This window comes from Melanaphis sacchari, unplaced genomic scaffold (genome assembly GCF_002803265.2).
Source record: "Melanaphis sacchari strain LSU unplaced genomic scaffold, SCAv2.0 Contig28_pilon_pilon, whole genome shotgun sequence".
In the NCBI taxonomy this organism is placed as follows: domain Eukaryota; kingdom Metazoa; phylum Arthropoda; class Insecta; order Hemiptera; family Aphididae; genus Melanaphis; species Melanaphis sacchari.
The window spans coordinates 2,009,166-2,081,254 of NW_020271162.1; the positions used below are offsets into that span (position 1 = coordinate 2,009,166).

General features: G+C 32.1%; 1 protein-coding gene across 1 annotated transcript; it reads left to right on the forward strand.

The window, feature by feature from the left end:
- The first annotated feature begins 233 nt into the window (after window positions 1-233).
- Window positions 234-57,246, forward strand: LOC112595642 (G1/S-specific cyclin-D2-like). The gene is made up of 5 exons (XM_025340925.1): window positions 234-869; window positions 23,594-23,809; window positions 39,825-39,990; window positions 53,692-53,828; window positions 55,237-57,246. Exons 1-5 carry the CDS (start codon window positions 675-677, stop codon window positions 55,378-55,380), a joined length of 858 nt encoding a protein of 285 aa, XP_025196710.1. The 5' UTR covers window positions 234-674; the 3' UTR covers window positions 55,381-57,246.
- The last annotated feature ends 14,843 nt before the right edge of the window (window positions 57,247-72,089 follow it).

Genomic DNA, 72,089 nt, shown 5'->3' on the forward strand with positions numbered 1-72,089 from the left:
ACCACCACATTCGGTCGAGGGTCTGCCTGTGCGCGCGCGCGATCGAGCTCGCGCTTCTGTGTCAGAGTGTGTGTAAACGCAGTCGCGTAAACGTGCGCTTGTGTGTGTCGCGCCTCTCCTTTGACTGTGTACGGTTCGCCGGCGCTATACGTAGACAGACACACACACACACACACACACACACACACACACACAATACCACGCGCGCGCGCGCACACACACACATACACGCGCACACACATACGCGCGCGCATACGCACACACTTGCAGAGCGCTGTCCCACTGATACTGATTCGATTCCGACGACGAGACGCGCGGCGCACACGCATTCTGACCTGGTCCGTTGCCGGGTTCGGACGTTTCATCGCGCTTTTATTACGCATACGCTCCTCCACTCGCACACACGCACACCACACGCCGTCGTCGTCGTAAAAACCGTACCCGTGCGTACTACCACGTCTCTTGTCAATTTTTTTTTATTATTATTATTATTTTTTTTTTTTTTATCGCGAATCGATAATTTAAAAAAATCAGTCAAAAACATTTCTCTACGTTAAAACTATAATCTCGTGGTTTTCTGTTCCTTCCCGTCGCACGGTGTCCACCTCGCTCGCGCATACACACCAATACAATACAATATAATATTATATTCGCGCAACGTAATCGTCACAATCATGGACCTGTTGTGTTGCGAATCGACTTCGAAAACCGTCGCTCAAAAGGATCCGACGCTGCTGTTGGATGACCGTGTGTTCGACACCATGCTCAAGTCCGAGATCAGGTGCTTGCCGGCTCCCGACTATTTGGCAACCGTCCAGAAGGACCTCACGGCCAACCTCAGGAAGATCGTGGTTGATTGGATGTGGGAGGTCAGTATTTAGTAATTTTAGCATTGTTAGTTTAAATTTAACTGGAAGTAATAGTCAAGTATATTACTTAGCAGTGAATATTATACTTTTGTATAATGTATTACGTGTGTCCACATTTTCGATTTTCCCAATCCCGTGTGACGACCAAACTTATTGATATTTGTACACAGTTACTTAAAACAAAAAAAAAATTATAATAATTATTTGGTTAAAATTACAATACGATATTTTTAGCCAATTTGTTTAATTGCTTTTTATACTTAAACGACGACCTAAAGGGTGATAATATAATGAATTGTTTGAATGGAGAAGGCATATATATTGCTTTCGAGGCGTTGTGCCAGCTGTTTTTTTTACAAGCAACAAGTGGTCGGGTGGTACCGCACTATTCCCAATCGTGCTTTGAAAAAGGCAACTGGTGACAATCTGACAATCGTACCGGTTATCGACACGTAAATAATAGAATATACTTAGGTGCCTGTATTTAAAATTGTTTTCCTATTAAATTATAATATCGTTTTGTTTTAATATTTTTAATTCTAAAATATATTATACATATACAATTATTTTTAATATTAAGTACAATTAATTTCTTTTACTTCTACATCATAACATCCAATATATTCCATAAATGTTTAAAATAATTAATTATCAAAACAAGTTAATAAATATTATCTTATGAATCTTATGAATATATATATATATATATATATATATATCTAATAACTTAATACAATTTTATTAATAATTTACTATATTATAATATGTATTTATTTTATATTTAAATATGTTCTATCTTACTAAATTAAAAACTGGTTTTTATTCCAAAATATTATAAACGTTTTTAGAGTATCTTAGAATATTGAACAGTTATCATAAAACGCTTTATCAATTTTAATTATTAATATTAATTTAAATGTACAATCATTTTAACTTTTTTAAGATTTAATGTTTCAAATTTAAAATGTTTTAATAATTTTTATGTATTCAAAATCAACTCTAAAAAAGTTACCGATTATCAGCGTATTTATATAAAAACCTTAAACAAAATGCACTATATATGATTTTGATATGAGTAAATATATTTTACGGTGCTTAAATATATTTTGATTTTTACTCGCGTTAAGTTTATAAATTTAATTTACCTAATATTATGCATTAATTAAACACGAGCTTTTCATGTCCGACCAACCGTATGTATTTACCATTATGAACGTTTGGTCGTTATATTTTTCACCAGTAGCGAATTCAAAAATGATCGCACCACGGTTTGTTGTTGGCTCCAAGCCAAAAAAAATGCAACATGATTAGCTTATGACGTGTGTTTCACTATTTGTATAATATAAAAGACAACTTTTTAAACGTCGACTATATTGTAACATTGTAAATTGTAATGTATATAATATTACACATATTATATTATTATACTGAACGCGTTTCAGTACTTCGGTGAATTCGATAAAAATACGATTTACAGATGATTTCCAGACTTCATTGTAGCAGCCATTCAATCGAACTGGAATTGTCAGACAGGTACTGGGTGTATATACTCTCCAAAAGGTTCAAATTGTTTTTATAGGACGTGATTTTTTTGGAGAATGTTTTTTGGAGTCCTTGTTTAAGCGAAGTCTTTGTGAAAAAAAGAACACACGAAGGTTATTTTTGATTGTAAATCACGTTGACGGTTCAATTGTGGGGTAGATAACGGTTAAATGGAGACATATTATCTAAAACACAATGCTTCGTTTTATTTATTTTTTTCGTCGATTCGAATTTAATTGTAATTACTACCTAAAGCAGAGGAAGCAATAAAAATCCGATTAGAATTTGGACCGTAACCGACCGTACTTAAATTTCGCAAATATTATTACATCTTGAATTGAAACTAAATTGAAAATATTACGTACGTTTTGAATGATTATCGAATTGTGCGGTAGCATTTTATTTTGCCTCCTGTTATTTTTCAAATTTCCAGTTTATGCAACTATTATAAATGTAAAAACAAAAGTGGTGTCTGTCAATAATAACGACGATAATGGTAGGTAAATCCCGTCTATAATATACGCAATCGTTGTATATAACGCCCAAAGAGGCCGGTCCTGGGTAAACTGCTGGTTGGTTATACACTAGAAGCAGCGAATTAAATTTTACAACTCTCCTGACTCCCCTCCGCTTATCGCCTAAAAATATGTGTATAATAAATAATAACTAATACGATTTTATTAATAATTATTAAATATATGTTTTTAATATTGTAATAATTTACCTTTCACGTATTCATTAAGTGCTAGCGATTGTATTTGTGTGATGTATGTCGTTTGTGTATGTGTGTATAAATGTAACCTGCATGTACACGTAAGGTTCCCAAATAATTATTTTATTATAGTGTCCTATTAATTTTATGACATTCTGTAAGTTGAAGGTAGCGTGTTAGAGAAATAAAATAAAATATTTTTCTAAAAAGGAGATTTTATGACATTGAAAAAAAGTTAATCTCTTATACAGTTTTACAAGTTCGATATTTTTAACCGCTTAACACCACATAACTCTCTATTTATTTTTGTTATTTTTAATTGTCTTACTGTATTTTTCTATAAAAACTTATATTTTTAGATTTTCTTTTTAAAATAATGATTTTCCCGGGAATTTTCCCTAAAAAACATTTCAATGATCAGAAATTGTGTTTATTTACACGTCATTATATTATTAGTCACGTTTTCAAATATTTATAATTAAATTATAAAAAAGCCTTATTAAAAATATGTAATATTTTATTACAATATTAAATTGTCAACTAAATCTAAACAGGTTTTATTTTTAATATTCATTGGAATACATTAACTACGTTACTTCGTAAAAATAATAATCACGTTAATAATAATTGTTATTACTAATTGGTTTGTTAAAACTAAAAGGCAAAAAAGAAATCTATCGTACATTTTTTTTTTACTGACAAACGTATATACGTACTGCAATTAAAGTAATACTAAATGGGAATCGTTAAAATAATGAGCCAGGTTCGTAGATGGAAAATTTACCTTTTGGTTTGGTGTACTAAATTATTATATTTGAATGCTTAAAAATAGCTCAAACTATATTTATATAATTTGGTATTTTTTCGTTAACTCCTTTATTTTGTATATTATTTTATGTTGATTATGCGTGTGTTCCATGAAACGTGAAATGTGGGTTATTACTTTTTTTCTTTTAAACGGTATATATGTTAATTTATTATTTAACTTGTGTACCACTACAAATTTTTACGACATAGTTATTTGGTGCGATGTGGACGAATATTAATCAAAATCGGGCGCAGTAGAGCCGTGTATTACGCACAAAGTCTAACGCCCGAAAAACTGCACTGCATGACGTTCGACTCGCGCGATCGGGAAGGTTGGTCGTGATGGTAGAAGTGAAGAGGAGACACACACAATGTCGTCGTCACAGTGTGATATTCTTATATTATTCTCTTTTATCGGACGAATCCGTCTAATTAAAGAGTAAAAAAAAAAAATTGAAATAAAAAAAACTATAATTTGTTCAGCTGTTTTCGCATGCACATACACATTCGGTAAATGGTGTTGCGTGGTTCCGAGGTCATTTCTGGGTGGGGGGACCCTCGCCGAGTTCCCCTCTGGCCAATGTTCGACGATGAACACGTGTCGAAAAAAAAAGGTGTCATGTCGCTGTTAGTGCTTTATTTATCCACTGATGCGTAAAAATATTACTGAACCCTCCTCCCTCTTACCGAGAAAAAATCCCGAACTATTGCGAACGATTATTATGTTAACGATAAATAGGTAATTTTTAATATTACATAAGGAATTATCGGGTCTTGGGGCAAAAACAGTTTAACGAAGCCGCTCGTTTGTATAGTGTTCATAAACTTCAAATATGTGCAAGGAGCTTGTTTGCAAATATATTAATTATAAAACTGTGGTTCGGATTTACTATAAATTGTATTATAATAGTTCATGTCAACTTTTGTGCACAACCGTAGACGATTTTAAAGGTCCCAAAAATAGGTTTACCATTCGTCTATAATATTTCGAAATTTCTACCAAACATTAAAGTCTTCTGTACAATACATCAAATTAATCATTTTTTGAAAACTTAACGTTATGCGCATAACGTGATGTTTTTTTTTTTAGTTTGATAATGTACCTATATATTTTGTTTTATAATGTTACAAAATATGTGTTTGTTTAGTTTATTGAAAAACCATCACCTCCCGCCTGCCGTTTAACATAGAACCAATTTTCTTAAACATGGCTATTAGATATTATATTTCAAAACGTGCATCACCACCCGACACCTTGATCACTCATGCAGGAGTATAAGAAGTAAACGTATAGCGGTCATGATATTGTTTTATGTACCTACTTAGCGCGGACGGGTGAACATTCGGCGTTAATATTCGTCTAAACCACGGCACGAATAATGGGCGTACTCGTGAAGATCTGCCGTATTCGAAATTGTTATCGTGTAATCGCGCGAACCGTGTGTGCTTATTATCGTAATAATAATATCGATCGCCGCGTAAATAATCGAGCGTATAATTTATTTTATGACCGTACACATTTCGGACGGAAGCGCGCGTTCGCACTTTTGTGTTGTTTTTTTATTTTTTTCAAATTTGACTTTCGCATAGAACCGTGCTCGTCGTTACGTTCGCGCCTTAGCCCGAAGATTAGTTTTGTTGTCGTGCGCTGTTGTTTCGTGGTCGTAGGCATCGACCACGACGACAACGCCGCCTCTCACGTTTAAATGTCATAGGAATTAATTACGACGGTAATAATTGTGTTGTAAAATATACGTGACGAGCGCAGCGGCGGACCTACGCATGCGGTTCTAGAGATATTCTAAGAATTATTTCCGCACTGCGACGACGTCAATTTACATTTATTCCATCGCACACGTCTCGCGTTAATTTCGAAAACACGAGCACCCGATGTATTGTTAAAGACTATAATTATTTATCGAAATACGAGTCTTAAAGCATCCGCGCGACCCGACCGCGTTCGATTCCGTATGCTTGCGCACGTCACGACATATCCATAATAATTAATAATTAATAAATAATAATAATATATTATTATTTTATAATATTTTGTGACGTCGGTGTACCAGGAACACGCAGTACGGTTGTAGGAATGAACGATTGTCGATTAGGTTAAATCGGCTAGTCTTCATATATTTTAATATTACATAATAATATTATTATTTATTATTCTCAAATCATTTCGCGCAAATGTCGTCGTGTGTTATACAATCTCGCGGACTCGTTTTTAGATGTTAGTAGGGGCGATGAAGTCCAGTGGGGGTACGTTGTTAGCGGTAGCGGCGGACACGGGTGAACAACACAAAGTGGTGTGGCGTGAAGGAGAGTGCGCGTTATCAAATATTCTTACGCGATTTTCGGGTTATCGTGCTTGATACTCACACACGCGCGCACACATTTACGTGCGCGGATTCCTCTGACGCGAAACAGCTGATTATCATATGGCGGCGGTAGTAATAGTATTCGTATACACGAACAATAATAATTATTATTATATTACCGAGTGGTTTTGTGAAAGTCATCATTGACGGCGGCGACAACGAACTCTTCGACTATTGAGAATAAACAACAATGTTCGATTTGTTTTTTTTTTTCGCTTTCCCATCGCGTATAATGCGATATTGTTATAGACTGTTATTATACTATCCTTCGAATCGATACACTATTATAATACTCTTCCACGAAATCCGCGATTCGTACGAAATCCAACACCGTTGCCACCGGATATAGGCACGCGTAAAATGTGCACGTAGTATACGTACACACGCCTAGGAATTTTTGTCCTATACAGCCGTCGTGTTGTGTCGTGTCGACTGCGATCAAAAATAATATCAATAATGGTATTCATGTCGCCTTCGTCGTCGTTACGCATGTGTCGCACGCACACATGCAGTTCACACACACACACACACACACACACACACACACACATAACACACATCCGACCGAATAACTCGTAGTGAAATAATTTTAATTTTTCCATTTGAATATTTCTACATACTGCTTGTGCGTGTGTGCATTTCAAAAAAAAAAAAAGTAGTAAAATATATATATTATACAGTATACACCTTATTGCGTTTTAGTTGATTTCGTGGACGAGGACGCGTCTCTTTTGTGGTGAGACAGAGGAAGGGGGACTATTCAAAACATTTGCATTTTTCGACTCGAAATCTTAAAAAATTACGTTCTGCAGCTTGGACATATTAATAACAAGATGATATAGTTGTTGGGTTTTCTAGGAGATTGATCGAATGAATAGGGTACGCATTTGAAGGGGTAATGACAAGAACATGTTGAATTCGGGATGGGACGCACTGTTTTATTTATCGATGTGGATAATATTATGGTACAGCCGATCCACAACTGTTATCGCCTAACGATAAATCTACTGTCGTATATGTGAATGAGGAGAACAAGTGGAAGCAAACCTAGAAAGAGAGCAAAGTACCAAGTTCCGTTTATCTTTGATTGTTAACCCTTATATAAAACCATAATAATATAATAATATATTATAAGTTGTTTACCGCGGCCGTCTTACGCTTTCAGTGGCCTTCGTCACTTCCTTTCGGCTGCGACGCTCATTTCATGAATGTGTTGAGTCCCCCGAAGGTCTCTCATCGACATTTCGATATTAAAATTTAAAAACGCGTGTGTAGACATGACACTGTAATGGTGGTCAAAGTGACAAACTAAAGTCAATTGTAACTACAATGTGTATATAATTGTATTTAAATATCAAACGTTTTTACTCGTTGTAGAGATGATAATATTTAACTTGGCGTTTTCATTAAATGAAATTTGTTATAAATTAGTTGTAGTATCACTGATACTAGTGATACTAATTATTGTGACGGTGTTATTTGATGCGAATTCATTAGTTATTACAGTGATATAGACTCTTCCTTGTGTAAAATATTTCAAACTCGTAAATATTTTCACACAAACGTGTAATCATACCATTAGTATAATTTTTACATAACACATAATTAAGCTGTAAATTGCACAAGGTTGTCGTCGTTTATTGGAGGTTTCGAAAGTGGTCCTGTATACTATCATTATTTATTTACTATATAAATACGTGCACACCCAAGTGAGAACAGCCCGCCCAAAAAACGGACGTCGCATTGATGGAAGCTACCCAATTGGTTTGTTGTAGAAATATTTTGTCCATTAGACCATTAATAAAAATACAGTTTTATGATCTTGGAATGTTTTTAAAATCAAGACACTACCGTTTATTACTTACCGTAACCAATATTATCAATTATCAAGAGTTAAAATTATCAGTTATTAGCAATTTTTTATTTTTAATTAACCTATTATTGGTTGTTCGAAAGCGATAACATTAATACATTATACATAATAAACTGATAATGTTATTTCAACTTATTTGGCAATATCTTTGTGGAAAATGTAAATTAGGTTCTGTTTAAAATTGAATTCGACGCTGTGTTCAACAACACTCGCGTGTTGTGTTATCGTTTTAATAAATATTCGTCACTCTAAAGTCTAAAGTATATATTACGACGTGTGCATAATATCAGCTGTTGTATAATATGATAATTTGCGTTTTCACTTCGAGTTCTCGTTTTGAGAATCCTTGTTCGTTAATTTATCAACGTGTGTGAAGTAGTATAGTACTATTGCGATTCTTGAAGCATTTAAAACGATAAACAATTGTTTATACACGCACATTACGCCACCTTGAAATATATCGACGTTTAATGATTTAGTAATCCGCCGTGAACGTATTCCGTCAGGGACCTTATCGTCCTTGTAAGATAGTTAGTTTCGACTATACGTCTGTATGTGAAACGACGGCGTGTGTGGTTCACCAACTTGTGTTCTAATAATAATATAATATCATGGTATGCAGCATTCATATTGCACACTACAAAAAAAAAAAATAATATATATTTGTATACTATTGTCACAGTAGTTGCCTGAATAGTATATATTATAATATGACAAATATAGAGTAATGTCTTATCTACGGTTTTTTCCCTAGTATAATAATATAATCGAAATCGCGTTTTTGTTATTAAAAAAAAATTTGACTGTTCAACCCAACCAACAGTGGAAAGTAGACATTATCCCCGTGACAACTGATAAGACAACGAGACCTTGTGTATCCGGCGTTGAATAATTTAAAAGTTGTTTTCAACATAAATAATGATTTAAAAAATAAATAAATAAAAACGGGCGCTGGACAATTGAATGAAAAAGGTACCGTAATATCCTGTTGATGTCGGTTTTTTATTAAGAGTTAAGCTGCATCCTACGAGAGAAGTCACATTGTCGTTTTTGGATTTTTTTTTATCTATCGTCGTGTGTTACACCCGTGACGTAAAATAAACACGATCGATTATCAGTGGTGGTCTTCTTTTCGCTTTGAAATGGAAAACAAAATACGCTATTTCTCTATACTCGATGTTAGCGCGACACGCGTGAGTACATTGTTTTCTTCGTTTGCATGTATTCTTCGAATTCGTTGTTATTCGTTTGACCGGGTTTCGCGGGGAAACGAGTGACGTGAGAAATATTGTCAAACCGAGTGTTTCGTGTATGAATTCCATACGACGGGTAGGTTTGGTAGCGAGTTATTATGTTATGCGCGAGACAATGATGTTTGTTTAAAACGCAATGCAATACCAGTCTAAAAACTTCTAAATATTTTTTATTTTTTGTTTTGTTTAGAAATGTCTTATCGGTTATAACGCAATTTATGCCGCCGTGTGCGGGCGACGCCACATCGCGTGACCCATAATCCCAATAATGATACATCGAATTTGTTGGAATATCGCCCAACTGTTAAATTGTAAATCGTTTTATCATCACAATTATCTCTTGGAAAATAATTACTACATTTTTCTGGAAACTCAGAATTGTATTTATCGTCGTAAGCAGTTTGTTCGCATCAATTTACATAGTAATTATAACTTATTAAATTTATAGGAATTACTAATTAGTATTTGTGTTTAAAGAAATGGCAGCATTAGAAAAATTGTTTTTCCTACAAAAACAATCTTAACAAATTAGTCGCACATTACGTTTACCAAAGTATAAATAATAGATAGTAATGTATTGTTTTGACTTTTATGTGTATGTACTTTTCCACCATTTATTTATTCAATTTTCAATAATCGTTCTCGCCACCCCAATTACTGCAAACATTATATATTAAACGAAAATCTGAGAATCCTGAGGCAATTAAAACTAAATTGAAGTTTATGAACACGTAGCGCTACACGTAACATACTAATACACAAACGCGCGCACTCGTTCGATTTAATGACACGATTATGTTTTGTAAATTCTAGAAGTATTCAAATGCGTGTTGTACATATTATTATACCCTATTATCGCTATTATTTTGTGTTCTAGTTAAACAGTTATAACACTTGATTGTTCAAATTACACGTAAACAATTAATAATTACATTTAGAACGACAGCAGCGTAGTGTTTAATAAATAGGAGGTCACGAGTATTTTCGAAAAAGTATTACAATGTATAGGCGACTGCGTCGAAACGATTATGTCGATTTCAGTAGTTAGTAGTTATGGTATGTGTTTTACGACGGTTGATGGGTAATGAACATAATTATAATAATGATGTTATTTTCGTGTTATTTTTTATTATTTCTTTTTTAATTAATATTTTATGGAGATCGTATAATGTTAACGCTATTTGTTACGCACATTGATAAATATATCACGATAAAGTTTTATTGTGCACTATATTTTTACTATTCGAGTGTATTCGTTTGGTGGATACGATAAGAAAAATTATTAATTTGCTCTGTTGAACACTTAAATATTGAACAGTCTATTCAACGAATAAGATAAATCTTAAATATAAGATTATAATATTCTGTTGAACGCGTTCTCTATTTGTTGATGGATACGATTTTTCGTGAAATATTGTTTCTATAAATAAAGATTATTAGTTTCGGTTTAGTTCGATTTAAATTTACTCAATTAAATGTGAAAAGAATATTTCATCGCATGTGTGGTGTAATTGTATTTGTTGGGTGTTATAAAATACATTTTTCTATAATTTTCGTAATTCAGTATTTAAGAAATAACTTACTTCAATCAATTTAGTTTATTTCGAAGTTAACACATTAATTGTGTAACACGCAGACAAGGAACAAAAGTAATATTTTATTATAATATATATAATGTACTGTGGATGAGATAAGAAATTAGATAAACAGACATTCTACATTGACTTTCTGATCAGCGTAGACTTTAAAAGCAATTAATTTCCAGCAGTTTTCGAATAGTTCAAAATTCCTGTATGTGTTTCGTTGCAACGCGATAACACGCAATTTTAATGAAATGATTTGTTTACGCGTTTATAATTGCGAACAGCGGCTTCCCCTCTGTTCAATAATATGTAAGCTATCGGTTTCAATACTGCTCGATTGCTATTTACTTTTTTAAGTGATAATACAATTTTGAACAGCATTAATATCTCTTCGAAATGTAATCGTTTAAACAAGTTAACATATAAAAGTCCTAATTCATTACTCATAATATATAACATTATAATAGGTACAAAAGACTATTTTCAATTTAACATACTAAAATATTTAACAACGACCAAAGTATTTTAATTCCATTTTCCTTATAAATATCAACCAAGCATTGTCGTAACACGTGGCCGGGTTAATACATTTCACATCACTAATTAAATAATTTTTTCCGTAAACCCATGTTTTTTTTTTTTACCAAAATGTATCAATGAAAACATCTACAAACACGTTATTAATGTCTTGAGTGTTATTTTTCCATTCGATGCATACTCTGTCAGAGATATATTTTATTATAATGTTCAGTTGAATGACTATATGAATTAATGAATTAATTATTATAAACCAAGTCGACGGCGGTTCTTCGTTGTTCCTATTATCTTTTCTACTCCCACTCACCCCTACCAACCAGACCACCGAGTACGCGCGTCATATATAATAATAATATTAATAATATCGAATTGTCGACAATATTTACGCTTGTCCGGTCCACGGTACCTACACAAAACTAGTGTATTTGTTGTGAATACCTATTGTCTACCCTGGATTACCACTCGAGGCTTTTCGGGATCAGGATGCTTGAGCTTATGAGACGGATAAGTTTTCAGTTTCGGTGTTTGTTTTTGAATTGAAGTGGGCAGGGGAGTGAACAAGGGCTTTTGAATGCACGCATGCATAATGTTACAGTGAGACTGTCGAGTGGAGTTGAGCTGGTTAGTGGTTACTAGTTTAATGTTTGCCACAACCAATAGTATTGAAAACATTCCCGAAACCAGTTATCGCGAAAAAACAACAAATAAAAAGACAAATTTGAAGTTTTTCTATGTATTTGTGTTGTTGCCAAAGTCGTCGTGTAACTGAAACGTGTTTCTGAGATTTAGTGGATGTGTGTGATACCTCACCGGCAGCTTAAATTACATAATAAATTATTGTACTTTACCTACAACTATTGCCTCGTGCATTATTATGATTTTTTAACATTATAACTCGCTACTTCTAGTTGATTGTAGCATCGATTAAAATACATACAATAGTAAATATTGTATATTTAATCAATGGTTGTTGTATTCAAATAATCGGGAACTCAAACACTGACTTTTTCATAGAAAAGACACAATAGTTCTATAAATAGTAATTATTGTCATTCTATGCAGACAATATTTGCTATTTTTATAATATTATTATCGTTGTATTTTGATAGTTTGCGAAGTATGTATGGTTTTATGATGAAAAAAAAACGAACACGTGTCGGTTGGTGTAATTGTGTACTTTTTAATGTAATTAAAATAAAACGCATAGAGCTGTTTTCAAGAGAGTATTAAGTACTTACTCGTTTAATTTCACTCTTTAAAATATATTAGTAAAACGTTTTGTGTTATACACGATTTGGGCACTCGTCGTGTGCGTCTAATAACAATTATGAATCAATTGTACGATGAAATATTAGATTGGTTAAATTGTTAAAATTACTAGAAGATCGTTAATTAAGCAGACTTTGATTGATTTGTTGTACCGAAATAATAATCATTAATCATCATACCGTATTTACTGGACTTGTTAGTTTTCAAACGAAATTAAAAAGTTTGTTTTATTTCCGTTCTATTTCGTTTTGGTTTTAAACGGGGTTACTTTTTACTGGATATGTATCTTCCACTAGATTATTTTATGGAGTTGTTATAGTTATTCTGTACGACTATGCGTTACGTTATGTTGTCTTAGCCATCAAAACCAAACAGTATATATAACTTTACGTTACCAATATGTGAGATTTCAAAAAGAAAATCTTCTAGGAACAAAATATAATAAATATATTACACAGATGCAGTGGTGTTTGAAATTACGCCAACCAGAAAAATACATTGAACATTTTTAACACCAAAGTCGGTTTAAGAAAGAGTATGTCGAAAGATAATGTCTTATGTATTCATAGTTATTATAAAAAGAGTCACTTAGGTTTCATTCAATATTCAGACTTCAGACTGGTGCTGGTGGTCAGTGGTGGCATGTAATTGTAAGTCGTCGCCGAGCTAGTGGTGAGTTGTATTTTATCAAATCCAATAAATCGTGTGTGCGTACGTGTATACCCCTGTAAGTTTATTTTACATTCCGTTGAAATCCGTTTAAACTCCATCTCGTTGTTATATCTTATCCAGCGGAGCTGGTTTGTTTTTATTATTGTGATGTACGTTTACTGCGGCGTAACATGATAGAGCAAAAGTAACAAAATACGACTCTGTCCATTAATGTATACATCCCTGCCCCCTCACAACCCACCGTTTTATTATAATTGTTATTTCGGTTTATTCGTTGCGTTGTATTTTTTAACAGTTCGACATACGAAAAATATTTCGCGTCGTTATTTATAAAAACTACTGCCGAATGGGATTTCCTGTATTTCATTTCCTATTCACACACGCTTGTTGGGCTTATTTTAAGACAAGTGATTTCACAACTGAAATACAGCAACGATTGAAAAATAGATCATAATAATAATATTAAGTTATAAATATAAAACTATTCAATAATTTTTAACGTTAGTTTCAATGTTTATTCTTTTTTAAAAGAATAACAATTCCCAGTTTTTGTTTTTTTAAATTTTTACTCCGTATTTAATTATAATGCAACAGTGATTGTTCCCATTAGAATTTTCTTTACATTCATTCTTCATGGAGTTAAACAAATATATATGACGGCAAGAACAGACCGCCCCCATCGATAATGCTAAAAGAAATGAAAAAAAAACCATAAAAAATACAAATGGATCCATCAAAATGACTATATAAACGACGTAAAAATAATTTGGTTCTCTGCCGTCGTCTCTGAATGCCGACCAAACTGGTTATCGTGTTACCTGGCCACCGCCCTTTGTTATCAACATTTTTAGATCTTTCCACTGGTGTAGTTTATCGTGTAATGTTTGTGATTACTGATTAGTGATTACTTTTGTCATAATACAACAAACAAAAATTGTAATAGGTACTAGTGATTTTTTATTTTGTATTTCCGTTCAAATTTGTCGTCTCTTCTTACTAGCACAGTTTGATTGTTCGGTGTTTGTGTCTCTAGGGGATCCCGGAAAACCGGTCAAAAAATATCGTCGTCGTAGTGTTCGCTTTTAAGAGGATGCTACATAGACATTTGTTGTCTTTGCCTTACAAGTGCGTAACATAACAAATTTACGTTCAGTAGATTAGGTTTAGCTTCGTTAGTTTAAAAATTAAAGTGAATTGATCTATAATGAAACTTGATGGTAAGAACATTATCTGTGTTTGTATGCGAGTTATGAGCATTTTTAATTTTATATGTTTTACATTCGAAAAACTTGCTAAGAAATTGAACTATCTTAAAAAACCCACTTACAAACACAGATAATGTTCTTACCATCAAGTTTCATTATAGGTCAATTCACTCTAATATTTAAACTAACGAAGCTAAACCTAATCTGCTGAACGTAAATTGTCTTTGTCACGCACTTGTAAGACAGAGACAACAAATGTCTGTGTAGCGTCCTCTTAATTTGTTTCCTTCTCGGAAATTTAATGGTCGTAAAATTAAAATGTTAAGGTGATTGTCCACTCTCGTCCTTTAGACGACAACCGCGATGTCCGAAAACTTTTGCTGTAGTTCCGTTAACCGTTTGCAGTGTGGTAATGAATTTCCACAATTGTGGGACGAAAAAATAATTTTCTTTTAAAACAACGCTGTGGTTAACAGAATGTGTTAAAAAAATCACAATTTAGCCTCAGGTATCTTGATATTGGTCGTATACGCAAACGTAGACAGGAATTATACCAGACGGATCTTTTAATAATAATTACATCGCGGCGACGTGTTTTAATTACAGGGACGCGCTCGGCAGTGTTTTGACGGCATCGTCGGATATAGACGAGATAATGTTATTATTATAATTTTTTATTTTTTTCTCTCAGCTCAGGCCGCCGAGTTGGGCACAGATTTCGATCGCCGCCCCATATACGAACATTGTATTTTTTCCTTTTCGTCCATTGTGTAATCGTTTCAATGCGGCGTCGGTGTTCCGTACACTTCAGCGATATTTCTACGATAGACTATCGTACCGTCAATGATCAGAAATATCATTACCTATTACAATATTATTTAGCTACTCCTCATTACTTAAACGCAAGTTTTGGTGTTTAGATATAATTTTTGACTCTACCGTATGTCGTATTTATAACATTAACATAGGCAGAACTAGAGATCTGTATTAGACTGATCCACTTTTCCTGATGAATTCAGACATATACAGTTATCGATTGTGGTGTGAAGGGGATGAAACATTTTTAAGTATCAGTTATAGTTATAGGATTTATACAAGTCAATGATTTTCTCCACTTTAGGTCAAGATTCAAAATTTTCTGATTCAATTTATTACTTACATACTGTTATATTCTTAAAACATTGTTATTTATTTTCAATTATATTGTTTAGTATAGTATATGATATTATATATTATTATTTATTATTACATAATACATATTATGTTCATTCAATATATAACTTATACTATATACATTCATACAGGGTGCGATTCTCCTGGGCCATGGCCTAGTTGGCTCAGGCCGTAGTTCTGCCTATGAATATTAATAATAAACGATATCTTAATAGTTTTTTTGTGCGTCGAACAAATATATTTTTAGCATGTATTTTCGAAAATGAAAGTACTTGTATTCGACCAACGCAAAATTTCAATAATATCGCAGACATCCATAGTACAAAATTATTACACACGTAACTCACTGTCTTTCATCCTTATCTAGTCTACATGATCGAATACAATTTATTGTGTTTAATAGTAAACGACACTAATGTATTTTGGTAACGTTGTTACGTTTTCACATTGATGAATTGATTAATAAATAAATTTCATGAATTAATTATTATTTTTTTTAGTATGCCTTAGGTATATTATTATTATTGTTATTGTTTTTTTTTTTTTTTTGTACACTCGTTACTGGTTCAATATAATTTACAATATACATAATATTAGCTATGTGATCATGTACAGTGGTTAGTCTTGGTTAATGGCTTTTGTGGTAGTCGTGGTCGGGAGTGGTGTTTAACGCATGTGATTTTTACACACTCTTCAGTGTTCGGACACTGATATTTTTTCTTGCGTCTTTTTATTACGCACGTTCGATCTGTTCATCCAAGAAAAGCCTAATTTTTTTTAGCAATTAAGCATTACATTTTTATTTAATTGTCGCTACCATAATATTGACTATCTATTTTTAATTTGTTTAATATTTACATATCTTCTTTGATAAATAAAATTTATATATATTTACGTATTTTAATGTAAACATGACATAAACACTAATAAAATTAAATTAAAAAGAATCTATAATGACGATTTAGCGTTTTTATTTCTTTCTATTTATCTGTTCCGCTTTCAATGCATTGGTGACTTAGTATAATGAATGTTTCTACGACGTAGAGTTGGCATTTCTTACGTATAAAAATATTTATACACTGATGGATGGCTTCAGCTGTTTATAATACAAATATTTATAAAAATATTTCTTTTTGGCGCTGACTAGGCGAAGTAGGATAATATTATCGAGGTTGGCTGTTGTTGTTCTACCAAATTATATACCACTTGTACATAAACTCATAATCTATGTTGCCCTTCCTTAGACGAATAATTTATTTCCGGTCATCGATCACTAACATCGCACACCCGCTGCGTAATGGACTAAATGTATTTGTACGTTGAGAAAATATGGAAATGGAATTTAAATTACAGGGTGGCGCAGTGATTTTCGCTTTTATCGCAACATTTTCCGTTTCGGATATCCTCTAAGTATGGCGAACATTTTTTTTCCTGTTTTATAGTCGACAACAACGCAATCATTTCAGTAGTAGTTCTTCGTTTACCGTTGACTGTCGTGTCCTTTTTCTTAGTTTCTTAGTTTTTTGTTGTTAAATATTGTGTAATTCATAATAGTTATTAATAGGGTTGGAAGTTAATTATCTTATAATATAATTAAAAATGACGTAAAAAAAATGCAAATATAATATCTCATATGATATGAAAATAACTTTAAAAAATTACAAATAATAGTTTAAAATTATAAAAGCTTAATAGTTACTTAAAATTATTGCATTGTACTATTAGAGCATGTTTAATGTCAAAATTAAATAAACGACGATTATCGGATAGTAAAATTTTTATCAAGAAAAATTTTGCTGAAGTCCACTAAAATGATTGGAGCAAGTTTGAAATGTGTCATATATTCAGTATTTAAATCATTAAGAAAACATTAATAATAACTTATTATAGTCGATAAGAGTCAGTATTAATGGAATGGTAGGGGTCATTTACTTGGAGGAGGCAGTGTGTATGGGTAATTATTAATTACAGCGACGTTGTTAATTATAAAGTGCACACGTCACAAATATTTACGTCGGTGCAGTTTTGAAAATTGCGTTAAATATAATAATCGACGTGCATTAAAGAATTAAAAAAACTGTTCGCGTTTATTATACGAAAAAGGTGGTCTACTGTTCTGACTATAATCGTGCTGACGCAACGTGTACGTTGGAAAATGCATTTTATTGTTTCGTTGCGCACATGGAAAATGTCGATCTGTTCATTTTTATAGACGACGGAACGTAAATAACAATCAAGAATGCTTTGAGCGTGCTTACCTATTTACAACGGATAATCCTGCATTATTCTCCCATTGTACATAATTATAATCGAACGATAACTGCATTGAAGGCGTAATAAGCGTTTGTGGGTGTTAACCCCCTCTGGAGTCTTTATTATGCAGAGTTGTTATATCTTATGACGTTAATTTTCAATAAAATTGTTTTTAATCATTTTTCAGATTGTACAAATAGTTATACCATTAGCGAAAATTTCCCCGATTATTTGGTTTACACGTTTTTATAAATTTAAGAATAATAAATACATTAGTTAACAAATTAGTTAATTTATAATTTGTTTAATTTCCAAATGTCTAACCACGGACGAATGATTAAAAACTCCAAACGTATGTGTGAAGATAGTATGACGTTCTTCAGTTTAATTGATAAAAAATCTGTCCAATATCAATAACCAGTAAACTGTCGGTACACCTATAGTGTGTGGGGTAGGCACGGGTAATGTACGTAAATAATTGACAGGATCGTTATCGTTATAACTTATAATAATATAATATTAATATTATGTTTGTTATAATTTGAACGTTTTCGTCGTTTTTGTATGACTACAACTGCAGCAGATAAAAATATAATGATATATTAAATAGCGTATATTTTTAGTCCATAGCTCGGCTACATGTGCCCGATTTGTGTTATTTTCTTCAATGGGTTTTCTGGTGTGCACAACGAGAGAAACACTATCACATACTATCTTATCGCTTCTTGCTTGATATTTTTAGGCATGCCACGCGTTATTCATTCGTAAATGACATGTATTTTTATTTTTTGCGTTTTCGATTGTTGATGATTCCTTCATAAATGTTGTATGAAATATCGATTTGATTACTGTTCAAGATTTTTGTAGATTGTTCGAGAGACATTTGTCGGAAATAAACTACAGCCATCTAAAAAATTGACTTGGTGGTTGCAAATCGCGAAAAGTTTAATCGTCGTCGTCATATCGTTGGTGATCGTCGATTAAACCGACAAGCAACGAGTTATTGACACCTATTATTATTTGCACGCAACACACAACTTTACTAATAACGGGCTCGAGGCTCGAGGTTAGTATTATCAAAAAATAATGAAAAACTATACGAAAATTAAATTAATAGCTCTTTCTGAATCTTCTAAACGTAACATTATTATAATGTATTAAACGACGTATATTTTTTTTTAAATCCATCGTTTGGTGGCCGTCGGTGGGGCTGCTCTAGTTTTATACGAAACGCGTTTGTTTATTGCTTTTAACCATTTTGAATTTTTATTTTTCGGAATTTTTTTCTACTTATTCGGAACGCACGCCTCTGGGGACGTATGCATGTAAACAGTCACCGTCGCAATGCAATTGGGAGTTTAAGGTGGATACTATTATTATATTCTTGAGTAAAATCGTTATTCGTCAATATTTGTGTGTGAGTTGTTTAGTTTGGACTTAGACTATGCATAGGAAATATTCTGTAAAATATATTAATATAATTTATTTCATCGTCATCTTCGTTGAACGGCGGCGATCAGTGTTAGTGGTTGTGGAATAGGTGGGGGGATACGGTCACTCGATGTTTTATTATTATTTATTATTAACGACCGTGTACGCGTATGGTGGACGATGGTATACACTATACGTTACGTGCGTGTTCGTACTTCGACGGCAACGATTTTCTACTTCAGTCGAGATGGCGGTGGACTTAATTTTATTATTAGGAAATGCGATTTTGCGACGAGTAACATATTGCATCGACGTTGATAAGCGCGGCGTATTTGGTCGAATCGATTTAAGAACGAAACAATAATTCACACACCAATACTAATATTACTATAAATTGATTCTATGTGTTTTTGAAATGTCGAAAATATTATTCTCGTCACCGTTGTAGTTATCGAATTATTTCGCAGATACTTTTGTATTGAAAATAAAACTAATTAACAGTACCTAATTAAATGTGGACATTTCCACAAAACTCATACTTCCAAAAACGAGCGAAGTTTGTAAATAACGCAAAAAAATCATGCAAAACCTTATTATTATACATAGTGCAGCGTTCAATTCGATGGACAGGCTTTATACGTATATACCTCCCCACCAGCCACGGAAGTACGTACTATCCCTTCCCACACGGGATAAATATCTCAATTTGCACCTATAGACCTTGGGTAAACGCGCAAAAAATCTATATGCGAATAGACAAGGTCAAAACAACGAATTTTTTGCCACACACACACTCATACAATTTTCGGCACAAAGACAATGTCGTATCGTCGTATAAACGCGCGTTTTTTTTTATAATATACTTTCCTGTTCTCTTTTCATATTATACAATATAACCAGTCGATGGTAATTCATTACCCAATAAGTCCTATCAGATATATATTATAATAAAATCATAATAATAATATAATATTATCGCGTTATGATGGTTTTTCTATATTTGACCATATTTTGCTATACTTTTAAATTTTTTTTTTAACATAATACACGTGTATGTTCCCGTATGTCATTTGTATGTATGTGCTATAAATCAATTGAACGGGCGTTATAAATTTTGATTAAGCGTTTTTATTTTTCATAATATGTCCGGTGGCAATGTGCCAATTATACGCGATCCTAGAACCTGCCGTGTGCTGGTAATTTACACCGAATGTTTTATAAGCTTTTTGGTTTTGAGTAATATAACGTTGTCGTCGTAGTCACGAGCAAATCAGTGCAAATTATTCGTAAATGACCTGCTGTTTATGACCTATGTGTATTTGACCGTCGTCGCGTATTGGAAACATATTAATGTAATTATATGCAATTGTTCAATAATTGACGCTCCCTCGTTTTGCAATAGATCGATAGTATTCAACGGGAATTTCTGTCTATTTTTGATATAGCCATAGCCGATAATGATTAATTTTTGCGGATGTATAATTTTTATTGTTATTACTAGGTCACTGTTTAGTAGTGACTGCTAGTATAGATCGATTTCAATTATCGCGCAAGTAAATAGGTACATCGCACACGATACACATTCAAACGAGTCTCCCTCCACATAACTCGTCTACCACAATACTACATCACTGCATACACCGACCGACTAACGGCGTCGGTGATTAAAATTCTATTTCTCATATAAAAGTCGTCGGTTTTTAATTTTCTAATTTATTAATCCCCACCACGGGCGCCGTAAAACGGAACGTACACACGCACAAAAAAAAAACCGAAAAGAAACAACCCGAAAACCCTATCCTTCAATTACGTGTACATGCGTTTCGGGTTTAACAACATTCCAACGTCCATTGTCGGCGTCCGGGCCCCTCGTCTCTGACAACAACCCGGTTAGTGGTACCACCGCCGTCACCGCCGACGACAACGACCTGGCTCCACCCATAATCTTCTCCGAAAGCATTATACATTATAATGTACAGACTTAGATGCTCATCAATCTCACAATAAAATCTCTCACCTCCGAGCTAAGCCAATGGTCGTCGTCGTTATCCCTTGGGTAATTGACTGCTGCCGCGCCACGGCGGCGCGGAGAAACGTTATTATGTATATATCATCCCTCGCGATCGGGATTCGGATAAATACTGTGGACCAGCCATCCAGCCAGCCAGCCACCCGGAGGCACATTCCATCGGTGGTAGTATATAATACATACATATATACTAGTCGTTATGAACGCACGCACACATCAAATATATAATATATATGTGTATGTAGATATAGGTATACATTTGCAGCATAGCATTCCCACGTATTATTATTATTATTATTATTATCGTCATCGTCGTAGTCTTAGTCCAGGTCTCTACCTAATTTATAAATTAATTTCTCGCTTCGTTCGATCACGCGTTTTAGACGCCGCCGCTACCCCGTGACACACGTGTGCGGCGGCGCTATGTATAATTTAGTGCTCCATAGTCGTTTTTCGTGTCCTTCGAACGGGTCGACCGGACGCATATATCACGCGTGGTCCAAAGGAAATGTCCGAAAACGCCGCCACTTGTTGTCGTTACGCAGCGAGTGCATGTTACACGGATCCTATATGTATACTGAGAACATAGTCCTAAATAACAAAACGGTGCTCCCCCGGAAACTGTATTGTATATACAAAAACCTACCGTCGCCGGCGGTTTCTTCCCATGGTTGTCGTAAAAATTATTTATATTTTATTTACCCCATTAATGATTTCACTCGACGCACGAGAACATTGCAGTTCGCAGCCACTTCGCGTCTTGCATAGTCGAGTACTTAACTAATAATACATATACTTACCTACCTCTATGTAATGCAATAGTACATATTATTTCAATAGTGCATGAAGGTGTATTGTTAATGCACTGTGTTTGCTGCGTGTGTGAATGCCGCGACCGCCTCCACCGGTATTGTTCGAGACAATAAAACCATCACTCGAAACGTATATCAAAACAAGGAAGGATGGCTCTTCCTGATTTTTTTTCGAAAAATGTGGTGTCGGATAGAAGCAACGGGTTTAGTGTGTATTTGTGTCTTGACTTTGGCACCTTGTAATTACTCGTCAACGTCCACGTCAACGACAATTTAATTTAAAGCGACACGACACCGGTTCTATCGTCAAAAAACCAGATAATTTCATGTTTACAATTTTTAAGACTTACATAACGTTGTAATATTATATAATTGAGCAACGTGGTGTGCCGTAGTATAGTAATTTTTATAAATGTTCATATAGATTTATGTTATTATTCCTAATTGATTTTTATTATTCTTTCGACGGATGTATGACGTGTTTCTTTTACACAATACAATGAATATATTTTAAATCTTCACTTATCTTAATTCCAATCGACTGCCCATAAGAACGATATCCTCATTTTTAGTTATTTAGCCGTTTACGCTGTGATAATACAATGTCTGTATATTGTATACTCATTATTATATAATATTCAAGCTTCAAAGGTTGTTGGTGTATTAGCAAAAACATGTAATACGTATTTTATCAAACATTTTAATTTTATCAATGTTTCTTTCCGGTTCAGAGATGATAAACGGCGATTACGAGTGAAAAATAACTCGTGTAAATAATAAACAACGTTCACAAATTAGTCGAAAATATAATGACGATAAAAATGGTAATAAAATTAATAGGTGTTGGTTAATTTGGAGTTCTGAGTACATAATTACAGCTCATCGCAATTATTTTTTTTATTGTATCTACTCGTAATTGAACGGTTGCGTTCTCGTTTCTCCGAAAACTTATTAACTTGTGAATATTGTATTCTTAATAATAATATGATTTTTATATTATAATCATATTATGTCTTGTATTCTAGCGTTTAAATGGAAACATAATTAGTTAATTATAAACCTATGTATGTTGAATTATATTATTGTAAAATTGATTATTTTGTAAGACATTTAAATACTATTTATATATTCTCATAAGTCTATTTTATTTGACTCAATATGGTAAACGTTGTGTGCTATTTTTGTTGTGCAGGTCTGCGAAGAGCAAAAGTGCCAAGAAGACATTTTTCCATTGGCCGTCAACTATTTGGACAGGTTCCTGTCGGTAAATCCGATCAATAAAAATCACCTACAGCTGCTGGGCACCACTTGCCTGTTGGTCAGTTCTAAACTTCGAGAGTCTGAATGCCTTTCCGTCGACCTTTTGGTAATATACACGGACAATACCATTACTTCTGAAGAACTATTGGTAAGTCGTTTGTTCGTTATATTTTTACGTTCAAGTTATTGTAATATTAAATTATTAACCCGATGGTCTGTGTTTTCTTGTTTCTCGCTCCTATTTGTCAATAATTGTCATTGCAAACCCATTGTTTTGGAGTCATCTCCGCTTACAATCGTGTTTTCGACGAATAGAAATAATTTTATTTTTATATTTTTTAGTATGGTTATTTAGGGTATTTTCTGATAAATACGTTATAATAATAGTTATTAATGTGTAAAATTACATGTATTCCAAAATTAAAACATCCATTTGTAAACATTTTTAAATTATAGATATCTTGGTATCTGAAATGTACAGGAATTCGGGTTTTATTATTGGTTTTTTTTTTTTTTTTTTTGTCTGATATTATTTCAAACATATTATTGTAATCTATCTTGATGTTATTTTGGCAAAAAAAAAACTATCAATTATACACAGTGGATTCATTCATTTCAGTATACAACATAATAGAAATGAATTATGAAATACACGCTTTGTTGAATTTGTTTTCTGGTTTTTTTTTCTTAAGTAAATCGGTATAATGTTTAGTATTCAGTGTTGCACACAGACCGCCAACGTATTTTAATGACGAATTACACAAATACAAATTAAATTAAATTCCTTAGGTTGATTTGACTTGGATAAAAGAAACATTTTATTAATGTGTGTGTAGAAATGATAAAAAATAATAAAAGTTTCATTGAATTCATATCGTATTTACTTGCCATGTATTCGATTCATTCGTTTCAATCGGTTAGAAAACATAAAATTTATAAATTACATCACGAACGCTGTTTATTTGAGGTACTGTGAGTGATGGTATGTGTAGGCATGTGATTTTGTGCCTAAAAAACGTAAAAAACCAGTTAGACAACGATTCCTTCCTAGTTCCATTTACCATCTATTTACCCATTTTAGAATGTAAAAATATTTTTAATGCAACATTAAATCATTTACCTATAATATAATTGATTTTCAATAAATATATCTGGCGTGGTTTGGGTTTACACTGTTTTGTGTTTACAGACATAATAATTAATAATAATAATAGTTATACTGTGTAGAAATATGAAAAACGCATAAATCTTATTTGACGAAGGTGAGTGAGGAAGGTCAAAGGGAGAAGCGTAATTTCGGGGTATACCCTTTCACGTTAATGTCTGGCGACGAAACAAGATCTCTCTGTCATCGTTGGGAATTAATATTGTTGTGCGGGCGGCTACTCCGACGCTCGCGAATTTTGTGTGTGGTGTGACCGACCGACCAAGTAGTTTGTATTATATTTTCAGTTATTTTTTTTTCGCGTATCGTATTTTTTTTTATGTCACAGTTGCGTGTGTTCTCGATACAACAACAGTCAACGTGATATTTTCGTGGAGAACAAAATTGATTAAAAAATAAATACTGTAAAAACGAAGATCTAATTTTTCTACCGTCGTATTTTAAATGTAATTAACCTAACACAAAGGTGAGACCGGTAAATTTCCGATATGTATGTATACTCGCACAATATTAGAATCAACTGCCGCAGACAAACACGGAATTGGGCGACAAAAAATAAAAAAATATCCGAATAAATTATTATCGACTAAGAGTGGTGTTGCTACTACGCCACCACCATCCATCGTCGATTATCGTTGCTGAGTAAGAGTGTACTTATATATATATATATAAGAGTTATGCTAATAAAGGGCGGTGGCGGCGTGTGGTACATATACTATGGTGACGCAGGAAACATTGGCCAGGTTTTTTTTTTAAATTCCTTCTTTCCCTCCCGAGCGCGTGCGAGTGTGTGTATGTGTTCTTCGTGATTTGGGTGCCCACACGGAAGACCACCACAATGGTTAAAGTGTACTAGACAGAGTGAGAGAGAATCAATGTTTTTGAAGAAGAAGAAACGATCGTTTGCGCGCTCATACTACTACTACCACCATATATATATATATAAATTATGTATAACAACCGAAACGTGAATGGTCGAATAGCCGAAATATTATTACTGCGTGTCGTCGTGGGAGGATTCTGTCGAACAAAAGGCGATGGTAATAATAATTATTATTATTGTAAAGGAGACGAGTCGAACGGGATTCGGGAGGGCGTAATAGAAATGAAAATAACGCGTAGTACGTATATGATGAAACGAATCGTTTCAAGAACGAAGCGCCGCCGCCGCTGTTGGACACCGCGACCGTGACGTACACAATTGTGGATTATTCGTTAAGATTTGATAAAAAAAATAAAAAATGTCTGCATTGAAACTCTTTGCCGTCTTTGTCAAGTTATGTCAAAGTCATTTCGATCGGTGTAGAGAAAATACATTCCCTTTTAAAGGTCGACAATTCTGTAATAATTAATATGCCGTGTGTGGGCTGAGGGACAGATCGATATATATCGATTAGCCCGCTCGATTGGATCAAATATAGGTAGGCATGCGTCAGACGATAGTAAGAATAATATTGATATGCATAGAATATTGTACTTATTATACAGTCCCATTAAAAAAAAAACGGAATTCTTTTAATCTTTTCGATCGCAAAAGGTTCGATATTACTATTTTTATTGTCGTAAAACAACTAACACGCAGACGTACGTCGTATTATAAATTGTTTACCTTTATGCGCTGCCCGGAGACGATGTTGTTTTTGTTGTTTAAACGCGCGACGTCGACCGGATGTCGGCCGTAGTCGTGTTTTCCTGGCCGCCGAAATGTTCGGGTTGGAATTTTTATTTTGTTTTTTTTTTTTCAATTGGACCGACGACGATAAGTCGAATATTATAATTTGACGCGACTCGTAGTCTACTAGTATAACATGTGAATAGAAAGGACCGGACCAGACCGGGTCGCGTGCATACACGCGTGCGTGTGGTGTCTGACGGGCGTCCTAAGAATATAATATTTTTGTTATTATCGTTATTATTATTGTTGTCCTGTTATAGCTTTGTACCCTGCGGGTGGGTGTATTGACGACACTATTATTACTATGATTATTACTACGTATCGCTGGTCGCATATAGTCGGAACATCAGACTTGGCGCTCGGCGTCTAGGAAAAGAAAAAAAAGAAAAATAAGAATACGTGTTTACCCTTTCGCGCCCACATCCCGAAAAAAGACCGTCTACACACGTAATGATTATAATACATATTATACACGTATATAGTTCACACTGTCGCCGACGCCACTAGTCGTTTGTTATTGAAATTATTATTTCTCGACCAGGTCCGTCGGTTGTATATAGTACGCGTGTATTGTATATAATACACGCTAGCCGATGCATGTATTGTTGTTTTATTATTATTATTATGATTATTATTGTGCTTAGATGTCGCCGCCGCCACGTATAAGGAAATCGTGATAATGCGTTCGCGCCACTTTGTTTTTTTTCCTCCTTTCAATAAGTCTTCCTGCAAGTCGTGTCGCGCGCGAGCACAATATTTATCGATTCGGACACACCGCGCTTCACAGGTTATTATTACCGTTGCCGTCTGTATAATAATATCGTATACGCACATAGTACTTATACCTATGTATCTTGTCTTGCGCGTGATCCTTAAGGAGGCGCTTGGTTGTTTGTTTGGTTTTTTTTCTTCACGATGACTCGTTTTCGGTGGGCGTTACAGGCCGCGTCGTATTTTATAAAGTATACGTATGCGCGCGCGCACTTTAAATCGCATTAATATCAACCGCCACTCGTCAAATTGATACATAACTTAGACCTGGGAGTCGTGTGTAATGATGAATGTGTGTGTGTGTTTGGTACGCGTGAGTCGTGTCTCCCTCTAATTGACGGTAAACGCGTCTTACGACTGTAATATAGGCCTCGTTAGCACAGCCGCCTCTCTGGTTCGTACGTCGTTTTAGTTCTCGCTTGTGCACTGTGCATGCATTTTGAAATAATTTTTATGAATGTAGAACATCTCGAGTAAAAATATAAAGAAACTTCTATAAATAAATAATAAAATTAGTCCGTGAATCTTTCATTTCACGCTGTGATATTTTAAGCGAAATAATAGTTAAGTATAATATATTATGTCGCACACTATTCGTTCAGTATCATCTATACAAATAGTGTGCGTTTCATGCGTACAATTGAATAGTCTCCGATCACATTACGTGATCAATGGTATAGAGAGCGTAGAGACGATTTGGAGTTTCACACCACGCAACGCAGTCTTATAAAAAAAAAAAAATCGTATATATATTCGATAAACATGTGTGGATACACCGCACGCATCGGCGTTACGTGTAGAATACAAAATGCGACGTTCTTATATACAATGTGTACGTCTCGTATGCGGATGCGTGTTGGTGCTGCTGGGGCGCATGTGTGTATTTCATTCGTTATGACGTGTGTGTAGTTGTAATGCTTAATGAATGGCGTGTGTATGTGTGTGTAACGTTTTTGCGTAAATGTTTCCCGTTTGGGTCCATTCATGTTTCCGGACGATGTCTTCGTCTGTAAAAACAAACTCTTGATCGGACGGGGGTCCGTATCTCTCTGTATGTGTGCGTGTGCGTGTTCGGTCAAAGAAGGGCAAAAAAAACTTGTCACATAAAACAAGTGTATTTATCGTTTTTTCGGCTTTCATTCATATGCGTGTGTCTACGGCAGCGGCTGCCGATGGCTAAAGCGGCATTCCGGCCGGGACTCGCACACTTAAAAACGTTATTATTTTTCCTTTGTCGACAAAACTGACGAATATAAAATAATAATCGTAATAGTATACAACAGCAGTGTACTCTTTACTGCTGTTCCCTATACTCTAAAACCTCCGTCATCGTCTCCTTATGTATGTACACATCAATATAATTTAATACATTTATGTATAACAAACTATATAATGTTATACCTATAATAATGTAAAGTGTTGTGCCGCTTTTGAAAATGTAATTTAAGATCACTGTGTCGGGAAACACTTTAAAATATTTGAAATCCGATTTTATTACGGGCACATAATAACATTACATGTTTACAATTTACGTAGAATTCACTCCGCGAGACCAATATATGCATACAAAGGAATGTTGTGCTAAAAAACACGTGACCAGTTTTAGATATAAAATTTGGTTTTAGTTTTTATTTGTAGAATTAAATCTGCGAGTAAATTTTTTTTGTTTTGTGTTTTATTATTTGTTCAAAGACCAGTTTTGTTTGCTGCGGGTTATACGATACGCGTATTTCTAATGTGTGTTGCTTAGTACCTATGTTGAATATAAGTATTTAAGTATGCATATAAAAACAATACTATTCAGGTTCAAACATTTAACAGCGATGACCTTCAACGATTGCAGAGTAACATTTCTAATGGATTTAATTATTATCTATTTCATATAAAAACGTCATTTATCGCCTCGTTAATAACTCAACATCGATGAGAGAGGCAGATTGGGAGTGTGTGTGTGTGTATGAGAGAGAGAGTAAATCTCAATTCAAGTAAATGATTTCTCGAAAGTGTATCTTATTTATAATATTATGTTGATAGTAGATGTACATTTTGTTTGTGATAGTGGACTTGTTAACCTCATCCTCCACATAGTGGTGCATTTGATTTGCAACAGCATGTCGTGTGTGTAGGTAGTTGTAGTAATAAAATTAGTATTATAGTAATGGCCGAGTCACAGTAGGTAGTAGTAGTAGTAGTAGTAGTAGTAGTAGTAGTAGTAGTAGTAGTAATAGTAGCATTCGTATAGTAATACGCAACAGCTGATATATTATTCGCTACCATACCGTTTTGCTTTTCCCCGAATCTATTAATTACTAAGGTCCGGTGAAGAATGTTTTTGAAATCATGCCGACAATTTTAAATAATATATGGCTTTTGTTGTTGTGCAAGGTCCTTTTGTGTGTGTGTGTTGTTTAAGGGCGTTATTACTAGCCTAAGGGTGCAACTACACTCTCAACCTGACCCTGGGGTAACTCATATAATGTTCCTCCTTATTTATTTTTTCTCTCTGTCGCTTTCTTGTAACTACTGCTCTGGCAACCCAAATGGACGAAACGTTGATTTATGATTGCTTGTTATTCTTGAAATTCCATTAATGCACATTTGTTATTATAAGTATCCTCCCTCAGTGAGTATACACTTGCAATATAATATATTTTATATAACTATTTAACTATATAGAATCGTTTTTCAAAACTCTGTTTAAACAGTATCAATGGACAATGCGTATACATAATATATTATGTATTATTATTATTATTATTATAGCGTGTGAAACATTGATAACAAATAAAGAAATAAACAATGCCACTTAATAATATCGAGATTTATGGTAATGAAATTGCCGCGAGATAATATTTTTCATATATTGTGCACGTATTGTACCTATTGTATCCTTCGGTTGTGATTATGCGTATCTTTCGAACTGGTTTTATCGTTGATATAAAAATGGATGATGGTCGACATGAAAGTATATTTATTGTTGCAATATTTGCTATTAATTTCCTGACCTAAATATAATAATATGATTTAGGTACTGCCGAAGTATTTTTGTCTCCATTCTACATAACTGTAAAGATTTTTTTATAAGTAATTGAGTTAAAATATAATTTTTCTTTATCAAACATTTGTGGAAACAACAAAGAATATCAAAACACTTTTAATTGACATTAGATATACTAGTTTAAAATATGTAAGTAGGCATGGTAATTTATAAATTATGATATATTTAATGCCGAGAATATTCCGTGTTGTAAATTATAATACGTTACGTTGTTATTTTTTTGTCTACTTCAAGTACACAAGACATTTTGTTTCGCAAAATTAAATTAAAATTTTTAGATTAATGCAAATAAAGGGAAAATACCGAACCATTATAAATTATAATGAAGCACGTTTAAACTGAAATGCAAATATAGTGCTTCTATAAAAAATTTTTCCCTCAGAAATTTACCACACGACTTCCCACATCGTAGACGAGTTTTTTGTGTGCATAAATTATAGTTTTTTTGCCAACAGGAAGTCAGCTTAATTGTGCACCTTGCGAATGAAACCCCATTAAAAATAGGCCTGTTTTGTTTTTCATGTTGTGCCGCTGTCGTTTTTAAACTATATTATTGAAACTAACACACACATATAGTCTTCTTGGGTTACATCACTCACAAAATTAGCAAGAGGATTTATAATTCGATTCGGCGGTCTCCCCGAGTAGGTTGATACGATAAGTACTAAAATATTCGCAAGACAGCGTTTTTTTTCTAATTTGTTGTTTTTTGCACTGTTTTTGAAATTCGAAATGTTGAATTTTACGAGTGAACACACGTATGGAAACAGATGAGTTAATATTTTCTCAAACAATATCGTTTTTAAGATGCTCGAGAACTGATAAAATAAAAAATAAAAATCTTTATCCACCTCAATAATACCACCATAGATCTTCGGTAATATTTGAACAAATGACATGCGATTGTGTGTTCATCTAAGACATAACAATATTGTGTTTTATTACAGTGCAGACTGCATACCTGTTATTGTGTGTTTCTGCAATCGGTCGAATGCTTGCGCGATCGCCGTCTGATGAGACACTTCCGGCGAGTAATTATATGTGATATAATAATATACGAGTATATCATTGCACGAATTGTCCTCGGTGTATATTTTGTTTCTTTTTTTCTGGTCGTTTCTGACTAGTTTCATATAATTACTCGTATTAGTTATTACAATAACAATAACTCAGTATTATAATAATCACAATGAATAATTCTATTAACATACTAGAGACAAGTATGGTTGACAACGGTACATTTGTCGGCGTTTGCCCGAAAATTATCGGAAAACGTTTCTGCCAACGTAGAACACTCACTGTGTGTGTGTATATCTCTCGAATGGTGGTAACCTTATAGAAAAACAAGAGCAAATTTGCATTCAGTAGTTTAACTTGTTTAGGTAAAAACATTATCACAATAATTTAATTTTCAAGTGAGTTATGAGCATTTTTGAACAAATTGTAATGTACACATTCAAATATAATATGTAACTCCTTGAAAATTAAATTATTGTAATAAATTAACAGAGTCGTCGAGAACACAGATAATGGTTACACAACACTTGAGTTTAATAATAGGTCAATTCACTCTGACGATGTGCAGAAAACACAAAATTGGAATTTCTGAATGTGCATAGTATAATATTATTATGTTGTATACGTTAGTGAAATAGGAACGCCACCACATGCGGGGGTGTGCGGAGTCTTCTCCGACATAATATTTTTATTGCTGAAACTCGGTCGCGCGATCGTATCGCGTTACATATTATCATTTTATAATACACTACTACTTTAAATATTGCGATAACAATAATAATATCTCGTTACACGGTGTGCGGTCCAGTCGGGTGATCGTCTAGTCGAGATTTCGTCATAAACCGTTCGATCCGTCCGCGGTAGTGTGTCGCGGCAGAGAATTTGTCGGTGGGAGGACGAGGGGGCGGCGCGTCGTGTGCACAGCTCGTTCAATAATAATAATAATAATAATAATAATAATAATTATACACTCGTCTTTTCACCGCCACCGCCGACTCTCAGCTCTCGCGCCTCTCGTCTTTGATGGTGGGAAGAGGTCTGCGGGGTGATACTATGACCGTGTGCGGTGCGGTGCGGCTGTCAGATAAATTTTATGAATGAAACGCATTCCAAGTACACACACACACACACACACACAGAGCAGCGGTCATATAATATAAATATATATACATAATATGTATTTATTATGTATATGTATATAATACATATGTGTGTGTACATATTATGTATGATATATATATATATATATATGATACGATACAAGTCTGTGGCGGCGTTCACCACTATAAATTATTATTATTATTATTATTATATTGTATACACTATTTTACATCGTGCGCGCAATGTGTTCTCATTAGCATTCTCGCCGCGTCGTGTGCGAACCGTCGCGGACATCGTCGGTCGGACTATCGAAAGATTATTACATAATATATTTTCGTTCGGGTGTCAACTTTTTCGTGTTTCACATTCGTCTTCACTCTTGTCGAAGGTTTTTATTGTTTTACTGTGTTCTATTTAAAGTATAATATATTGCATTTGTAACGTGCGTAGACTTCATTGGCCGAGAAAAGAGAATATTAGGCTTTCCTTTTTAAATAAAATTGAAAAAATTAAGTGCAGTAATACAAATATAAAATTCGTTATAAAATGGTAAAATTAGTAAAAATGCTTAAGGCATTTTTAATTCTAATTTGAAATTTCTTTAATGTTAATTTCCTAGGTTATTAAAAAAAAAAAAAACTTAATTTCAAATTTATAAATATTGGGTCATACCCCGTTTGATATCTATAATACTGGTAGTTATATTATAGTGCAATATATTATAATACAAATTTCAAAGAGACTGGATCGAATTCAGTAGCTCTCACATGTGTCTCACATCAGTCATCGTTGTTGTCTCCACAGCTCATTGGCCATGTTTTCGAGTCGTATCGGATATGGGTGAATAATTATTATTTATTTTAACATTCGTTTTCCGATGGTTTTGGGTCATGTGATATTTAATATCAGATCATATTTATTTTAAATTTGTATTTAATAGTTATATCGTCAACAATTTTCGCTCAAACCAGCAGCTTTTAATCGTGCACAACTTTTTACCGATGCTAAAAGATTATTTTTACCACCCGTAGTGTATTTAATGTCTTACAATTACGTTATAATTTCACCGAGATCGTAACGATGAGGCTCGTTAGTTTTTTATTGCCTTTGACGATTTCATGGGTAATGCAATTATATTACTCCGGTACGAATGTAGGTATACGTTATGTATGTATATAAGCAGAAATCATCGTACGTAGCTCTGATAGAAAATACATATTGACATCATTATATCAAAGCTAACATACGATGAATAGGCGTCGTTTTCTTCAATATGATGAATGATGATGTATACAAAAATGCGTACTTTGTACATATATATATATATAGATATTAGCAATAAAAAAAAAAACTAAAAACACATATACTATACCCTATAATATAATGAGGAAGTTTATTGTCGTTTTTAATAGAAAAAAAATTAATATTATTATATGCAATGTGTTTGCAACGTATAATATTTTATTTAGCCTTCTAATTTTTCAATCATCACGGATGTCAAAACACTACACTTCATTATCAGCCAATGGCAAATACAATGATTGTTGTTACATCCGTTCTAAAAATTAAAAAAAAAAAATGTAATATTGTGTGTATCATTATAAATGATCTTTGGTTTTGTTTCTTTCATTTTGGTGGTTTGTGGTTATAGCTTGATAATAAATAATAAACAATAATCGGGTAATCTTCAAATACATATTAATATATACCTATTTCTCGTCGTTTCAATTTCCTGTATTGGAAAATAATCATTATTATTATTTATACTATAAAATGCTCGTGAAATGTTGTATCGATATGTATTATTATTCGGAATACTTAAAGAAGCAGGTTATGTACCGTGGTCTATGGATATTATACAGACGACAATTTTTAGGCGCTTGAAATCGATTTTCTTAATACTATTATCGTGGTCAGACGCCAAATTGTAATAATATTTATTGTATTTACTTTGTACCTAATCGCTTTTTTTATATGATGAATCATGCAACTGTTACATTTTAAAAATGTTCATGTCTACCGTTGAAATAATTTAAATAAACAAGATAAAATTATAAATATATTTTTTATTATATAATTTGTTTTACCTATGAGTGTTTGTAAAATGTATTTATTTTGTTATAAAGTACTGATATAAATTTATTGATACATTTTCTTAACTCTTTAGTATTTTATTTGAATTTACTCGGCTGTCTAAGATGTGGTAATTTGCATTTATATAATATAATTCACACGCGCATGCACACCATGCACGCTTATTTAGCGTTTGTTATGTGTTTACAAAAAGTACACCTTACACGTTTTTCCCATTAGAAATAAATTGAAAATCATCACATTCACAGCGTTTGCTGTGTGTAATACCTATATGGATATCCATACGCTTTCGTTAACAAACACAATTTTTACTCGGTAAGTACTCGAAAATCGTTTTCGTCTTCTACCTCACGCCGAGGGCTTTATTATATATATAGGTACGTGTATCCATAAGTGCCGAAAGTTGATTTTATCTATGACAAATGTAATAAGTAAATTAATTGTTACGTAATTTGTTTGTAAATATTACTTGAGGGTGAGATGCTTAAGCTTTAAAAATGGTTATGACATAGATTATTTGATAGACATCGGGGTCGGGGCCACTGCGTGTGGTGATAGTATATAAATTATACATATATTGTAAATATATCATGCAGTCATCTCGTTTGGTTTTCGTCATCGTATTTTAGTTTTAAAGTTCCCTTGCATGGAGTATCGAAACAAAGAAAAAAAAAAAAGGATATATTGGTAGGTACGAAGATAGGAAAAAATCAATAGAAGAATAGATCGGTTTTATACTTGTATACAACAGTAGCGTATCAATGTACTGGCAACTATCGGGTCGAACAAAACGCGCGTTGTTCGATATCTTGAGCGTACAGATTTGACCGTTCTGTATGTATGTTACACGGACATAATACAATATGTATAATACCGCTGTGGATGATGTATATATATACTATTTTCCTGTGTATAGCCCGGCCAAATAATACTTATTATAATATAAAATATACACACAGGACGACGAAATGCGACTCAACGATGCGGCGACGGCGGTATATTCGTCGTGATTATTATTTTTCCGTTTGATGACGGCCAGGGGCGCGGAGACCCGACTTCCCTTAATAGCTTATAGTTGTAGTATACGACGATGCTTTTTACATACAGAGGTATATATATGCTCTACCACCAGCGCGGCCATTCCACGGTATGATTATAACAATAACAAAACGACAGGTAGACACATATACTGTTCTCGTATGTATTATGTGTGTATGTATTATAGTGGTGCAACCACCACACCCATGATGATTGTACGCCGCCGCCGCCGCCGCTGTTGAGCCGTTCTCGGTAAACATATTTCTCCTTTCTTTAATAAAACCCCCCTTAATACTTCGTTCAAATATCGCCGCCACCGTTGTCATCGTCGTTTTCGACAAAAATCTCACAATATACACATTAATATGACCGAGCACATTCCAAAAAGTCCTTCTCCCTTGTCAACTTCCTCTCATTGCTTGTTCTCTCTCATCCTTCGCCGCTGTATTTCTATAACTATATATTAAACATCGGTTTTCAGCACTATCGCGGTGGGGCATACCTTTGCAGTTATTATTGTTTGTGTAACATCAAACATAATAATATACCGACCATACGTGTATAAATTTTACACAGAAAGTGGTTTCGAAGGTAAAGGGAAATCGATTTCCACATAAATATTTGGCAAATGTATCGAGAAATAAAATCTACGAGACATATTCAATCACGATAACGCCGTTTTTTTGAGATTTAACGAGGAAACAATACGCGTATACGTGTCCACCTGTACGCATAAACATATACGAATTCACCATTTTTTGTTAAACTCGCTCTTTAAAATCCTGTATCTTCCTCAAGATCCCTGCGTATCGTTTGAGAAAGAGACTAAGACCGGCCGCAGCTGATACGCTGAGCCGTATTCAATTGATTACCATCGGTTGGTGGTATATAATATTAAATATATATATATGAGCGTATGTGTGTATGTATATATCTATAATATATTCCTGAGATTAATGCTGCAGGATAAAACGACTGCCGCCGGTCTGACTGACAACACTATTAAAAAAAGGGTTGTACTATATATTTATATATTGTGTGTAAACGGTGAAGAGAAGTCGACCTTGAATGGGTGTCTTTAGTCGTCAATCGAAAACGGATCGAGTTTGTAATGAATGGAACGGGTTAGTCAGTGCGCATGCGTTAGCCGCGTTGCTCATTATTAAACGCATATAATATTATAAAGGACGCTGTCTGCCGCCGGGTTTCGAGCCTGTTGTACAGGATAAGCCCCACGTGCAGTAAACGCCGAGTGACACTCATAGAGAAATCCACGAGCGCCGGCTACGGCGGTCGTGGTACATAATATAATATTGTGCGGTTGTCGAGTACAAAAGCGAAGGTTTTATAATAATATAATATGTAAAGCAGTGTGTCTGCATCGATTTCGTCACACAAAAGTCGTCATTTGTCCCTGCTGCTACCCGTACGGGGCGCGTCGGAGTAAATCGTATTCGCGTTATAATAAATGCGTACAATATAATATTACAATGTCGTGTAAAATGTCTTTAAAACCGCTGTTGTGTTACAGTGCCCTCCTCTCTCTATCTTTGCATCTATCGTCCATTATATTCCAAATGTAGGTACCTATTATGTGTGGGGGAGGCGTAACCTGTCGATCACGTCGAATGACGCTGCTGCGTGCAGTGTGTGGTACGCGCTACGCATACTTACTGTATAATCGGCTTCTGAAGTCTTGCACGGCGTGTCCGGCGCGTGAATTATAATGTATCGCGTATAATAATGTGTATATGGGCACATCTAATATTATAATTTCTGTATAGCCATCCATGTGTACACTCTAAAGATTGTTGCGCCTAAATTGTGTATCCGCCCGCGTTAATGAGCGACGGACAGACGGGCCTGAACGTGAAACTTGGGTTATTTTTATTGTTTTTTATTATCGCTATACTTAAATGTTATAAATTATATTGTGCGCCATTATTTTTCACTCCCGTTGGTTTTATACGGCGGCAGTGATAGTATAGTAATATATTATTATAGTAATATAATTTAATATGCGTGTTGTTTTTTCATTTTTCTGTCGATCGTGCATAGTGGGTATGCGAGGAATCGAAAACGGTGTATATAGGCACATACGCACTAATATATTAGTGATAGATATACACTATAAATATATATATATATCTACGTTATATTTTTTATAAGATATTATATTAGTAGTAAGTAATAGAATAGGTATATAGAGGTCGATCGGCCGCCGGTTGTAGATATATATCATATAAATAATAATATATAATACATATATGTATATACGATATCGAACGGCCCCGTGGTGTTTACACGGCGGTGGCGGCGGCGGCGACGAGCTATTAAAGGGGAAAAATCTTATAGGCGTCGGACAATGTTATCTGAAATATTAATCTGTACGTTTGGCTCGAGGGCCAGGTTTTTTCTTCTTTTCTTTCGTACTACAATTTCGATCTATTGCTTATAGATTTTTTGTTAGAATATTACGCGGTTTGTGATCAATCGTCGTCGATGGGTTCCAATAATAATAGTTGACTCCGGTTGTTTCTCTTCTTCCTCCTCCTCCAACACAGACTCTTTGCTACTACCATTGCGTTCATTAGCGAGGAATGCCAAAATATCACGGGTGTCTTTGGAAACAGTTTTTAAAATAAATTGTGTTTATCTTTTGTATACACGGTTTATTACATGGTACCTAACTACCTATATGATACTGTTAATAAACGTAATGATTTTGTTTACAAACCAACAAAAATTAAAACTCTCTACTATATTATGTATTTTTTTTAAACCGTAAAATAAGTTGTTACTCTTTGTATAATATAATATGTATTAAAGTGATTTAACGAACCTTTTATTTTTAATGACTTTAATTTATTTAGTGACTGTCTTAGCCCGTCTACTGATTTAATAATTTATGTGACCAAATGTATGTTTTCTTTTACACCATATTTTATTTTAAACAGTATAAATTAAATTGTGTAATAGTGAACACAAAGCCCAAGATGTATTTTAGATAAACGTTGTTCAAAAATATTTAAATAAATACCACTTAATAATATATATAAATATTATATAATGTCATTACATATTATTACATTTGTTTTCGTATATAAATTAAATTATTGTTTTCACTATAGTGTTCATTGTCCGCGCAAGAACAAAATGAATAAAGTAATATCATCACGTCATATATTGATAATAATAATCATTATTGTAGTCGGTGAAAAAAGAACTCATCAAAAATGCAGGCTCTTGAAAGCACTTAAATTGTCTATACGGAACGCCGTGCAAGTATAATGTACACTTTACACCCGTCGGACTGCGTCTGTATATCGTATTATGTATTATCTTCGCGGGAAACGTGCAACACAAAAGAACAACAAAACGAAACCTCCTCCGCGACGGTCATCGTAACATTGTATTTTATAATGTAATTTTATTTATTATTTCCTGGTTTGGTCCTGAATTGAATTCGTTGTCCTGAGTCTGACTCTTAAGATGAACATAATAAAATACACACGAACCGCATCCGCTTATAAGTGATGTTGGGTATGTCTCAAGAGGGTTTCTTCTCGCGTATATTTTATTGTACATCGTTTACACACAGCACGTCGCGACCGGTATTAGGGGTCGCAGTGATTTTCGAATTCTTGGTACACGGTTGAATAGAAATGAAGTAAAAAATGTATCATACAACGATAAATATTCGTTTTGAAACGATTTTGACTTTTGAAACGTCGATATACCATTCCTCCTCCTTCACTCGTCATCATATGTGCTGCTGTATGCATGCCTATTTATATCATATGTTGTTTTATTATGTTATATATATATATTTATATATACATCAATGATTTTCTCTCTTACTAGACGGGTAATGAGTATAATGTACATTAATAATTGGGTTCATATATAAAAAAAAAATATATTATTAAACAGTATGTGATTTATGTGTGCACCCGGCGGGGTGTGCTGTAGTCGAACGAATGTACTATATATTATTATAAACGTTTTCCTGCATACCACCGACGCCGCTAGTCGACAGCCGCCTGTTGCTGCAGTGGTAATGACGATCGTGCTTGATGACGATGGGAACTCTTATACTTGTAACTTGTAATCGTCAAATGACTGATTAATTGATTATTATTATTACTAATATTACTATTATTATTATTATTAATAATATTAATGTGTATGTGTATGTGTATATAAACATTGTATAAGCTATAACACCATCGTTTGGCTTACAGATGTGGGAATTGCTCCTGTTGAGTATCTTGAAATGGGACGTGTCCGCGATCACGGCTCACGACTTTCTATGGTACATACTTAAAAGACTGCACATGGACACGGCCAAGCCATTTGTGGACGTTGTTATCAAACACTGCGGCACGTTCATCGGCATGTGCGCCAGAGGTAAGTCTTAACAATAATACACATAACTATTTAATTAATTTTAGTGCATTGTATATAGTGATATTGTGTCATAATTGATATGCTTTACGCGGTGCCATATATAAAAAGATGGAAGTATAAAAAAAAATTTAATAAAATAAAATTTTCATTTCATACATAATATAGAAACCACGCGTTATTTTCGAAAATTACAAAATTGGAAAACTAAAACGAATTTCTTTCCACTATTTTTTATCAGATTTTTGACTGGTGACAATTGATACAATGTAGCTTCTGTGGTTTAATTGATAATTTTGTTGTCCTTTTAATTTTAAATACGTATGTCTTCAATTCAATTTAGTAATTGTAATTTGAAGGCTTAAAAATGATTTGAGTAAACTGATTTTATTTTTTCATAATAATGAGTAAGTACTTAGTTAATAATTAAAAATTAAATTTTTTGTAGCTTATTTTTGAAAGTTAAAATACTTGACTTAGTCATATTGCGTTATTAATTTATTAGCATCAAATTTTAGCCTATAATACCATAATTTTTTGTTGTTATTATAAAACTTTTGCTTGTACTCGTATTTGGGTTTTTTTATTTATTTTTTCATTCAGAAAAAATCGAATGTTTTTATTTTTATATGTGTATACTTAATTGAAACAATTTGTAAACTTCATTAAAAGTAATAATGGCGTCCAAATATAGTCGATTTTAACTTAAAATTGTGTTAAGTGTGAAATATAAAAATTATTGCATTTAATTTCGTGTATAGAGACGAACGTTTCTAATTTTATTTGTTCAAGTAGTTAATTATGCATCTGTATTTCTCCGCGTATAGAACTTAATGCATTATTATAGGTGCTTTTCAATGAACTTATGTAAAGATTTGCATATGTAACCATTTATATTTTGCATTATAACTTATTTAATGGTCACTTGAATGTATTTTATATATTTAGGCTTCTCTCCGACCTATATCCGCTATATAATTTCTCAGATTTTGACTTTTTTTTAACCTTAAAAAAGCTAACATTTCAAGTGAATTATAAATATTTAAAAGAAAATAATAATTATATTATTTTTATAAAGGCACGCATGAGTATTATACAAATGTATACAATATATATGTATATACTTGATTATATCAACCTTATTTGGTCTCTCGCAATGTGGCATGATGCTTAGGGACCGGTTTACGTTGAGCGGTGGTAGTTTAAACCGTACTTGCAATCTTATCTCGACATCAAGTGTGTGTGTGTGTGTGTGTGTGTGTGTGTGTGTGTGTGCGTATCGCTGTCTGTGTATAATGTGAGTTGAAAAAAAAATGTAGATGCTTAACTCTATAAAAGGGTTACGGATTTTTATTTGCGGATTTGCTTGACGCTAAACAACTGATGTAAATTAAAATATTATAAGCGTGATGAATGCTCCTTCACGCCATGAATAGTGATACAGAAATTAATGAATACTTACAATAAAATAATAAATGGAAGACCGTCGTCGTTATTTATAATCGTATATGTACCAAAATTGAACAAAGTATAATAATCATAATTACATTTAAAGTCGATAGAGCGGTGTTTGTATAAAGATAATCATGGGACGGCGTGTGAACATTTCGAGTTGTTTCGTCGCGTTCCAGATCCATCCCCCGCTGTAAGCGATTTGGCTACATAGAAGCGGGATTTCGTTATTATGTTTATTATCTAATTATTTATGTGTTTAATAATAGTTATAAACGCCACCCCGACCGCATTATATAACTGACGATATTATAGTAGATATTAAAACATACATTAAAATTGTTTTTCAATTCTTTCCACACTGCGCATCTATTCATGCACAGCCAATATTTTCATACAATTCGGAGTACAAACAAAGGATTCATGTATCGTAATTATGGATTTTGGTTTGGTATGTATTGTATTATATTCCATGTGGAAAGACGATCGATATAATGTAGTATTATTATCAGACGATGTCCTCGTCGATGTACCGTGTTTTCAACATTAATTCTTGGCCAGATTCGCACGGTCGATATAGCGCATGTCGTAATAAAAACGATAAATAATGATGATAAAAAAAAAAATCGGAGGCGGCTGATTATTGCTACACGATGACATTTATCCGTGTATAGAGGTGGTCCCAGCGTACATGTATATAGCTAATATATATTATTATGTATTAACCTCCGCCGCACTGCCGTTTGCACTGTCCGAAACGCGTCTCATTGTCTCGCACGTCTGTATGCGCGCACTTCGTGGAAAATGCCACGTAACAATCTCAAAAGAAACATGCCGAATGAAATATGGTTTTCTTTTTTATGATAATGATTTTAATTAAAATAATAATAGTATCGTCATTATTATTATTTCTATTACTTCCAACATCCTTACCCCCCTTCGCGCGCGCGCGCGCGGGTGTGTGTATCATATTCACAACATTTACATAATATTATACTTATTCCCACCGATTAAGTCACCGATGCCGCCGCTGTCGATTGCAATTCGTTACAGATTTTGCGGACGTTTTGATGCTTATTGCTGCCTCTGCAGCAGTACCCACATATACGTATACTTGTGTGTGTATGTGTAGTGGACTGCTCTGTCGTCGTTAAAATACTAAACAAACAAAAAAATATATATATTTTATATCAAATCAAAAAGTGTCAATAAAACATTTTCAAGACAAAACTAGACGGCGATGCGACGGACGTTATGTATATGATATATGTGACGCATACGCGCCGACATATATGCATAAAATATCGTTGATAAAACACACTTAATATTCGTTTTGAACACTTTAAACGTACTTAAAATAATTGTATCGGTGATGGTTATTTAAGTTATGTTTTAATGTCTTGGTTTCGATTTTATGCCCGACACCCTCTTCCCGTTACCGTATACATAATAATTTCAACAGTCGATGTGGTCGTCCCGCGTCGTTGTTATGTGCGCTGCGTATATTATTATAATACACGTTCATGTCCCTAGGAAATGTGAAATGTGTATAACACGTGAAAAATGTTAATTTCGAAAATATTATACTATTCAGGCCTCCCATAAAACCGTCTATGTGTATATACACGGCGGCGGTATAATACATTGTGGTTTGTGTTTACGTTATTAACCGGAAACTACTTGTGCGACCAAGAATCCTCCGGGTGGTTTGTTTTTCATTATCTGTCCACAAGGTCAAACAACTTGGATATAAACAAAAATAAGGGTTGTGAAGGTCTTATTATATTATTATTTTTTATTCTTCGTTGGGAATTAGTAATATAGTTAGGAGACGAGACGCGACGCATATATAGGCTGTAAGCGATGGCGACGACGACAACGACAACGATGACGACTGGTTCAATGACGCAGGGTCAACCATTATCATGCGTGCGGGCGCGCGCGTGTGTGTAAGTATCTAACATATACAAATTATATTCATCCCTCACTGTTGCTGCCGTTCATCGTTATGCTTACAATAATGAATGGAGGATGTATATATAAACCTTGACGTTTCAATGAGAATGCTTTAAATTTTTTTTTTTTTTTAAACAGTATTGAATTCGTCAAGAGAGAAAGAGTCAGATAAATACAGCAGCGATTTCTATGTTTCATATATATTATTATACGAACAGGCGATTTCGATTAGTGGGAGGGTGAAAAAAACAAACCCGAGTAACTGCGATATAATATAAGATTTTTTTCAGTTTTTTTTTTTTTTTGTTTTTTTTTTAAAAATATTTTTTGTTTTATTTTTTTTCCATAATATATAATACATACAATACGGTCTATGATGTTTTTCTCTTCTCATACATGTGTTGCTACACCGTACATAATGGTTGTGTGTGTGTGTGTCATCTTGGGAATATCTTTGCGGAGTAAACATATGTGCGCGTTGCACGGTTTTTATGTGATGTTGTGTCGTATGTCGTATCAGTGTGACGACAGAAAGTCGCGTCCGTGGGGCCTAGTGAAAAACCGTAAAACCACTGAATGCTTGTCGTCGACAACGATGCTCGTGGTCGGTCGATAATTTTCTTCTGTTAAAAAAATAATAATGACATTTAGTCGGATTTTTGACGCCAACCGGTGTGTTAACGAGTCGTCTCGATCTCAATCTTTGAAAAACATTCATAAAGTGCGTGTATCATAATCCCGTACTCTTACCGATTTCAATCTATTATCAAACTCAAGTTTATACCGGTTTCGACCTATATCGACATCGGTGTAAATAAAAAAAAATATTATTATAAATAAAATAATATTGGTTTTTAATCGTTAATCGCTTAAAAAATAAATAACTACGGATTTTAACTACGATAATTGCTATTTTTAACTTAATCATTAATCTAATTTATTTTTTGTCAACAAATATAGAATTTAGATCACATTCTTGTCGACTAAAATGGCCATTAACGATTTCAAATATTACCATAGACTGTCGATTCGTTGTCGCTTACCACGCGGTTTTTCGGTACTCATGCGTATGTTTGATTCTTGCTATCATAATTTATTAATTATTATTATTATTATTTATTATTATCATCATTACTTTAATACCGCAGAGCCGCCGACTATAGAATACTACCGAGTTATCGGTGGCAGTAGACGCGATTTTTTGTCACACGTTGTTGTTTTCTCATGTGTCTGTGTGTGTGTATATATTGTACCCTGGCAGAATATACAACACATGCTGATAGCATCAAACGCAGCCGCCTCGCAACTCCACGTTAGTTCGGGGTACGGTAATATCACGTACTATGCAGAGCTGCGACCGCGGTGGTCTCGCGTTATTATTATTATAAAATATAAATATTAATTTTATTCGTGTTAATTATCCGTTTTTATTTCTCAGGATTATTATCTGGCCGGCTAATAAAGGTGTTTGTGCTCGGATAACGCCCGTGCTTAATATGGCGGTATATCTACACAATACTAAGTACATAAACACACGCGCACGCTCGTTTTTTTTTTACAATATATTTTTTTATTATTTTTAACTGTATGGCATTATGTTTTAACTTAATGGCGTATTTCGTTTTATTTTTATAGAGCTTATAAAAATATAACAATACGAGTTTTTTGACATTATAAAACTTATGTACGTCGAACAAGCTAAACTATACTCTCTCATCGATTCCATTTAAACAATTCGTTAATACATTTTAGTGTTTGTATATTATATATACTTGATAAAACCGTTTTTTTTTTTTAAATATACGACGTTTCATTATTACACATACAGAAATATCTGTTTCAACCCGTTATTAATCGCTTCAGACTCAGAAATAAATATTTGTAGTTAGGAGTTGTTTTTACTATACATGTGGTGGTAAATGGGGTATTAATACTTGTATATAATATTTTTTTAAATACTAAAAAATGTTCGAGTTGTTTTCTAATGAGATAATAGTTTGTCCCCCGTGAAGGATATTAATTCATGCGTGTAGTCAGTCTCATCAGATTAAAATTGTTAAAATATAGAAGAATTTTAGATATGTTTATATAAAATTATTATCATAATAAATATTTTATACATAAAAATATCTGTATATTATTTAAAATTAAAATAATATATTTGTAATTTGTACAAATGGATTAAGTGCGTGTACAATAAAATATCAAAAGTTAATTATTAAATAGACTTTATACTGTAGGAACCTGTATAATATTTGAGTAATTCAGTAAAGATATTCGGGGATCTATGAATTATAATTTATTTTAGCTAGATAGCTTCAGAAAATATATCATTGATAATAAGTTGTAGTTTAAATCTTTCATTGTATTCACTTACATTGCATACAATATTACTACACGATCTTATTATATGCCTATTATGTCTATGTACGACTGTATTAAAGTATTTCGTAGTTCTTTAGTGTGTGGATTGAGGTAGTCTCAGAACTAATAAAATTTACATGGTGTTCTAATGTATTGTTAACATTTCAAGTATATGTGTATTATGTACACAGATGACTATACTATATCTAGTAAGCATTATTCCTATACTTCCTTATTAACTATTTATGTTTATAGTTGTAACTGTGTCGCACATCCGTGATCTATTACTGAACAATACGTAAATATTAGCCCTTTACATTCGTTTATAGCTACTTATTCTTTTGTACTTTAATGTTTTAAAATTAATTTTATAAAACTAATCTTGATCGATAACATTAATATAATATATAAATATAAGTATATACCTAAGTATTATACTATGACATTATTATGTATCCAAAGAGGGTCAATTACGTATAATAAGACAAAGTACGTTGACACTGCTGGCAATAGCCGATGCCCGGGCAACTAGTTTCTCCTTTTCGGTTTAATAAATACATTGTACATATATATAATAATATCTAGTATATACGCATGCATTATATTATGAAAAAGAAGATGAAAAAAAAAGCTACACGTACAATTACCGATAAATTGGAATGCGATCTAATATAGCCAGCCGACGGTGGACTTCTGAAAATAGTCGAGACAGTGTGGTGGCATTGTTCGAAAACCTATAGTCCTTGAACGGGGTTCAGGTTTTGTTGACATTCCAGACGTCCGGGAGTTGGTGGATACCTTTACTTAAAGTACCATAATATAATATATTATATGGTCCCTTCAAGGTCTCTTTCGAAAAAAAAAAGTCGTGATATCACTTTTTTTCTTCATACACGCACGCTCAACGTAAACATTCGCTTGTTTTTACAGGATTTGTGCGTCGCATAATAATAACTTGTTAGCGTTGCATTGTAATACCTATATATTACTATTACTATTATGTTCGGTGCAACGGTTTATGTTGTCGCTGCGTTACAACCCCCTTGGACGTCTCCCAAAAACAAAATGGCGGTCAAGTCATGATAGTTTGGAAAACCTACTGACTATCTCATCACATTTAACATTGTGATCACAACGTATTTGTGTATTATATGTGTTGAGTTTGTATAAAAAATTACGACTCAAAAAAATGTAATAAGACAATATTTTGTAAGTTATACAATATCCTAAATTATATGTTTGTATTTGTTTATTCGTATGGCGAAAAACAAGGCAACAATAATATGATACTATAATTATGAGCTCTTTAAGAACAGTGCATTTAATAAGACTCAAGCATATCGAATGTTTGGCAATTATTTTATCTATTTTTTTTTATCATTCGTATCGTAAAAACAGTTGATTAAATAAATAAAAACCAAATTAACTTTTTTTTCAAATTCATCATATCAATTTAATTCTATTTGCCTGTGCGTGGGCAAAAGTAACAAAAAAAAAAAAAAAGGTAGTCATTGTTAATTATATTCATTGTGTATATATTGAATTTTATGGATGTATAAAAAATATATAGTAAGAATGTATAAATTTAACTAAACACATGACAAGATTAACTTTTTAATTACCGACTTATAATACTATAATTCTTAGTGAACACGTTTTTGATTATTTCAATTATTTTAATTGCACCTAAATTTATCGTTTAGTTTTAAGTGTATATATTTGCATGAGTTCTGATAGATGCAAGTAATTCGATGTTTTATAATGTACTTTAGTAGCCATAAATTCAAAAATAATTTTTATACATATGACTATTCAAACGTCAATTAAGTACAAAAAACTCATAAAATTTATAAAAATAATGTGATTTTTTTTTATCGTGAATACCTTTCTTGTCCGTGATGACTGCAAATATTTTTAACCTAATTATCTGGGTTGAATTATTGCTGACAACATGACCCAGATCCAAAAAACCAAATTATCAGGGACAACCTGGATATAGTGCCGTTCACATTTAATCGTTTAGAAATGTTTCGGAATGCATTCTCTTAGTTTTTTTTTTTTGTATTTTTATTATTATTAACAATTTATATAAAAAAATTTCGTGTCAAATTTAAATAAAGCATATTATTGTATATTAAAGACGGCGCGGGTTACAAGGTAATATCACAAAAATGAGACCAATAAAATACTGTAGTAACATTCTAACGAGCCGCTTACACATGTTTTTTATTACAAGAGTATCATAATAAAATGTGTGTACATTTTTATATGTAGGCCCTTAGCAGAAGATAAAAAATATATACATTAGAAAAATATGGGTTTAATGTCGCTATTTGTCATAAATACTGTTATCATTCAACTCTGATTATTATCCGTAAAATCTCTATAAGACGTAATTTATTAGTATTTTTGAACTTTTTTTATTTTTTATCGTGACTAATTTTGATAAGTATTTTAGTTAATCAAATGTTACTACTAAAACGGAAGCACATATTTTGGAAGGCTACGTCTCGCTATCCTGTGATGTGACAGGTCAGTTATCAGTGAATCGTATTTTTGGTTGAAACTATAAAAAATATTCCTGTTTTCGGTAATGTTTATTAACTATAAGTTGTTTGGACGAACTTCAAGGATTTCCAACCAAAATTAATATATTCAAACATCAAATAATGAAATTCTAGAAAGTATAATCAAATATTTTAGAACCGACTATATAATAAAATAGTGTATATATTTTAATAAATTCCTTACGCATAAATATTTAATGATCACTATTCTCTAATATATTACATTATTTTGAACATTATAAAACAATATAAAATATGAAAAACACGAACGCACATGATCATTACAATGTAGTGAATTCAGATTTTTTTACATATTTCGATTTACTTATTGTTATATGCATACTAAAATCCGTGCGTATGATTAAATTGTAAATTACATATGATATATCAAACTCTCGCTTCGGTTTTGATGTTGTATATTTGGGTTTTGTAAAAGATGAATGGGTTGTTATCTAAAATATCAATAAATTAATTTCATTCCACAAATGTGTGTTCTATACAAGTTAAATTAACAAAATGAGTTAAAAAAATTTTTTATCGGTTAATCGGCTTAACTAGCTGAACCGTCTTGTATACAAGACGCGTGACGTGGAAAAAACATAACAACACAACACAATAGCAGTACGTAATAATGATACGATCTAGTTGGCGCCTCCAATAATATACGCTTTTGACATACATAAAAATTATAATAACACGATAAAAATACCGAATGTGCGTGCGTGTGTTGTCCTCTGGACTTGACAGCTTCAGCACTGTGAGTCGCTCGTTGTTTTCTCTCGATTTTGATTGGCGACTCGGTGTGTCAGTACTCTGTAAGTAATTCGATGCGGTGGCGGCAACGGGTCCAAGGGCAACGTTCAACCAAAGACATAAACATGAAACGTGTTTGCGCAAGGGTCTCAATTTTTTTTTTAATTTTCGCTTTCCCGACCGTTGCGTACTCGGGAGGCCCCGGGGAGAACGAGTGCGTTTCTTATTTTCACTCTCACTAATTATTATAATTTATAGTATATCGTAATATGTACATAAGATTAGGCTAAAAGATTTATCCACGGGAGAGACTTATTTCAGTTTATTCGTGTATATGGTTATCGGTGACAGTACGATTTTTAGTGTTTATTCAATGTGCTTTTTTCTACTGTTTTCGACCAAATACTTTTTTTTCTACTACCCAACCGTCCGTGATGTTTTCGCATAGTGGATGTTAGCAGCGACGGGGGCCTCGCGTGGGATTTATTATGGTTCATAATTATTATTATTATTATTATATGATTGCGCGTACAACGATTGCTCTTCCACTAGGTCGTACTCAACCCTCAACCACTATGCTGTCGTCCTTCAACATTCCACACTCGATCGTTCTCACCCAACCACCCTCTAACGACGCACTCTGCTACAACAAAACGCATTTTTTTTTTTTTTTTTTTGCTGTAACCAAATCTTTATATTTTGGAGTAACAGTGATCTAGGTAATCATGCGATTACCACCCTTAAGGCTAAAATACCTTGTCGACATTTGGCTCTTATGCAGAAAAGAAATAATTTGTAAGATAAAAAATACAAAATAAATAAGATTTCACGTCGTAAAACTCATATTGTGCAGAATATAAGAGAGAAAATTCATTTTTACAATTCTACCACTATTTGACGTGTAATGTGTGATCGTCACATCAGCCACACACACAAATTTTAACTACTAACCAGTGCAGTACTATTATGGCATATATAAAAACATCACGCAGCGATCCTGTGAAATTGTATTATTTCTATATAATAGTATATATTGTGGAAGTGTGTTCACTGCAACAAGAAACGATCGGAATACAATCTAACGCGACGTTATTTAACAATTTTATCCGTTTTCCCACTTGTTAAATATTAATCTCTGCCGAAATCCGAGTATTGTTATATACGATTAGGGGCTTACGATATTATCATTATTATTATGCAAACGTTTTATTCACGAAATCGGTTAACGCACGCGGGACGACAAGTAGAAAGAGAATCGCAGCGAAACGATATTTCGAAAGTCAACGATATTATGTAGCTGGTCTCCATGTAGACGGGCTATTTGAGACGACTGCGGCAGCGGCTTGGTTGATATACATGATACTATATGGTAATACACATTTATATATATTCTAATACACGGCGGCGAAGGTGTTACAGCGCGGTATGCGGTACGTACGTTTTTTGAACGAAACCGGGAGACGATATTTTAACCCAAACGATGCGTGTAAACGAGACGACCCCTGCCTGCGCCTATATGATACGTTCAACGGTTATGTTAGTTATATGAAAGTGGTAGGTAGGTTATCCTATCCATCGCTTCGGTGAGAGAGCCGGCGGTGTGTACAGTCGTCTATCGTTTGATCATCCCATGGCCGTACAGAATACGTACGGCGCAATATTCAAGTATAAAAAAAAAAAATAAATACCTAAAAAGTATACATAATAATATAATGTATACCTGGTTGCGGACTATCGCCGCCGAAAAAACTCGTACCCCACGCCCGGTTGACCGTTGCTTGTCGTCTGACCCATACAATATATTATAATATACGCAACTACAGCAAAACGACGTGTATACCTAATATTATAATAATATGTTATGTCCGGAATTGCGATTTCACTTGAATCTCTCGATAAGAAAACAAACATAAACAGAATACACACACACACACACATTACCTCTCTCTCTCTCACTCAATCTCTCGCTCTCTCTTTCCTGTATTCATACCTTGCGCATATGCGATTTACACACACGGACAACGAGTTGTGTTATTGCAAAGCTTGTTTCCCCCCTCCCCCCAATCGCCAGAGCGACGGTGGTTTTAATTTGTTTTGCGCCACCGACAAAAAGAAGACGACCTCTATACCTACAATATTATTATTATTGTGTATCATTTCTCGCGATCATTATACCGTCGGTGGAGGTGGGTGGTTGGCTGGATGAAAAGGAAGAATAGTAGTAGTAGTAATAATATAAGGGCAGGGATTTATTAGTAGTCATCGCCGATTATGATGTCTTTTGCACGCGGGAGGAGGAAAACGGCGTGGCTGTAAGTCACTACCTCCCCTCTTACCCGGGGGGTTGTCAGTTGTGTCACACGACGTTTTCTCAATCGTATATCTCTCGTCCGACGACGGCTCCCGACGCTATGCGCTACTACCACGACACCGTCGCGACGTCACACCGCCACTGCGCGCTGCTGCACCGTTACCGACGACGACGACGACCGCCGCCGAGTCCGCCACAAGTGACGGCCACTAACCAGTACCGGTGGTACGCACTCGCGCGTCTGCGTGAAAATTTATGGCGTTGCGTCGCATTGTTTTATTATATTATGTACATATATGCGTACTAAACGCGACGATGGCGGCGGGCCCATATCGTCGAGATTTATTGAGTAATCACGGGCACATATTTTTCTCCCTCCTATGGCGTGGTGCATATTTCATATTATTATTTATATTTGGTTGATACAAAAATTCAGTCACGTACCCGACATCCCCAAGTGAGCGTCCGACCGAGTGCGTGCGCGTGCGTGTGTGCAATCTCGTGCGCGCATAAAGAAATATCGAGTTGGCGAAACAAAGGACGGTAATGGTGGTAGTGGTAGTGGGGTAGGTGGTGGTGGTAGTTGAGAAGAATGCGGTGCGCAACATATGATTTAGACCACCGGCATTATGTATTATATACGTATACTATGGTGTGTGTGAGCTGCTGTGAGTGAGACGAGATGACGCGGTACACGAGAGAGAGAGAGAGAGAGAGAGAAAGAGAGACCAAACTGCTTTGGCCCCGGGCGTCTAGACTATTATGCGTTTGTATGTGCTTATATCCCGACTAGACCCGAAGTGCGCGCGTTGTCTGTCGTAAATTGGAGTATAAAAAAACAGTCTAAAAACTACAACGCCCCCGACCACGCAGCCATCAATATTTTCAATTCTGTCGAAATTCTCCGCGCGTGCAATATTTGCTCAACATCCCGTAAGATAAGCTCTAAAGCTCTATTCGGTCCATCGCATTATAAGCAAGTTATCCGCGTTATTGTAGCAACCCGAAGCATCTCATCTTCACGTATTTTTTGGGGGAATTCGACACTCTAGCCACCACTAGGTGATACGCATTTGAATGATACATGTAAACATAGCTATATGTACTATATACGTACATACAGCCGTACCTATACGTTTTTTTTTTCATGTACATATTATCGTCTGAAAACTCACCGCTCTGTATAGTATATTTTTTACATACCTATCTATATACTTGCACACACGCGTCTATTTATCGTATCATCATTATTATTATTGTTGCCACGCAGCTCTTGAGCACTCTCGGACGGCACGTATCATCATATACATAATGTAAAAGCATAATAGGTACAAGCCTCTGACGGATTGTCCGAGTCCCCGAAAAAACAACATGTGCATACATTGCGCGTGCGCGCACACACACACATAACAACACGACGACGACGACGCGAGTACATTATAAATATGATTTGTAATATGTTTACGTATTGTGCGCGCACCGGTCGATTTCCACATCGCGTCCACACGTGGATTATACCACGAGCTCACACAATATAATAATAATAATAATAATAATATATACTCGTCGTAATAACAATATTATTATACATCTAAACATCTCGTCTTGTTACCGCGTGCCCCCCGGAGTAGCGCCGTTAATAAACGGGCGCGAGGTAGTCTATTCTCTGTGGTCCGCTGTGGCGCGGGGAGGATGGCCGTGCTGATCATGTCTCCGGGCGCCGCGCGACCATCGCCGCGTCTCGGAAGAGTGGTATGATAATAATAATAATAACAACAGTAATAATAACGTAATAATAATAATAATAATGTTATAATAATAGTATATAAAGCATAATATAATATACGAAAACGTTGAAATATTATCGTGTACACACTAGTTTCGAGTACGGTCGCCGCCACTGTCGCTGTGGTATTTTTAATGGTAGTTTTCGGCCGAAGGGTGACGCGTGAGAGCAAAAAAATAATTTATTATATTTTATGTTGTTTGTCGAAAAGTATCGACGATTCCCTCTGCGGTAAAGGATACTGCGAAATTAACTGTAGTCGTAGTCGTCGTTTCCGTTTTATTTATATATGCTTACAAAACTAGTCCTTAATATTATCATAGTATAATACCAATACACTTTATATATGGCTACCCGCTGCGCATTTGCATACATAGTATTATGTAATGTTCTAAAGCATCGTTATTATAACGTTAAACAATATTGTATATTTGTGTTTCATTACTAGACATTGCAATTCATATTGTTATTTAAATATATGATATTAACATGTACTGTTTGCGGTTGTGTTTCAGACTATAAATTTTGTTCGTACAAGCCCAGCGTGATCGCCGGGGCCAGCATCGCGGCTGCTCTCAATGGACTGGAATACGCGGCCATTTATAAGTACGACTTGTTCACTAAGCTGCACGCCATCACTGGTTCTCAACAGGTAAGCGGTTTTTTTTTCTATTCTATCAATAATATTATGCTGTTTAATGAGATAATACTCACGGAACGGCGCGATGAAAAGCGTATAAATTATGACGATTTTGCTCGGGTAAATTTTCTTTTTAGGGAAGGGAAATAGTAAATAATTTTTAAAAATTATGCCTTGAAATATAATAGGGGTGGAACTGGTGGAAGTGACATCTTTCTATCAGGGAAATAAATTTTCAATGAAAATAATTTACAACAAAATTTACTATTCATAATACAAGTACTTGAAGTTTTGTAAAATTATATAATTAATGAAAATATAATATTATATAGATAGTTAGTATATAATATTAATATTATGTTATGTAAAAGTTTGTATATATATAAAAAATATTTAGACTGAAACTTAAAAAAAAAAATATCTTTGTCCTCTTTATACATTTTTTAGGGCAACTGTTCTCTTTAAGAAGTCCCAAAATTACGACTATACGTATAGTTATACCTCTTCAAGAGAAAAAATATTTATAAAGATATAAAGCTTCAAAAATATGTTTTAATGATATTTTTTTATAATCATCTATTTATTATATATTCTAAATATTTAACAAAAAAATAGAATAATATTACTTATTAGATTTAGTTAAACGTCAAGCGGGTTCGTGACTTATATAATCGCAATAATAGTTTTAATCGTAATGTTTCGCATTAACTTTGCCGCAATCCGCAAATAGCCTTAATTAGCCTATCTGCACAAAGTAGGGTTTGCACGATTGCAAAATCGTACAAGTTTTTATGGGGCCCGCTCTAATTCATCTTTCTCTATAAAGATTATCGCGTGCGCATGCATGCAACCATTAAAATTTCAGATGATCGTTTGACACGAACTAAACGCTCGTTTTAGCGCATACTAACTGCCATAGTTAAGTACATTCGATACAACGACGGTATAATTATAATCATAATTATTATTATTACCACTATGGTTGCCCGTGTGTGATGTTTTCATTCGACTTCAATCGGATGTTATTTAACAGCAATCTTGCTTTTACCCCGCCACCGACGCAATTCGTCGCAATTGCGCGTATTTAAAATTTAAACTCTCCACTCTCACCTATCATCGTCATCATACACATTCTTTTATACCGTGTAATTAATATTATGCACTGAATAAAAACTTAATAATAATAATTCTTCCTGCTCTGAACTCGTGCTAATGGTATTTACTAGTAAAACATCGTGCCACCGACGACTCTATTGAATTAATTAAACCTTCACGTTTAACACTACCTACCGTTGAAATATTTTATTCCAGCGTAGTATAGTGCGATATTTGTCGATTTCTTTCATTCCTAACCTCACCGTCTGAGACGCGTTTGTAAAGCTTTTTATTAATCATGCGCTGGTTGTTTTTTTTTTCTCAGGAGGACCTGAAGTCGTGCCAAGAGCAAATCGAAGCAATGGTCGAAGGCCACAAGAGAAAACGCAAAGAAATGGATTTCGAAATGTACGAAAAGCCGTACGACAAGACTGCCGAGTCGGACGATACTACAAACTGTTGGATTTGAGATCGTCATCAGACTTACAAAAATATATTTACGAGAAAAAAAACTACAAAGGAAAAAAAAACAAAACAATTTTTATTTTATTATTACTATTATACTCCACAGTAATACATTTCACTTATTACAACCAATCGGTGATAAATCATCGGTTCATGTATTACACATTTACACACAACAATATTATAAAATGCTAAATAATACCTATATTGCTTAAGGTACTCGCAAACGGTTAAATTTTTGACTTTTAGAGACACTGTAATATGATTATTAGTAGTCTTAAGATTAGGTTTTATGATTATTTTGACTTTATTATTATTATTTTTTAATGGGGAAGGCAATAAAATACGCTTCATGTTTCCGTACATATAATTTTTATTATAATAAGATTATTATTATTATTCACAGCAACTCCGGTTTATTAAATAGTGATTGTAAAGGTGATTGTTTATATACCATATAATATAAAACCAATTTTCAAGCTCAATGTAATATATAAACAAAAAAAAAAAAATCAATTTTCATAAAAATATCCTAAATAGATTTTATGAATCACAGCCGATCGCGGCTAACGTACACGATACTAATAATGTATATTATACAATATCGTGTTATGTATTTTATTTGTTCTGTTTATAATACTGAGATTTGATTTAAATGTACAGTAATAAGTGCCTATACGGCTACCTATATAATCAACAGATTCCTAAAATTTATTAAATTTTAAGTTTTATCAAAATAGATAGTTATTATATAATATATTATTTACTTAAATTTTTTTTAGCGTTTAAGGTAGATTCGCCGACCAAGAGTTCAGCACATGGTTGGTGCGATATTTTTTTTTAAAGATCTCTTGCGTCGGCAGTCTTTTTTTATATTTATAAATAAAAAAGCTCAAGATTCCATTGATAAACAAAATATCATTCACGATTGTTGCTTTCTTTGTATTTCCGAACGTTTACACATTTTTATAATATTTTTTTTCAAGTTTTTACACACGTACTAATAATATTCACTGTTTTATTTTCAAATTAAAGAATAAAAAAAAAATTAAAATTAACGTAATTTAAGATATATGATCCACTGGTAATACCGAGATAATTTAATTAATTTATTATTATTTTTATTATAATTATTATATATATTTTTTTCTGTTAACATTAAGAGTTTTATAATAAGTATTTTTAAGTATGTAGCATACACCGTTGTTCTATTATTCACATTGCCCCTCTCCATTATCTATTATTTGAAAATTCGTTGATAAATCCACGGAGATAAACGATAGAAATCACGTCTTCCACAGGCTTCAAATCCGGGCGAAGCTATTGACTTCCCGAGATTTGTCTCTCTTTCACTCTCCCCAAATTAGCTCCGTTATGTGTATTCGGATTATAATATATATGCATAACTACGGGACGTAGGTTAACGGTTCGGACAAGGAAGGACAAAATAAAAAGGAAAAACAAATACTTTTTTTTATATACACACGAATCACATATACATACCTTAGTTCCAAGCTGATTTATTTTATTTTTTTCCATATTAGTAGTTGTAGTGGAAATAGTAGTATTATTATTAGTATTATAATACTTTATAATAATAAATACTAATAGTAGCCCATATTATAATATATAAGTCCTAGATGTGTCCCGAACCGAGTATAAAATACATATAACCCCGTCCCGACTGCTAAAATCCGATAGTTAATCGGGAAGAAGGGAGGAGCGTAACGTTTGGGCCTCGTTATAATTATTTTAGAATGTAAGTTGCACCATAAACACAAACACACTTTCATTTAATGTTCTAATAATATATAATGCATATTATAATATACCCTTTGGTGAATTTTAGTTGTTTAGAAAAAAATTTATATAATATTATTTAATACTTTCATATTTATATATATACATATATAACTACCCAAGTTGAATTCTATATAAATATAAATAATAAAACTTAAAAAAAAAGATTCTACTAATCGCTATAGTTTTGCACTGTTATCAACGCAGTTGTTTTTATTATTATTATTATTATTATTATTACATTTTTTTTTTATATATATATATATTTAAAATTTTTTTTCCACTCAGGCTATTTCAACTTTTATTTTCTCCCGATTTATTTCTACGGCCTTCGCACTACTGTTAAGTGTCTGAAGGTAGTGGAAATACATTTTAGAATTGTTACCAACCGAAATAGTCAAATAAATCTTTGGAATATGATAGATTATAATACCATGTTTTCATTTTATTATATATTTATAAATTTTTTTTTTTAAAGTATATCGTAAATATTAATGTTTTGGTCTTGTAGAGAACAAGCGACATCTGTTTCTATATTAAGTATATGTCTACACAGATATTTATACACATATTTACACATATACATACATATATATATATATATATATATATATAATATAGTTGATAAGCATATTAAAGAAAATATAAAGTAAAGATTTAAGATACTGTTTTTTTTTTTCAATGTTATATTACAGTTTTTATGTATATGTATATGATATATTATTATTATTATTATTATTATTATTATTATTATATTCACTATGTTGTCATGTGCTTCTTTAATACAAGCCGTAAAAATCAAGCTATGATAACTTTTTAACTTTTTTTTTTTTTTTAATGGTAATAATTAGTACAAATATTTATAGACTAACGAATTCGTACATCGAATGCCAAGTTTTATGTGTTCCCGTAAAGAAAACAATAGGACTTAGATAAGACTCAAACGTTTAAAATTTCGTTTGAAAATACGCTTACGTTTTTCTTTTCTTTTAAATCTATGTTGGTCATATATACAAACGCATAGACTTTTCGTATTAGATGTATAAGTTGAGTCAATCTGGTCATGTTTGCTCTGTTTTCTTTTTTTTACTGTGCCATAATATAATAGTACCTAAACAAAATTCACATTAATATGGTATAATATGTTCATATTGCCATTATTAATACACCATTTTTATTTAATACACATACTACCTATATATATATAAAAGTAAATTATACATTTTTTTTCGTATTTCAATGCCTGTTGTTAATCGTATTTTACATGTCGTCTGCAACGCAAAAAGTATTTGCACAGCATTTTATTATAAAAAAAATAAATAAATATATATTTATACTTATCTGGACATATTTATCAATTTGTAAGTAGATAACCACCGCATCATATTGTTAGGCAGTGGTTAAATACATTTATGAACTTTTTACATGTAACGATATATTATTATTTACACATTATATTGATATTTTTGTACTTATTCGTTTTATTGTAAGGTCAATATTATACTACAATATCAATAAAGAAAAAAGATTTACTGAAATTAAAATTTATTTGTTGTTTTTATATTTATATATATATATACACAATATACTTGTATAATGTATATATGTATTGTTTTAATTCGGAAAAAATTAGAAGGGGAATAATTTAAAAGTGTAAAAACATACAAACAATAATGATATACCGTGTAACCAGACTATATTAATGTCTTATTGATTAAGATATAACTAGTTGGAAGTGTTACGCTAAGACTTTTTTAAGAATGAAAGGGACTTACTCAATTTACTAACCGTAATATATAAGACGCCAATGTACTTCGTACAACCGTACTGATAAGTATCCTCCGTTGTAGATCGATGATCCGACAAGATCGTGTGAAATCATTGAAATGATGACAGTTAACGCCTGATAAAAATAGTTTATCTTGTTGTGTTTCAAAAACTGATGAAGTTTGGATTTTTCAAAATACGTAGTCAGATTTTAAATTGTAACCATCAGTATGTAAAGTATAAAAAACGTATAAAAATTGTTAAAATGCATTTTCATGTGGTTAAAAAAATATAAGTTAAAAATAAGTAAGCAAGTCGATGATAGACTGCTATAAACAATATATGTTGATTGTATCTATAGTTACAAGATTATTGAGTAAAGGTATCACTTTAAGGGATGTTTTCAATTTGAATTTTAATATTTTCAATGATTTCAACAGCATACAAAAAACGATTCTAATCGGAGTCGGTCTATCATCCTAAGTATAACTAAGTAGTTTATTTTATTACATATTTTTATTAGCAATATAAATTCTATTAATATTTATTTTATAATTATATTATATTTATATATTAATAAATATAATTTTATTATTAATAACTGGAAGTTCCTACTCGCTTAGCCACCTTTTAATCTTGTTTATTCTATGTAACATTCACTTTCACTTGACTAACAATTCCCATGAACGAAATACTACCACTGGAGTTTATATCAGCATTCTGAAAATTAAAAAGAACTAGTGAAAATAAATTATTTTAAACTATAATATTTTGTCCAAAATTTTTATTAATTGAATAATCACCGCGGTACAACGAATATTTTAATTTTCTTGAAGTTATATTAGGATTTATACGTCATGGTTAAAATGTTTAATTTTTTTCTAGGAGATACCAAATATTTGTAGATATTTCTTTTGTTTTTAAAAAGCAATACATTACAATATGGACATTTTTCTAACGTGTAATCCATGTCTAAATAAGGTTCCTCTGTTTTTTCTTTCTTTCATTAATTTTTGTTTCTTTGAATTTTTTTTTTTTTTTTGTCACTGTGATATTTTTTTTTTTTCACTAACAGCGAATGGTTTACTAATCTCAATATACCGTTATATTAACATTACACAATTTTCGAAAACTTTCAAAGAGTTTCACCGCCGGTAGATGATGCAAATAAACTAGTATAGTCCGGACCGATTAATATTGTATATTATTACTATATACACGTGGTAATGTAGTATGTAATATATATTATTTTTCAGGCAGAAAATAAATCCTAGGTGACGTTGTATTTGAATTTGTTCCACGTAGGAAATGAATAAATGAATACCTACATTTGGGCGCTGTCAGCGGTAATCAGTGATCGTCCGGGATCGGAGTCGAAATATTTTCACTGTGAAAAAGTAAATCAAGTGTATACACGTCTAATGGTTATTGGATACTGCAAGTTAAGTATCTCTGTCGTTGGTGTATACCATCTAAGTATTACTATCTATACTTGTGCAGACGACGACGGGTTCCACGTAAACGTCTCTTCTCCTCGACCAACGATTGTTGTTTATCATCCCTTCGTGTTTTTTTTTTTTTTTATGCGTCTTTATATTACGTTCATCACGAAATGCGTCTATTGTATTATTATATTGTTATCCGACTGTATGCTGGTGTCATACGGTAAGTTAACCGTTTATATATTCGATATTTTTTGTTATTCAAAAAGTGTTTTCAATAGAATTCTTGAAGAACCCAGCAAGAAAATATGCTGTTGGTATTTTCCCGTGTGACAAAAATATAAAAACTCATTATTCAAACGCGTTGGCGATACATAGTGATAAGTTACATATTTATTTATACAATATAAACCTTAAAGGTAGTAACTACCACCGTGGTATAAGAGGGTCCTGAAGATTAATTGTTTATTGCTACAAGTTTCGGAATATTATGAGATTTCAAAACGAATTTACTACGAATTGTACGAAATATTCGATATGTTCGAAAAAAAATTTAATAATGTACATATATTTAGTTATCATTAGGGTACAGATTTGAATTCCCAAAAAAAAAAAACAAGAAGAAAACTTAGTATACATAATAAAAATATATGCCAAAGCAAAATAAATAACTTTTAAAGCTTTTTTTATTTTTAGTATATTATTTAACTTTTTTTTTTTTAAGAGACAAATTAATTCAATTTTACCAAAAATATATAGAAAATATGTTAAAGATGCAAAATAAACATTTCATTTTTTAATTCAAAGAATTATAAAGTTAATATTATGCTTGGAAAAACATCGTCTTAGAGCTACCAAACAAAAGCAATTAGCGTTTATATCCGCATTCTTGTTACTTATGTGCAGGGCTATGAATTGGATATTGATAGATTTAATTCTAAACGCGAAATATGTGGGATACACATTTTATGCAATACAATACCATTTTTAATACAAGCGTATTCAATGTACATATAATCGCATAAAACTGGTTTTTCAAAATGTTTTTATCGCATATTTTGGGGGAAATAATAAATGTGGCAACATGGCGTTTTACATCAATTTATATTCGAAATAATATTCAAGTATAAAAGATTACGACATTTTAAATATTATAAATATTTTTTATACATTTTTTCAATAAATATAATTGTTTTCGTAAAGTTAGTTTTTTTTAATTTCAGTATATATTTCAGGTCTAACTTCTATTTGTTTTCTTTATTTTAATTTTAATATAATTATTATATTGAAAATAAAAAAAAAACCCACAATCTAGGTATGTATATAAATACTATAATAATAAAAAATTAAAATTTCTTTTTAAAAATGACATAATATGATTATCTTATTTTCATGCAAAACAAATTATTAACGGTTATGTGCTATAATTTACAAGCTTGCCGCCCATGATAGTTATTATTTATTAATGTTATTATAATATACAGTGTGCGATTTCGTGATAATGAAATCTATGACTTTATGTGTATAGTATCAATTATATACAGATATTAAAAATTAAATAAGATTTTCCTCGTCATTCCAAGCTTAAAATATGAAGAAATTAAATTTTTAAAAGTTTTTACATATCATATTTTTATTGTTTGTATTTATCGAAAGGTAAACGGTATCTGATTTCTTCTGAAACGAATGTTGCTTACTGAAATGTGTTTACACTAAACAGGTGGTTGATAAAAAAAAACTAAATTTATTTATTGTATCAACATTTTATTAAAAATAAATCATTTATAACATGGGTATGTGAAAAACATATTTTTCTTCTTTGTTTATAGTAGTACATAGTTAGTTCTTCACATCTAATAAATAATTCTTTATTATCTATTGTTAGATTTGTGTTTAATATCTGTTTGTGCTCAAATGCCAATTGAATTTCTATCAGTTTCTATATTATTTAGTGTTTAGACTTTAGATAACATCCATAAACGACTTCAATGGAACTCCACTCAAAAATAGCCACAATATAATAAAGATCTAAAGGTTTCCAACGCTTTATTTTGCGTTTTTATAAAAATAATATTCAAGTATAAAATTTCAGCATATTAAAAATATTCGATGACTTAAAAGTTATAATAAATAAAAATATTATTTGTACGCTATTAATAAAAATGTAAGTAAAACAATGATATTTTTCTGTTTTGTACACACGTTACATTAATTAATTTTCTGTGTTTGACCAAAACTATGGTAATATTAACTATTATTTGTAATATTATACTTAGTTTTGTAAGAAAGGAATATAAATTATATTTCTATAAAGTACAATAATCATATCTCATGTATAATGTATATACATTTTGAATCTATTTATTTAAATTAAATCTTTATGCTGAAAAAAAGCCCCACTCACTAGTCATTGAATATGTTCGTGTAGGGCCCTAAAACCCCCTGTAATATACACGAAGAGAAAAAAAAAGATAGAAAGAAAGAGACGGAACTAGAGAACCAGAATAAGAGGTAATTACTGGATAATAAATTATCTCTTCATACTTTTTTGTTTTACTATGGTAAAAAATAAAAATGTATTATTATTATCATTATTATTATTGGTTGTACGAGCAAAGCTAGTCTAGTTATTGAATTTAAAACGGCGAGTTTAATTGAAAAATATTTGTGTATGCTAAGTTTAAAATAAGTTTCAGAATTATAAGTACCTATTTCATGCTTGGATTACTGAAAACACAATTTACAACACGAATTTATTAATTGTAATTATATTTTTATTATATTGTCGCTACTTGTCGGTATTAGTGATATAACGTTTACAATTTAAATTAAGTACTAATAATATTTGAAGTTTTTTTTTTTTTTTTTTTTAATATATCTTTATTCAATCTATACAACTGTACAATAAGTAATCATCATGGTAAAACTGAAAAATTAAGAACTAATGATAACATGGTAGGAAATCTCACAATAAAGACACTTAGTATATTTGAAGTTAAAAAAAAAAAACAATAATATCATATTTTTATTATAATATATGATTCATCATTAATTTTGTGATCGTTTAGCATTTGAGTAAATCTTAGTGATGTTACTTTAAATAATTTTATGAGATACAACATTTTGTAAAACATAATGAATTAAATAGCTGTTTTTCAAAATTTCATATATTACATAGTTTTAGTTTGTTAGTATAGAGGAGAAATAGATTATATTAGATTATTATGCAATCTTAGTACTTATTTAGCCACATACAATTGGAAATGTTATATATATATATATATATATATATATATATATATATATTTAAATATATTTACTCCTTTTTTTTATTTATAAGTGCCTCATCCATAATACATTACACTGCTTCAAACTATTACAAAATGAACGTATCGAGTTTTTTACAAGACTTTCTATTATAGGTACTGTCACTATATATAGCCTTAAACGTTTAAATATTTCTGAATATTTTGAAACATTTGTAGAAGTTAAATTATATAGTTTAAATATTTTACGGCTATTCTATTTGGCATTTGTACACATAGAGAACAAATTAATTAATTTTTATCACACTACTTATACATTATATACCTACTTGAATCTGCTGATCGATTAGATATAGAGAATAGTAGTGAGTGAAAATTATATTAATTTATTATATTATACATACAGAATTTTTATTTTACCCCTATTTAGTACATTATGAAAGTATCTATAAAAGTTGAATCATGTCTTTTTTTTAAACTCTGTTGCGACTGTATTCTAAGTCCATTTTTTATAATGATAATGAAATAATAGTTAATAATATTTATAAAAAAAAAAAAACATTCAATTCATATAAAAAATATAATTTATTTAATTACAAATATACAGCTACATTAATATAACACTGTTAATGAAAGCTCAGCTTGTGTTTTGAAGGTTAAATTCTAATTATTTATTTATTAATTATACCTAATTCTTATAGTTAAAATAATTTTTTAATGAAATTATACAACATAAAATATTTATATATTACAATATTCATTTATTTATTTTGAATATATAATATATACGGGCTGGGCTCTTTTGTACATTGAACGTAAGAATTACAAGAGTATAATAGTTAACAAAAGAAAAAAAGAGAAATAAATTAAATTATTAAAAACATAGATATAATAAAATTAAGAATATTAATAACAACAAATCATAATTGTTAAAAACAAGTATAAAATATGATATTAAGAGTATAATATACAACAAGAGAAAAATACACAAATGAAAATAACCAAAATGCTAACTAAGTAGGTAGTTAAAAAAAATAGTGGGATTTGTATAATCTCATGATATTACACTTAATTTATAAGTGAAAACGTAGTTAAAATAATTATACTAGGATTAAAAATAATTTTTATCTAAATTTAAATTATATAAAATATTTATTAATATTGAATTTATAGTTTAACATTGTAATTCAAGAGTGATATTTTTATTATCTAAAAATTATAACTATATTACGTGCATATCAAAAATATTATTGCACCATATACACAGCAAGGCCAATACAACAAAACCCAAGCAAATCAAGAAACAGAAAAATCAATATACCACTATCTGGGTTTCTGAGCATTGTAACATTGAAGAGAACGAAAAGACAGACTAAGAATCCAAAAAATTAGTATAGCATCCATAGATACCCCAAAACTTAATAAAGCACTTACGCAGATACAAGAAATCTAGTACAAGAACTCGTTCAAGTCAAATGGCAAATAGATTGGTTTAAACAGAACACAAGATTAAGGTGAATCAATAACTTCATCTTCAGATGGTCTAACCTACTTTTGAACAGAAGCGATAAAGTAATAAATTATCAACAAACTTTAAATCGGATACACCCGACAGATACCTCATAGAAGAACTAATGAGGACTAACCTATATACTGTACGTATGTAGACGAACTCAGTAACTTCGCAACATTCCCAACATCCTTATACACACGCAGATATTAAATATTTAAATTGATATTTTGATAAAAACAGATTTTTATAAAATAATTTACCAAAATTGGGTATACTTAGTTCTGAAAAAGTAAGCTTTGAGTAGTAAAGCTCAGGTTTATCGAGTAAAAATGTAACTGAATTATTAATAATCGATATAGCTCTTTGAAGATGTATTCGATACAGGTAACTTCTTAAAGGTTAGGATTTCTGCGCTTACACGAGTTATTTTAATTTTACCTTTTATACTATATTAATAATATAATAATCAAAGCTTTTAAACGCATTCGATTTTGCATTATTTATTTTAAGTGTAGGTGCATCACACTTTTAAAATGCAACGAGAACAATAGGATTGGGGATTTTTTTCTACGCATTTTCATTCATTACTAGCATTTGTATTTGTTAAAACGTACTACTCGTTTTTTTAAGGTGGCATCTGAAATACATTGTTTTAAAACAAAAGGTAAATAAAAATTAAAGTGCGTACACTTGTATTCTATAACACTATGTATGTACTACACCTGCAGGTGATTTTAATATTAATTATAATTTATGTGAACATTTTACCATTCAACGTTTCACTTTAGCCGTATTATGCTATATTATTTGGTATAGGTATAAGTTGTAATACTATGTGCCTAATACTATATTCCCACGCGTACCACGCGATACACTGTGCAGCGCTGCACTGAAACGATATCGACACGTGTTCGAATTTCGAATGATTCGGTTTGCCATGTATGCGATGTGTTAGTACTGCAAGTAATAGTATGAGCGGTATTGCCTATATAATATCTAAGTATATTATGACGTACACGGTGTGTCGATTTGATGAGAATCGTGTCGTCCGTCGCGTTTGCTGTCCTCTTGGACAAACGACAACAGGAAAAAAAAAATAAAAGAAGAGAAGAAGAGAAATATAATAATAATAATATTATTAACCTGCGGTACCTATGTGAAGTAAAGCAATACGATACCATACATTGTATGCCGTTATACCCGTCACGTTAACGTGTGTAGAACCGCCAAAGGAAAAGTACGCGACAACAACAATAATATTATTATCGTACAGTGGACATTATATTGTTTCGATTTCACGCGGTTTCGAGCCGCAAATATTTTAATATATTTTTTTTTCTAACAACGTATGCGTTTTATGGTCGTTGCGAAACAGCAGCATCAGCTGCTCACAGGTTGTATATTATATTATATTATATTATATAGTTATACATACCTACATAATACAATATCAATATCATTATTATAATATAGTGACTTGCTACGAAAAAATTCGTACGAGGTCTACAGGTATGCCTATATGATTTTTCATGCTCATTTACAAACTAGCACCAGTGGCGTATTGTAAGCTTGTTCAAAAGAAGTGGGGAAGTTCTAGGGCGATTAAATAATTTTAATACAACTCTTGATTTGGAGAGTTTCCCCTTCACAATGCCCTGCATAAATTAGTTATACATTTTTGTTTTTTTTTTTTTTTTTTAACAGTAATATTCATTTTTTTTCATTTTTGTTTAATACCAACCTGATATTTTTATCATCAACTATAGATACAATAAATTATAAACACATAAAAAATCCCAAGGATTATTCCCTATGGGTCCGCCCATCGCTCTCCTCAATTACGCCAATGGACCGTGACTTTCTGTCACACGCTTCTGCCATATTTTACTTATCTCATTTTATAATTGCAGAACCGGTACATAAAACACTTATAGATAATATAAATAATATATTTACATTTTACACAAATTTCGTAGAATTTAGAAAACAATTGTGTATTGATACTGGTTATTTAACTTCTATGAAAGTTATCAAGATCTTATCAAGTGATTTGAAATTTGAATTAATTTTTGTTTTGATGATTATCATGATATAGACACAAACCATTGGCCAATAGTTATGATATTATTATAAATGCATCATTGCTGATAACAATAACGAGGCGTTCGCTAACGAAAGCAGTAATATTATAGTAAAATTAGCTTTCTATTTTATACACTATAAATCGCGTATACGTATACGGTTATGTCTACATACAACATACTATACATAGAAATAGAGAAGATCACCAAAGTTCAGTATCATCATTATTATTTAAATTCAGATTTTTCATTAATAATCTATAAAGCATATTTTCTATTCAATTAAAAAAATATTTAATTTTTATAGGTTATTGGTGAATAAACAGAATGGAATTTAAATATATTGATATGCTACGGTCTTGCAGATGTTATAGAACAATACAGAATTTTTGGAATAAGGAAGTAAAGAGAAATAATTGAACATCATTGTCCACATTTCCAAATGTATGCACTATAACTTTGAAATTAAATTTAAGACATCATAACTTAAATGATGCCACTGATGTCTCAAACTCGTTTACACGACATCCTTTGCACTTCAATCGAATTACTTGCTGATCGACACATACGAGTATAATATCATACTGTTAACTTTAATAAATAATAATATATGTAAATACTACATATTATCTAATACGTTTAAGTACGTACACGCAAATAGTAATCATCATCGCCGAGTAAAATAAACATAATGTTTATACATTATTTTGTACAATTATATGATAATATCTAAATAACAACAGTAATAACGGTTTATATTATATTTATATCATGTTATTTCGATTTTATATGATAACGTATAGCAATTAAAGCGAGACATACAAAGAATGTTATAGTGTTTGCTCCAATATAATTTATACATATGTATACATGCGTAAGTATGTTTTTATACAGGGCGTACCACAAAGAATGAATTGATTTTGCTCTATGATATTTTCAAATCAATTATTCATATCAATTTTTATCTGAAATTTTCTTACATATGACAACATATGTATCTAAAATCAATATTAATCAGTTCAAATCAACTTCACCAATTATCACTTTGTTTTTATTCAACCATAGAAACTTTACAATAAATCAAGCTCAAATACGATATGTTAGACTCTAGCTTTAAGGCATAAAAATTGATTAGAGGTGCTTGTGAAGAAAATAAACCTCCAAAAATGATTTCAAGTTCTCCCAAAATTAAAATTATAGTTATTTTTTTATGTTAATATTTGAGCTCATCATCTCGCGTGTAGGAAAATATTAGCCTCTCCCTGTGAAAAACCAAAACAATTTTATTTAATCTCCGATTTTTAATTAGAAGCATGTTAAACATTTGGGAGAGCATTCTATTCATGTTTTATAATGTCTCTTAACAATGAAAATGTATACGTAATATATTAAAAATCGGTTCATTTTTTGTGGAACAGGGCTGTAGATTAGGTATAATGTATATTTAATTGTAGGGCGCACGAGATTTACTAACACCATCTAAAAATATTTAAATATTATGCCAAATCTACATATTAATATTTTATATTATATATTTATACAATAATAATGCTGTATAATATATATATATAAGTGACATTATTTACGTACTCATTATAACCCATACAGTCACATAATATTATTATACAATATCATCAACCTATACGTTTTTCTTGATGTTTATATATGAAGGTACATTTATATGTATAATGTATATATATATATACATACATTCGTTCATTAACTGTCAAACAGAAATGAAATAGGCTTACCGGCAGCAGCTGTACTGCACAGTGACTCTATAGTATACCTATAGGTTCCTCCGACCCGTCCGATCCAAAAGCTAATTTAACGTGTCGGCGGAATGTGTCTTTTATATTATACTATACTTAACTATATATATATATATAGGCATAATATTATATATATTTATATATATCGCTATAGTAATAGGCCTCCGGCCCGAAAACCAGCGGGTCGCCCTCGGGATATGCACCGCCGTCGTCGTGTTCGGCAGGTATATTTCACACACGAGCATTAAACATAGATATATAATATGCGGTAATGTATAGTATGTACTTCAGTAATATTAGCAGCGTTTTTAATTGCATTTTTTTAACCTACTGCGCACTCACTCGTATCATATATATTTATATATAGTTTTGCATTCCGACAAAACGTACCTATACAATATAAATATGTATAGATATAATATTTTTAATACGTTATTGTTATTGTAATGCGTTGTATATTATGTTCGTTTATTGTTCGTTACGACAAACAGAAAAAAAAAATCAAAACAAAACAAAACGGCGAAATAAACCTCCCGAAACGAATGCTCGGTCGCAGGAGAGCGTTGTGACAAAAGAATAATAATATGTGATATAAACGTCGCGAATGAGAAATGCCGACAACGCCACGCTATAGTGACGCAAGTTTAATATATACATGATATAATATACACATACGGTAGCCGGCTTATTTATTATATGTCGAATCGTATTAGGTAATGTGTATTATATTAGGTTCATATATGGTACCTACTTTGAGAGGTCGAAATGATAAGATTTTTCATTTTATTTTGAACGCTTTTAATTATTTACAGTGTACATAATATATAATCTCCTCCTCTTGCATACAATGCATTGTAGTATAATATACGTGAGCATGCCTTTTGCCCATCATAACCTTGTTTCGGTCTAACGGAAAAACACAATACTATTCGAAACTAGAAACTGGAAAAAAAATTAATCTCTCGCTTTTTAATTGTTAACGAATCAGAGGTTAAATAAATTGTAAGCTAATGGATGACGTTAACTTCTTCTTTTTTTGTGATGTTTTTGTTGGTCCTTACTTCTAACAGAAGACCTTAATGTAAATTACCCAAACCTTTTTTTACCAATAGAGATTTATTACACAAAGTGATGGCATGAGTAAATTAAAGACTAATTTTTGAGAGGTAAGGAGGCAATTGTTCGTTTTTATTTTTTTTTTTAGCACACTTCAATTAATTTAAAAATATTATTGTAATATGAGTAATATTAAACATAGTCATTACTAGTAAAGTTGGTAGTTAAACTTATATGATTAATGATTTATTTTGTAACCAGCTAAAAGTAGTTTATACTTTAGATAACTACATCTTGATTTGTAGTTTAAACTCATATCGTAATTTTTTTATTTTTTTACCTATACTCGACTGTAATATAACATAATTACGAAACGGATATATAAATATAATATAATAAACTATTTTTTATCTATATTTACACCTTTCTTGCATATGAGCATCACTTATGTTAAACAATAGTTTTCCAACTTCACGACGATAATGATTTTATACTTATTTTGAACAATTTTTCCTATTAATTTTTCAATGTATATTATAAATGATAAATCTGTTAGCCTATTATGATTTAGTTACTGAATTTTGTAGCATTGAAATCAATAATACAGTTTTATAGTAGCCTATATAATAAGTATTATATACTAAATTTGTATCCATAGAGTTTTTTAATATTGTCTTGTGAAATTATAATTATTGAGTCTTATGCATTATACTCTATTTGTAATAATTTAAAATGTAGCAATATTCTTATCTTTTTTTTTTTTTGTTGTTGTTTGAAAACAGGTTGAGGCCACGAATGGGACAAAATATATTGGAGAGGTTTGTGTTTCTTGTACATAAAAATATCGTTAAATTTGTTGATGAAATGTTAAACGAATTTGGATAAATAAAATAAATGAATATTATCTTTATTTTATAACTATATAAAATAAAACTTTTGTCATTTAAATATATTTAATTATATTTTTAATTTATTTTCTGAAATGAACGTCTCTTCTCAAGAAAATAAGTTTTAGTCAATTAACTATACTGAATATAATTTTAATTATACGATCCTATCTAGAAAAAAAAATTATTCAATAGGTACCTCGTTACATATAAAAATAAAACATTATCATTTTCATTCACTCTTTATTTGTTATACCGTTTTTGTGATTAAAGTTTAAAATATGATATTTGTATATCTGAACCTGTATTACTGTACTAATACATTATACTTCTAAGTAACTAATAGTCAGCGTATGACATTTAGTTTTATAACAATGTAGTTTAATGCTATACTGATACAGTATTGCAGTAGTTGTGCGGTAATTTCTACACTAAGCATTGAACACGTTGTATAAAACGCTTTATTCTCTGCAATGTTCACAATAATAGAAAATGAATATCTATTAAATGGAGATTAGAATATAAAATTATAATTTCTATTATTAAATGCAATACCTGCGAACAAGCTGGCATGACTTAAATGAAAAACACATTTAAATAACACATGATTAATCGCTACTGGTAACTATATATAATATAGGTAAATATCGTACGTATAATATTATACAGCTCAAATTGACATAATATTGTCTGTATTGTATTCGAATGACATATGCTTCAAATTAAGTTTAAACAAATAGACCACTCGCGTATAACGTACCACACCTATACTAACTTATTTTTACTCACGAAAGTTTGTCGAATGATGACCTGCAGTCATCATGGCAGTGCGGAGCAACGCTACGTCACAAACAATTAGAGCTAGACGAAAAATTTAACTAATACTTATAAATTATTATTTACTGTTATCATTTTCTCAAACTTATGTTATGATTGTCGTGTGATCGAAAAGTTAAAATATGAATAAAACGCAAACAAACTTTGTACCCACGCATAATAATATATAAATTTCGTTATCACTGCAGTATTATTGTTATCTATCTGTGTAAATGTCGGGGAAAACAATTTATATAATATTTACAATTATATTTATTATCTTTATTATTTTATATATACCTGGTGATATTTG

What these genes read in the sequence shown, in the direction of transcription:
- LOC112595642 (XM_025340925.1), top strand. Translation starts at nt 675, where the DNA reads ATGGACCTGTTGTGTTGCGAATCGACTTCGAAAACCGTCGCTCAAAAG. An exon ending in TGGTTGATTGGATGTGGGAG is followed by an intron (nt 870 to 23,593) that starts GTCAGTATTTAG and finishes TTTGTTGTGCAG; the next exon opens with GTCTGCGAAGAGCAAAAGTG. An exon ending in CATCGGCATGTGCGCCAGAG is followed by an intron (nt 39,991 to 53,691) that starts GTAAGTCTTAAC and finishes GTTGTGTTTCAG; the next exon opens with ACTATAAATTTTGTTCGTAC.